General features: G+C 49.4%; 1 protein-coding gene across 3 annotated transcripts; it reads left to right on the plus strand.

Annotated features, from left to right (window-relative positions):
* The first annotated feature begins 29,502 nt into the window (after positions 1-29,502).
* Positions 29,503-57,711, plus strand: LOC144111362 (uncharacterized). Of its 3 annotated transcripts, none has more exons than XM_077644650.1 (4): positions 29,503-29,671; positions 30,083-30,174; positions 55,315-55,633; positions 57,106-57,711. In XM_077644650.1, the coding sequence occupies exons 1-4, from the start codon at positions 29,615-29,617 to the stop codon at positions 57,247-57,249; spliced, it is 612 nt and encodes a 203-aa protein (XP_077500776.1). In that variant the 5' UTR covers positions 29,503-29,614; the 3' UTR covers positions 57,250-57,711. The 3 variants fall into 3 exon arrangements, with proteins under 3 accessions (XP_077500776.1, XP_077500781.1, XP_077500768.1); XM_077644655.1 differs by lacking the exon at positions 29,503-29,671 and adding an exon at positions 29,806-29,908; XM_077644642.1 differs by lacking the exon at positions 29,503-29,671 and adding an exon at positions 29,808-29,908 and having other exon boundaries at positions 29,965-30,174.
* The last annotated feature ends 9,626 nt before the right edge of the window (positions 57,712-67,337 follow it).

Genomic DNA, 67,337 nt, shown 5'->3' on the forward strand with positions numbered 1-67,337 from the left:
AGCACCTACCCGTTCGTCCAATATACACTTTTCCACATGACACGGGAACTTGTACACTATACACCAACCTCACAAGACGTGTGCGGCTTCTGGTGGCACATATCACACTCGGGCTCCTTTCGGGTGTTATTAACCCTCGCGCAAATTGAAACAGCTTTTCTAGACGCGGAAAAAACAACAGACCCCCTACTTCTTGCGGCTACTTTCTGAGGTTGTGGGAGAATCCGTGTCCGTAGGGAATCATCCTAATACGCTTGCGCGAGCTCACGTTCGTGGAAGGACTGTTGCTTAAGCCGTTTGAACTGGCTTTGTACCTCTGGATCAGCGCTTCACAGATAGCAGAGATGAGCGATGCAGAGAAGCCGGCTTCTTGAAGTCTGGCGATCTGAGTGGCGAAGCTTTGACCCATTTGGTGTTTACATGAACGCTGAAGAGCCGAGGACAGGGCCGTTGTTGCTACCTCTCGCTTAAAGATTTTTGAGTGATTGTAGTCGTGTGGTAAGAGCTGCTTCCTAGCACGAGCTTTGTATCTCCTGCCGACATGCTTGGCGCTAAACTTCTGAGGGAGCTCCGTTGTGAAAGCAAGCGCGGGCAATTAGCTCGGAAGGCCTCCAAAACGGTGTCATTGCAGTCATACGACTCGTTTGTGATTTCCTCGTCGCAGAGAATGAGAAAGTCGTCCACATATATATCTGAAGATCATCTTGATCATGCCCTCGCCGATCAGTATGAGGGCCACGGGGATAACGCCGATTCCAATCTTCTGAAAAGAGTCTAGCGGCAGGCCAAAGCAAGCTGGCAAACCAAGTTGTCGTCCCTCTGCCCGAAAAGTTCAACAAAATACCTCAGCCAAACGCGCCACATTAACGGAACCTACAGACTTAACCTAACACCTGGCAAAATCCCCCCTCGTAGAACGGCCTCACCAGAGATGAGTACGCAGACACCGTCAAGACACCACGGCCGATTCCACAGCCAAAAGCACAAAACCAGTGAAGCTCCCTCAGAACGTCAGCAAGCTCTCCTTGTTTTCGGTAACGCTGGCGGTGTTACTACAGAGGCCAGTTTTATCAAAAATTACAAAAAGCGCCAACAACGAAAATCGGCCACAAATGCAGCTCAAAATGTTGGACGTTCTCTCAGCGATTTTATTCATGGCCATAAAAAAAACACTGAATACTCTGTTAGGGAGGAGATCTATACCCCCCCCCCCCCCATTTTTTTGCATTAACAGGTATTGCGACGCAGCCGAAATGCGCCCCAAACTACCACATTGGGCCGCCGGATGAATCTTGTCTGCACGAGTTTCTCTGTGAGGCAGTACCATATCTACAATCTTAACGAGAAGAATGTGCTGCCGAAGTTAAAAAAAATGACAAAACTGTTACGAGTGTGTAACGCGAATATTTGAGCGTTAGCTGTGGTGTGACACCAAATAATTTTTCCCAGGCGTGTTCTGTTTCAATGCAAAAGCATTACTAGTCTAATTACGAGAAAATCCCGCAGCGTGTGTCAGTGTGCACTCCCACATGGCACAGAAAGTCCCAGCGATGGCAAGGATGGATGGGTGGAAAAAACTTTATTGGAGACAAATTCAAAGTGTTCTTGACTCTTACGGGTCACTAGGCGCCGTGGTCGATCCTCGGTCCAGGATGCTGCACTTGACAGCTGCCATCGTGGCTCGGCGTACGAGAAATCGTTGCGCTTCCTCGTCCTGGCTGCAGGCCAGGTGCTCCCACTGCGTCACACTCGGGTGGTCCATTTTAGGCTCTAAGTCTGCCTTAGGGCTGGTCCATGTGACATGTTCTAGCGTAGCTTTACCCTGGCACCACGGACATTCGTCTGCATATTGCATGTGTAGGGAAAATCTTGTGTAGTCTGTGCAGGTGCGGGTATGGTACCGGTTTGTAGTCTGCGCCAGTCTAACGCCTCCTCTTTGGATAGCCTTTTGTGTGGGGCTGGGTATCGTTTCCGCCGACCTCTGTAATGATCGAGTATGTCTCAGTACGGGGGGTAACGGGGTCAAAGGTGCCCGTGGTGCAAAGTGTTGAGTCTGCTCGGTTGACGTACCCTCGAGCTAACTCGTCTGCTGTCACGTTGCCCCTCATCCCCTCACGTCCCGGAACCCATACTATAGTATGTTTAGTGTTTAGGTGTCTTTTCGTCGTGTGTAGAATATGATTGGCGATGCTGTCGATCCTGCCTCTTGTGTAATTTCTGCTTGCTTCTTTGGAGTCCGTCACTGTAGTGAGGTTTTATCCTGTTGCATTGCCGCGCGATATTGCCAGAGCAATGGCGGCCTCTTCAGCTGCCTCTATGCTTGCGTTGTTTATCGTTGCGCTGGTGATTTCTTTCCCTCCTTCTTCTGTTACAACGGCGATCGTTTTGCGTTGGTATCAGTACTTTGCTGCGTCCGACTACGCTGGGACTGTCGCTGAATTCCCTGCTGAGTGCTCAGACTCTGGCCTGTCGTCTTTCATGGTGTATATTGGGGTCCATGTGTCTGGGTATGGGTCTTGCCCGGATGTTGTTTCTGTCCTCATTATTAATCTGTTCCTTGTCCTTTTGTGTGCCCAGGGGTAGCCCTATTTTCTCCATTAGGTGTCTTCCCGTTCTAGTTTGAGTGAGTCTGTCTAGTTGCGCACTACGTTGTGCTTCTCGTAGTTCGTCGAAGGTGTTCGATACTCCCAGTGCCATTAGCTTTTCGGTTGGTGTTGGCATTGGAAGACTGAGCGCCGTTTTGTACGCTTTGCGTAGTGTGGTGTCGATTTGTAGAATATCTTGCTTGTTTAGTTCGTGGTAGGGGAGACTGTACGTTACCCTGCTCGTTACGAGACTGTCCATGAGTCTTAGGTTGTCCTGTTCTCTCATTCCTTTCTTTTTACTGTTGACTCTTCGCACGATTCTGGCGACTTGCTCTGTTGTAATCTTAGAGAGGCGATGGTTTTGCTACATCGTCCTGTGCTTTGCAGCCATATTCCAAGCACTCTGACTTCCGTTTTCTCAGGTATTGTCTCGTTTCTGAGTTTCAGGGTGATTTGGGAGTCGTATTTCCGGGTACCGTTTTTTTATTCTTACGTATTCTGATTTTTCTGCTGAGCACGATAGTCCTCTGGCCCTGGCGTATTGTTCAGTATGGTCGATCGCTCTTTGTAGCTGCTATTTCTTTACTGCCAGGGAGCCTGTGGTTGTCCATAATGTTATTTCATTTGCGTACATTGCGTAGCTGTTTTTTATTTCGTCGAGTACTTTCGTGAGTCCTACCATCGCTACGTTGAATAGCAGCGGTGATATTACTGAGCCTTGCGGGACGCCCTTGTTTGGCATGTCTATCGTAGCCGTTTGTTCCGTCAAGAAGGCCTTGACATATCGGAAGGCTGTTTCCGCAGTTTATATTATTGAGACCTTCCATGATGACCGCATGTCCCATGTTATCGAAGGCTCCCTTTATGTCGAGCGCCAGTACTATGTGTTCTCCACTTCTTGGTATTTCAGTGAGGACTTCCTCCTTTAATTACAGGAGTACGTCTTGCGTGGACAGCCCCCTTCTGAAGCCAAACATGGCATCAGGGTAATATCCCTTGTCCTCCATGTAGTTTGTGATCCTTTCATTGACCGCTCTCGCATATTTTCCCTACGCAGGAGGTTAGGGAGATTGGACTGAGGTTTTCGATTTGGAGTCTTTTGCCCGACTTGGGCATCATAATTACCTCTGCCTGTTTCCATTCCGCCGGCACGATTCCTTTTGCCCAGATTTCGTTTAGGTACTTGGTAAGTTCGGCGATGGCCGTGTCTCCCATGTTTCTAATGGTAGCGTTATTTATTCTGTCCTTTCCGGCTGCCGTATTCTTTTTGGCTCCCCCTATGGCTGCCCTTACTTCCTCCTCGGTGATTGGCCTATACATCTAGGGGTTGTTTTCTGCTGTGTATTCTTGGTTTTGCTTTGGGTGCATGGTTGTGCCGTAGCATTTCTCTCTCAGTGCCTGTGTTAGTTGGTCTTCCGTTCCGGGGAAGGTGTGGATTAGTCGTTTCATGGAATTGCCACTTGCCGTTGTGGTTTTTGTTGGTCCTATCAAGGCTCTTAGTATATCCCAAGTTAGGGCCATGCCTAGTCTTCCACTAAGTGTTTCCGTAAACTGTTGCCAGTTTTGCGTGGCGATGTTGTCTGCGTGCTCTGATGCCTTCTTGGTGAGTTCAGCGATCTTCAGTTTGAGTTTCCTGTTGTATTTTTGCTGCCTCCATCTCCTGATAAGGCTTCTTCGTTCTTCCCATAGGTCAAGAAGGTGGCTGTCTACGTCTGGGTTTTGTTCCGCGCGAGTTATTATTTTCGTGCATTTTTGTCTAGCCTTCGTAAGCTCCGTGCACCACTCTGCTATGTTGGTTATCGGTTTTGTGGCTTCGTCGCTGTGGTTTCTGAAGGCTATCCAGTATGTGACTTTGGCAGTCCTTAGGCATCTGTTCAGTTCTCCTGCGGCTATTTCTAAGCTAAGGATGAAGTGGTCGCTCCCTAACGTTTCCATTGTATTTTCCCATTGGATATTCTCGTTGTTTTTTTGAGAAGGCTAGATCAGGCGTGGTGTCTTTGCAGACGCTGTTTCCTATCCTCGTCGTAGTTATGGCCATGCAGTATTTCTCTGCGCTTTCTGCCATGCTTTTACCTTTGGCATCGAGATTTTGGTATCCCCAAATGGGGTTTGCCGCATTAAACCCTCCTAGGATCAACAGTGGGTTCTGCCCTGCCATATCGCTGGCTTTTTTGAAAAGCTCGTTCATTCTGGGGTTCTTTTGTTTTGGGGGCTGTACACGTTTATGATGAAAGCACTGTCATCCGCTGGTTTTTCGGATACAATTTTTAGAACGTGTGTGGTACGTCTGTATCCGTTATGTTGGCTTTGCAGATTGCCGTAATTGATTTATGCACTAAGGTGACGGCCTTTCCGGTACCGTCTCCGTCATACATCTCGTATCCTGTTAGGCTTGTTTTAGCCCTGGCCCCGTACTCTTGGATGGCAATGATGTCCGGCAGTTTTTCTTGGTTCTTTATGAGCTGTATTAGCTGAGTTTCTTTTGTCTTTATTCCTCTACAGCTCCATTGCCAAATTTTCAAGCTTGCTTTCTTGTTTTGCCTTGTGTGTTTGCCGTTAGACACTTTGTGTTCTTGCTTCCTGTTCTTCGGAATGGATGGGCCTATTGCTAATGTGTTCTCTCATCCGTTTGCTGTGTGCTTCCTTCGTTGTGGTCGCAACTTTCCCTTTAATGCAGTGGTATTTTCCGTCCATTTTCTCTAGGTCTTCACTGACTTTGACATGGTGTTTCATTATTGCGATTAAAGTTGCTCTCACCATTTCCCAGCTTTTACATGTACTAGTCAAGTTGGAGGTTAGCTTGCGACAGGGATTCGAAGCGACGACATATGCACCTTCAGTTGTATGCCTTTCTAGACTCTTTACCTATTTCCTTAAGGCGCGGTTGAGGTGTCCACCGAGATGTGAGACAGTTACTCCGGCTATCCTTTCCACAAAAAACAATTTTCTTGTCAAAATTGTGACGCAACCGTTGGTCGTACACCGTTGCGGGTGGTGTCATACGATTTCTCGTTGCATATAGCATGCGTCTCTCGGCCAGGTTGGAGGATAGCTCGCGACAGGTATTCGAAGCGAGTGTTTCACTCAGACCTTTGTGGATGGAGCGTTTACGGAATCATCGTCTGGAGCCGCGTGTTTGTTCCATTGCTCAGTGCGCAACCTGCGTTGTGGTCGAACGCTCATGATGACACACTAATGCCTTCACCTTCACAGCCGGCCATCGTCATCATCATGAGCCCGACTACGCCCAATGCAGGGCAAATGCCTCTGAGCTCCCATGTCTCTTCCAATCGTGGCACGGTTGCTTGACAGCATGCGTTTGTTCATGCAGATAGCGGGATATCTTCAGATCTACGTGGCATCGACCGCTCCAACAGACACCGCATGGATTGCACCTTCACCTTATTGCTGTTATGCTGACCTGGCTTCATATGACCCGTCCTGGCAACCCTCTTGGACCGTGGCTCCTTCGCAGAAGTTCAGCTCATCGCCTACGACATCACCATTTCCTCTGGATATAAAAGAACGCCAGCGGCCCGCGCCTTCCAGTGGGCGTGTGAACAGCATCGTGGCACGGTTGCTTGACAGCATGCGTTTGTTCATGCAGGTTAGTAATGACGTTCCTATGTTTGCAAAGAAATCTAGCAATGTTTGTCTTGTGCTGTTCCCACGCCCACAAGTGCTATTAGGTTTGCTTGTGCAGTCATTTGATGTGTGTGCTCAGCTGGTTCTGCAGTCGGGTGACGTCGAACTTAACCCTGGCCCTGGTACGCGTTCTAAGAACAGTGAAACGGATGACTCTGTACAGGAAAAGCTTAATGACGTGTTAACTTTATTACAGAACGTTAACTCACGCACTGCTAGAATGGAAACCGAACAGTTACGCTTAATTGCTTCCATATCTGAAATAAAGGAAAATCAGGAATCTATGAAAAAGAATATCTCCGATATCGATGCGAGGCTGTCGGCAGTTGAACTTCAAGCTTCTGCTTCTGACGAAGCTCAACAAGAGCTGCTGACCCTGCGCGAACTCGCTGATAACCTGATTAGCGAGAATGCCAAATTGCGGCTTAGTCAGTCACAGCTTGAAGACAGGCAGCGAAGAGACAATCTATTGTTTTTTGGCTTACGTGACAGTCCAACGGAAACATGGGAAGGAACGGAAGACAAGCTTTTGAGCGTTATCTCTAACTGCTTCAGTCCGGCGCTTATGAAGGATGCGTTTGAACGTACCCATAGGATTGGTACATTTACGGATGATAAATGTCGCCCGGTCATCGTGAAGTTCTCCTCCTTTAAAACAAAGCAAAAAATTCTATCCCAGTCAGCGAAACTTAAAGATGAAGGTATCACCGTAAGTGAAGATTACTCGTTGGAAACGCGTCAGGCCAGGAAAAAGCTGCTTCAATTCGCTAAGGGTCAGGACTCATTTTACAAGCTTAGGCACAACAAACTGTACATTAAGAACAAATGCTACAGTTATAACCCTGCTCGCGACTGCGTTTTCATGGAGGCTAATCTTCGGGCATCAGCAACTTCTCTTGGTAGTAACTTAAGTCACGGTATCGCTGGTTCATCACATGCTGAGCCGACTGATCGATTGTCTCCTTCGCCAGTCCACAATCAGCAGTCAAATGACGGTACCTCTGGCTCGACCTACGCGCCGTAGGGCTGCGCGAGGGGCAGTGGGCCAGTGTCCGATACTGGCAACTCGCTTTCTTTTCTTTTTTTCAACATACGAAGCTTACTACCCAAGCGCGATGAACTTAATCCTATCATTGATTCGTGTGATGCTGATGTCGTCTTACTAACCGAAACATGGCTTTCTTCCAAGATAGCGGACATTGAACTATTTGACTGCAAAAAACGCTATAACGTGTTTAGATCTGACAGAAGTGAGAGATCTGGAGGAGGTGTTTTAATAGCTGTCGCGGATAATTTTGTAGCATCGCCTATTAATATTCCAACTAGCCTGGAACTGGTTTGGGTGGAACTTAGTGTACGTTTTAAGAGAATGATTTTGGGTATATGTTACCGTCCCCCGTCCTCGAGCCATACATTCGTTGATGAATTGCATGATTCCCTTAACATGATCACTGTACGATTTCCGAGTACACCTATTGTCTTAGCTGGTGACTTTAACTACCCTAGTATCGTGTGGACTAGTACATCACCTTATCTCAGCTCTTTTTCTACTGAGTGTAAAAAGTTTTTGTCAACTTGTATGGATTTCAATCTTTCGCAGTTAGTCTCTAAACCTACTCGAACTACTTTATCCTCATCGAATGTTTTAGATCTTGTTCTAACTAACGTGCCTGATCATATCCCTTCGATTTTTTACCTACCTGGTCTCAGTGATCATTCTTTGCTGCATTTTGATGTACAAATTCCTGTATCTATCCGAGTTAGTCAGACTAAACACATTAGAGATTATAAACGGGCTGACTTTAATGCTATTAACTGCGAACTAGCTGGTTTTTTGGATGATTACTTACCAGGCTTTTCACAGCGTTCTCTTTACGCTAACTGGGATTTGTTCAAGGATATCGTTGAACATCTCATTAACACTTTTGTACCATTAAGATCTTTGAAGTGCGATCGGGAATCACCTTGGTTTAATAATGTTTTAAAAAGACTCTCCAATAAAAAGAAGCGCTTGTTCCGCTCTGCGAAGTTGTTGAATTCTAAACAACGATGGGAGGCCTACTTTTCCGCAGCTGCAGAGTACAAAGGTGCGCTAAAAAACGCAAAGGACACATTTTTTAACCACACACTGCCTGCTATGCTGGTGAATAATCCAAAACAATTTTGGAATGTAGTTAACAAGAAAGACCCTTCCACAATACTACTTACTTCTTCTGATGGTGTTGCCTTTCCTCCATACGAATGTGCTTCTGTTCTAAACAATATATTTGCTGCGGCATTTTCTACCAACGTTTCTCTTGTTCATCGCGTGCGCCCTGTTTTTGATGCTCTTCCTATGGATCCAGTTATATTCGACGCGTCAGGCATCCAGTGCATCATAGAAAATCTTAAGGTTTCCTCTTCCTGCGGTGTTGACAACATTAATTCGAAGTTTTTAATTAATACAAAGCACTATTGTTCCATAATTCTTACTAAATTGTTTGAGCAGTCTCTTGCGACAGGTTGTATTCCCAATGATTGGAAAATTGGGAAGGTGATTCCACTGCATAAGTCCGGAAGTAAACATTCTCCTGATAACTTTAGACCTATATCACTCACTAGTATTCCGTGCAAGATCATGGAACACGTCATATATTCTAATCTCATCTCTTTTTTAGAATCTAACTCCTTTTTCAGCATTGCCCAGCATGGTTTTCGTAAGTCTTTTTCATGCGAAACTCAGCTAATATGTTTCACACATGACCTTCATTGCATCCTTGACCACGGGTCTCAGGCAGATTGCATATTTTTGGACTTCTCGAAAGCGTTTGACACTGTTTCACATGAGCTTCTCTTTCTTAAATTAAGCAATCTTAACATAGACCCTAATGTCCTTGCATGGCTACAATGCTTTCTTTCTAACCGTTCACAATTCGTAACAGCGAACAATATAAACTCTCATTCTTTGCCTGTCCGTTCCGGCGTGCCACAGGGGTCAGTTCTTGGGCCCCTCCTTTTTCTCATCTATATAAATGACTTACCGGCTAACATTTCTTCTTCAATTAATCTTTTTGCCGATGATTGTGTTATTTACCGCGAAATTAAAGATGGTAATGATGTCTCTTGTCTTCAATCTGATATTAACAAGGTTCTTGACTGGTGTTTTACTTGGAACATGCAACTAAACATTAATAAGTGTAAACATGTACGCATTTCTCGTCTCTCTAATGCCCCTTCTTCTTATCACATTAACAACGTGTCTCTCGAAACCGTGTCATGTTATAAATATCTGGGTGTTTACGTTTCTTGTAACCTGTCTTGGAAAACTCACGTTGAATACATAATAAATAACGCTGATCGCATGCTTGGGTACCTTCGCAGAAATTTCTCACGTTCATCTACTTCAATAAAATTATTACTTTATAAAACATTGGTTCGGTCCAAGTTAGAATATGCTGCATCTGTCTGGAGCCCTGGCATCGATTCACTTGTTTCAGATTTGGAAGCTGTACAGAACCGCGCATGCCGTTTCATTCTTTCTAATTATCACCGAACAAGCAGTGTAACCGCCATGAAATCAAGTTTGTCCCTACCACTTCTTTCCCACCGCAGATCAATAGCCTCATTGTGTCTCTTTCATAAAATTTACCACAACAGCTTTCTCAATCCTAAGTTACTGTCTAGACCATGTTACATATCAGCACGCGTTGATCACCGTCATAAAGTTGGAATCCCATCTTGTCACACCAAATGTTTTCATGATTCATTCATACCCCGAACTTGTGTCAGCTGGAATCACCTCCCCCACGACATCGCAGGTATTTCCGATAACAATGCATTTCGTAAAGTCCTTAATGTTTCTTTCTGAGTATGTGTCGTTTATTACTGTATAAAAATTGCCTTGTTACTGTCTACACACTGTTTTAATATATCCCCACTGCATTCTAATCTTAATGCCTTCCTGTGTTTTCACTTTTTATGTATTCCTGGTTTATTTTTGTTTTCCCTATTGTTGTTGCTGTTTAGGCTGAATTTTTATGTATTCCCACTCTCCTCTGTAATGCCTTCGGGCCCTGAGGGTACAATAAATAAATAAATAAATAAATTAACCGTGTCCTTTGCCAGCTGCAGCACAGCACGTAAGCAGTTTTAAGTGCGCTCTGAATTTTTTTTTCTTTCTTTCGCAAACTCAGACAGTCGGAGATGAATCCAGACTTGCCCAGGAATAAAGTGATATTCTGATCAGCTCATTTTAGTCTTTCGTATTTCTTTCCTTGGCTTCAGTATTCTCAGCCATTTGGAGTTGACAAGTATGGACGAACTAGAAAGGCCATGACAAGGCCTTCCAACGTATCCTAGTTATGTTTTCCGGTAAATACCTCAGGAGCTTATTAATAAATTTATAAAGATTGAGCGCCTTACACTCACTCTTTATTCCGAAATAAGCGCCTGAAACTGAGACCACTGAAGCTCGTTCTACCAACAGCGACCGCCGTGTTTAAACGTTTCTGGTGACGTCATGAGCCGGTACGCTGCCGGTACACTGCGCTCACGTTTTAAACCGTAAATGAGGCCTTGCACACAAGCTCCTCATGACTACTCAGCAGGATCGTCAAAAGAGCTCACAGATTTACATGCAGCGACGGCCTCGACGACAGCAGCACAAACAAAGTGAAGGCTGCATTGAAAGCGACGCATTCGGAATATTCTGAGGAGCCTTCACACGAGTGAAAAGGCTGCATGCGACGGCGTACTACTATCGCACACATCTGAGGTGGCGCCACTCGGGTTTATAAACAGCAGTGGCGCAGTACAACTTTACTAAGCCGCATACTTTCGCTAACTCCTTAGCGAAAACTAAGTTATAATCTCAGACGAGCCTCATCATAATCTTTTTTTTTTACATGCGAGCAACTTTGCGAACAGTTCTGGGCTTATTCCTTCGCTTGCCGGATTTTATTATGTTTGAACTGTGGTCAGCAAATAGCATTTGGTTGGGTCCCTATAGTCACTCTGGAATGCGTGGGAATGAAGAAGCTGACTGGGCGGCAACATCTGCATAAAAAAATCTGGGACCTGTGCATATTACCCACATTCCTTATAGTGATCCAGTTGCGGAGAGAACGTCTTGTTGTCAGGACGCGGCTTCTCCACTGTGCGGCGGGGTCCAATCTCTCTTTGTTCACCTTCCAAGCTTCGGCGAACCCCCCCCCCTCTCTCTCTCTCACACACACACACACACACACACACACACACACACACACACACACACACACACACACACACACACACACACACACACACACACACACACACACACACACACACACACACACACACACACACACACACACACACACACACACACACACACACACACACACACACACACACACACACACACACACACACACACACACACACACACACACACACACACACACACACACACACACACACACACACACACACACACACACACACACACACACACACACACACACACACACACACACACACACACACACACACACACACACACACACACACACACACACACACACACACACACACACACACACACACACACACACACACACACACACACACACACACACACACACACACACACACACACACACACACACACACACACACATCACATCACATCACATCACGTAGTGGGGGTGACTCGTCGGACGCGCACGAAACTTGCAAACTTGCACGAAACTGCAGACAACTGTGGACAAATGTGGAAAACTGGATGGAACAACAAGCTCCATGCCTCATGACTGGAATGACAAGATTGAGATAGGCCGACTGACGTGAAACCCTCGCTCTGAGTGCGATGAATGTGGATGTAGCTGCTCTGCTGTGCATCCTTTCTTTAGTGCAGTCAACATGAGAGCTATACCGCAGAGCATGTTTTTCTAAGTGTACAAGCAGCGCGCCCTAAACTCTTTCTCGCACCTGATTCATTAATTTCACTGGCAAAAACACAGACCCCGCAGGGGAACCTGCAACATGCAGATGATGGTGAATTGCAACCCCATGGATTCCTGAGCGTCCGCAGGGTTGGTGCATGTGCAGTGCGCCACCACGGGCTCGGGCACCCGCGCTTAGCCGTGCGCGGCTGAGCCGTGTGCAGGAAAAAGGGGACCCTGGTGGTTGAGTCGATGCCAACTGTTTGGGCCTTTAAGGACCCTCGGCGGAGGCAACACACCACTTTTACCCACGCTTCCCGTAGACGGCACCCCCGGGCTGACCCGACCGGGGGAAATCGGACCAGTCGTCATTTGCTGCCCTCCACTCCATCTTTTGCTTTCCTATACTCTTTCTCACAAATTCCCTGTCTCCTCCTCCCTCATTGGTTGTTTCCTTTTTCATTTTTCATAGGCGAATAGGATATAGTGCTAGAGCTAGGGCTAACTAGTCTTTCTGTATATGCTCCCGCGGGGAGCAGAGTTGCGCGTCTGTTTTCCCTCGCCGCTCCGAACGCCATTCGCCGAGAGGCGGTCACATGATTTTCGTGACGTCAGGTGTTCAAATTTCCGCGGGGAAGCTGACTTCACAGGTGCAGTGCCGAGCGACCCTTTGCCAGCTCGAAGCCTAACGTGAGCCCACGCTGTCGGTTACATTTCGAAAATTTTCCGCGCACACCTGTGGTGTCAGGTTTGGTGTTCTGCTGTGGCAGTGAGGGACGCAGTCGTCAGCTATGACTGCGTGCAGTGCTGCAAACTGCAGCAACCGCACTGGAAACACAAAGCGTTTTACAAACTGCCATTTGGAAGGTCGGCGGCTGAAGTGGCTTTTGGGAATGGGTCGCGATAAGCGCGCCCAAATTTTACAATTTAACAAGTCAGATGAAAGTATAGTGCTTTTTAATGAAAATTAGGAAAGCTAATCATATAAACGAGAAAGAGTACTTTCAAGGCCCTTTAAAGATTCGTCATTTCACTGCGTTGGGGAACATTTTGTAAAATGTTTTAGGCAAGCAATTCAGTTTGAATTTTTTTTTTGTTAGGTCGGAATCGCCTGTTCAGTGCATTGGTATAGCATTAGTCTGTTTGCCTGCAAGCTGCAGAATAATTTTAATATGCTTCTAGGGAGTTGCGTTTTCATATTTTCTGCGCATAACTCGCACAGAACACGCGGCGGTGCTAGTTGTGAAAAAAGTCATTCATCGATATACTTTTATTTTCTCAAGACTAGCACTCAGGAAGAATGGGCGGGACAGACACTGTCCCATCCGGAACGGGACTGTTTGTTCATCTGAAATTATTTGTTCCAGAAAAAAAAAAACTCTATGGCCGTTACTAGTAATTTTTCGTCAGTTTGTCATGCCTACGATTTGTTGTTAACCTTTGGTGATTTTTTTCATGCTGTACGCACACCCTCGGCAAAACATAGATTAGTTTACGGCGTACCGTTTAAAAACTTCTGTCGAGTGCAATTTGTACGTAAATAAAAAAAACAAGCCCAAGCGCTCTACAAAGCGAGCCCATGAACGCAGCCCCTGTACGCACGAGCAGTGGCTTTCCCGCACAGCGTGGAACATTATGGCGGACCTTCGCGCAACTCTGCTCCCTGCGGGAGCATATACAGGAACACTAGGGTTAACCATGTGTGGTGTCTACCCTGAGTTACGCCATATTTGGTTATAGTTGACGCACACATCTGGTGTGGCCTGGCATGCTTGCAAGTTCCTGTCCTGTCCCCTCGTTGGGCTCCATGATGGGTGGCTGGCACTGTGGCCAAAATACAAACTTTTTATGGAGTTTTTCCCCTAAAGAACGCTGTCACAATGGATAGTATAACGAAGCAGCATAGTTTTTCAGAAAAGAAAAGAAACATTCCCCAAATTCCACGTCATCCATAGCGAAGTAGAAGGAAAAAAGCAAGAATCATATCGCCGTTCCTCGTATCAAGGTGCTCGACAGATGTCTTGCATGGGCCTTGGCTACAAGGTATCCAAAATGGGCAGTGGCGACTTATTGCCCGAATTGCGTGACACTGTGCAGTACTCAGAACTCGCAAGCATTGTGTCCATAGGGAACATCCCTGTCTTCGCCACCGCGGTGGCTCAGAGGTTGAGGTGTTCGGCTGCTGACCCGAAAGACGCGGGTTCGATCCCGGCCGCGGTGGTCGCATTTCGATGGAGGCGAAATGCTAGAGGCCCGTGTCCTGTGCGATGTCAGTGTGCTTTAAAGAACCCCTTGCCTCCGTCAGTTCCCATCGGCCTCTAAACACTGTCCGAGGCGTAATATCAGAAATTGATTTTGTCCACCTCACAGAAAAAGAAATGCTTGAAGGGCTCACCGACCAAGATGTCACCGATGTTCACACGATCAAGACCCGGAAGGAAAACTAGGAAATATACACAAAACATCTGGTCCTCACATTCAACACCAGCAAATTGTCTGACTCTATCGAAGTGGGATACCTGACAGTAAAACTGAAGCTTGGGCGAGTTGGTAATCCATTGAGTAATACAACGCGATTTAAAACTGGGACTAAGGAATACACGCAAGGACAGCGCTCGTCCTTGCGTCTTCCTTCGTCCCGGTTTCAAATCGCGCTGTATTACTCAACCTCAAAGTATATGTGAGATCATACAAATCCAATCCTCGCAGACGTTTCAATTGCCACAGGTTTGGCCCCGGCTCACAGAGTTGTCGCGGCCGCAAAAATTGCGCGAAATGCTCTTCGAAGGATCACCATTAGGAGGAATGTGACGTTGCTCCGCGCTGCGTAAACTGTGAAGGAGACCGCGCTGCATACTCCAAGGCGTGTCTGTCCTGGCAGAAGGAAAAAGAAGTAATCACGCTGAAGACTAGAGAAAACATTTCATTCAAAGAAGCTAGAAAGCGTTTTGCTCTGACGACAAACACATTCTCCTACACCGCAAAAATAATAATAACAATTCGCCGACGTGGTGCGTGGGCGCAGCACACCACACCAGGCTTCGGCATCTGCAGCTGTCCATGAGCCATACGCAGTGAGCCTGGGGCAGGGCCATCCGCGCTCTCGGTTCAAGTTGATAGCACTACTCCGCCACCCCCAAAGTAGGCTGCAGGCCCCAGGGTTGGCGGGCCTCAAGGCCTCATTCCACAGGTCGAGGTCTAAGTCAAATGCCCATGTGGCTACTGCACAGTCGTCGAGCGTTTCTGAAGAAACGATGGACGCGACCCGAGGCAGTTCTGTTCTGGTCTGCGGTCAGATGTAATGCATCTTCGGCAATGCCGAGTAGGGGCCTCCCCTAGTGTTAGCCAGTTCCACCTTTTGTTGTTTAACCTTTTTGCCGCTTAAATTGTCTCTTGTGGATCAACTTGTATGTAATGTAAATTTTTGTGTATAAAACTTCAAGTCGTACTCCCTTAATACCTGCATGTTTATTCGTCGCAAGACCGTCTCTGACGGGGCGCCCCTGGTGCGAAGAAAAGCTTCAGTCAGTCAAATCAACCAACCGTCTCTGGCGGCGGGCACTCGTGCAAAAGATAAACAACGCTATCGGACCAACAACTTTACTGAACCGATTGCCCTCATCTGTCGTTCCTGAACAATTAGTAACGCGTTTTGCTCTTCATTAAAACGTCTGGCGGCTATAAAATGACCCACTTCTCCCGCCTTTTTTCTTTTTTCTTTTTTTATGGCTCCATTTCACTGCAGACAAGATTTCTTGGTTGCGACTAGATGTGATAACTCTTCCTATTTATTGTCAATGCTCGTGTACGTGTGTGTTCCCGTTCTGTAGTGTTTTTTTTTTCTTTTCATATGAATTTTCGTATCACTGCTGGCATATGTCGCGATTAAATCTGATGACAGCTTTGTTAAACTTATTATGTAAGCGCATGCGTGCGTTCAAATTTCGTCCTAGTTCTAATGCCATCCCAATGTAGTGATGAAATGGTGTTCATGTCTGTTCTCACTGATCTCAAAACCATTCTCCCGAAGCTTTGTTTTTTTTACATGTATGTGACCGCGTTTTTCATTTTATATTGTGCTCTATACTTTTGTGTTTGTAACCCCCCCCCCCCCCCCCCAACTGTAATGCCGAATGGCGCTGTGGGTATCAGATAAATGAATAAATAAATAATCTCAGAAGTCAGAACACCGCACTGCAGTCATGGTGCACCTCGAGGCTAGCAGAAAGGAGATGCCCAAAGCACTCATGCTGGACAAGGGAGCACAAAACCCTGCTATATGTAGAGAGGTAGTGTGGTAAGGGGTCTGCTGGACCCTCCGGTAAGACCCTCACCTTCACCACAGTCGGGTTCAAGCACAGGATCAACGGGTCCCTGGTGGTGCTTGTGAACAGCAGAGGTGGGGAGCTGGCAGCAACAGAGTGTGCAGGCCGCGATATGAAACACGCCCGATGTGCTTCCCTAAACAAACAGGTAGCAAAAAAATAAAGCAACAAAAAGTACGCAACCCTGCAAAGGAGAAATTGGACTGAAGGAGATAAAAAAAAAATTAGCGGTGGCTTAGCTCTGCTATGCCTAGTATACGAAGCGAAAGGAGCCATTAACTGATGTCAGCCTGTGAATCTGTCAGTCGTGCCGAACAGCCCGGGCATCGACTTCGGGGTCCGTCGAGTTAATTTCCCGAAGCCTATACGTATCTGCCGCAACGAGCATGGCTTGCAACTGACGGCCGAGCGCATCGCCTCCCGTATTCATTCGACCCCATGATCATGCACCGTAAGGCGCTTGGCTACTCGTGGCGTCAACGTGCAGAGGGGGAGGGGGCGAGGCGGCGGCTGTCGCTGCGGCGCAGCTGTGACGTCACGCGCGGCGCACCTGTGGCGAAACTCGCGCTGTGGCAGTAGGAGCAGATGGCCAAGACGGACGACGTCGCTCCGGCTAGCGTAGTGTAGCTTTCGCTACAAAACTGGAGGGGAACTTAGGCTCCGCCTTGAGGATATGGCGCAATAGGGTTAATGAGTTAACGCCCATATATGCGGAATTGGTCCTTCACAACTTCACATCCACAGATCCCCGGGAGTCCTCATACACCACTCCTTCCGCAATGGTGCAGCGGTTAAGCGAAGCGCTACTGCCCTGCGATGGAAGGCGCGGCCACCTGTGGGGCTTGTGCGACCCAGGTTGCTCTCCTCGAGCAACCTCTCGCGATCGCCAGTGACCCAACACTAGGTAAGTATAACCTCTCGCGATCAATCATTAATTTAACAGCCACCTGCAATGGTGGTCACTACGCTCACAATCCGGTGGGCAGGTTGCGACGACGCCACAGGGTACATAACCTTGGTGGCCTATGTTTATTCTCCGGCGGGTGGTTACTGCGCCACCTTATTTTTCGCTTATAGGCCTTCAATGCTATCACGTTAAAAAGCGAGGTAATACACAAAATAAAGCCCAAATACATACATACATACATACATACATACATACATACATACATACATACATACATACATACATACATACATACATACATACATACATACATACATACATACATACATACTATGGGGAGTCGCCCGTTCAGTTCCCTTTGGTTTGCTTCCTCGCTATGCATCCTCCCTCCTTAACTATAACGAGGGCGCCGGTGTCGCAGCGACACGATCGCCACGGATCGGCGTGATTGCCGCGCGCGTGAGGGAGACAGCTCTCTTCGGCTTCGGAACTGGCCGCGTGCGGATGTTTCGGTGCGGCGCTCCACTCTCCGCCGGCGAGGCCTCGTGGGAACATTTATTTTCCCTCGGGCTCGTCCCGTCCGGCCTCGGAGCTGCTCGCCTGCCCTAGCATGGGCGAGCGTTCGCTCGTAACCGTGCTGGTGAGTCGGAAGACCTCGATTCCTTAGCGTATTTTGTTGCTAGCGTGCGTTATTGTTGTTGCAGAAATAAACGCATTGTGTTGTGTCAGCCAGAGTGCCCTTCGCTTTGTTTCCCTCAGGGCAAGGCCCGCAGTGGACGGCGTGCGCTCGGCAGCGCACGCGATCGCGGGGCTTTTGAACTGTGTCGGCCGCGGTTAAGCTGGAGGAACGTATTTTCCCCAGTGAGATCGCTTGAACGGCGGTTGTTAATGGAAACGAACGGAGAGCGGTTAGCTAGAAATAATTTCATTCATTCCAGAATATTAGGGTGTAAATTTAAAAGGGCGAGTTTTAGTATTAGGCGCTGGCGAGGTACCTTGTTAAATGCATTCGCGAAATTAAAAAGTAATGCATCGGACTGCAGGTTACGGTCAAGGTTAGCATGAATGTCGTGAGTGAAGATTGCCAGTTGGGTTTCGCAGGAGAGCCCCCTACGAAACCCACGTTGAGCCGGATGAAGGAAATTGTTTGAATCTAGAAAGTTTATGACATATTAATAGATAACATGTTCCATGATTTTGCAAGGCACGCTGGTTAAGGAGATGGGATGATAACCTAGCGGAGAATCCTTTTTACCGGATTTGTAGGCCAGGATGACCCGTCCCACCTTCCAGACGTCCCGTAAGGTTCCCGTCCACAGCGATCGCGAAAACAATAGAGACACGTGGCGGAAATATGTTTTGTGTTTTTCAATACTTTTGAGTTGATTTCGTCCACTCCAGAGGCTGATGAAAGTTTAATTCTGTCCATAAGGTTAGTGATGCCCTGAGCAGTGATTTCGATGGGTGACATTGCTGGCAGTGTTGCAGTAGGCAGATTGGGCAATGGTGAGTCATTTTCGTCAGTGAAAACAGATACAAACGCGCGGTTAAATATCTCAGCGCATTCAATATCACTGACATCCTCGCCTGTGCAATTCGATAGAGCGATGGTGCATGGCGCATGCGGGTTTATTATTTCCAAAAACCTACTGGGGTTATTCGTTAGCCCCGCCGCGGTGGCTCAGTGGTTAGGGCGCTCGACTACTGATCCGGAGTTCCCGGGTTCGAACCCGACCGCGGCGGCTGCGTTTTTATGGAGGAAAAACGCTAAGGCGCCCGTGTGCTGTGCGATGTCAGTGCACGTTAAAGATCCCCAGGTGGTCGAAATTATTCCGGAGCCCTCCACTACGGCACCTCATTCTTACTTTCTTCTTTCACTCCCTCCTTTATCCCTTCCCTTACGGCGCGGTTCAGGTGTCCAACGATATATGAGACAAATACTGCGCCATTTCCTTTCCCGCAAAAACCAATTATTCGTTAGGATTTTTGGTGGATCACTGAAAAAAATTGGCTGGGGCTTAGCTAAGGTTAAGCCTAGATATCTCGAAGCGAAAATGTTTCACTAGCTCGTTTGGCTCTGGCCTTTTCATTCTTCCTTCGCAACTGCTCAGCAATTCCCGAACTTTCACCATCTTGGCTACTCTCAGCTGACATGGCCGAACGTCGCTGTTCAGCTTCATTTTCACGCCATTTAGCGAGGCGTGCCTGTCGTACTTCTGGCGTTTCAGACTCGGCTTTGCTGCGTTGTTTAGCGAGACGTTCTTCTCATTGTTCGGGTGTCTCGGACGCTCGTTGAGCTTTCAGCCGTTCATTTCTTCGCTCCTTTTCAGCCAACTCCCGTGGTAGCACTTCTGTATCGGTAGTGTGATGACCCCCATAATGCGCAGGTCCACACGGGACGGAGAGGCAAAGAGACACCGTATGGCTCAGTTTAAACAAACAGATATATTCAATAATTATACATGATTAAGATTCAGAGGCTGGGGCGTCCGAGCTTACGTGCCGACGACTTCATGGTGGCGATGGAGTGGCTCCGGAGTTGGGCTCGAGCGGTTGCTGGCAGAAGCTGCACGCCGTCGGGCTTCGGCGCTGAAGGCCCTCTTGGCGAACGATGTCGTCCTGAGCGTCCCCCTTCCGTACTGCTTGTCGATTTTTATATCCTCTTCTCCACACTCCCTAGGGTGAGGACGCCCACGCCGGAGGGGAAGGAGGGGGGGCTAGGGCTTTCACTTGGGCGCACCAACATACCACCGCACTTATTGTCTCGCCCCCCTCACGTGTTGAGTCCGAGGGAAAGAAGGTTGTCTTCGAGGTAGCGCATAGCGTCGGCTGTGGTAAGGCGCGCTCTGGCCCGCTGACAGTTCCCGCGGGTCACCGGCCTCCATTCTCCATCCATCAACTGACACTCGCTCCTCAAGGTAAGGCGCGCTCTGGCCCGCTGACAGTTCCCTTGTCCTGGAATGTGCTCGGGAGGGCCGCTCCTGGAACCGCCACGCCAATTGGGGAGGATAAAGCCCGTTTCCCCGCGGCGGCAGCGGCGGCGGCGGGTCCGGTTGGGTCCGGTTGGGCTTAAGCCCCTTCGTTCTGGTTGTCACTCTCAACGAGCATGGCTGGGTAATTGATGATGCCGCTGTCATCTGGGTCTCCGTCTACGCCGCGCCGTCGAACGTGGAACCTCGTAGCACACACAAGGAATGTCACACTCGCTCACCCTCCAGAAGAATGTTCTCCGAACATTTGAGTCCCTGCAGCTCCTCTTGTCTTTCTGAATCGCCTCGCACAGTGCGTCCGACAAAACACTTTTCGCTGCACTCAACACCACTGCACAACACCATATGCCTCCGCTGTCATAACTGGCGTCTCCAGGGGCAGCACTGATCTTCTTTTACAGATAAACATGAAACTCAGCACCCAAGCCTCTCCTTTCTAGTCCAAACTGAACGAAATAAATTTACCACAGTTACAAAGGAGCTCCCACTTCTAGCACGATCACGGCACAGACAAAAATATAGATAACGAAAGGAAGTAGGGCAGGTTCTGCATGCGCTCCGCATGCTCTCCTGTGAAGGTGTTACTTAATGACAGAAAGGTTTAACTACTAACTCCGATAACTTAACACATACGCATATAGCAATGTTATGAGCTGCGGCATTACACAATTCTGACCAGTTCACAACTCCGCTCTGTTTACACCATTAGTCCGACTTAGCTTTCCGATTTCGCAGCGGATATCGGCCTTCATGAGTCATACTAAGTAAGTCTGTGACCCTTTGTCTGCTTTGGGACTCGCGAGGGCTCGTGGCAGGAGCCTCTCCTGGCGTTATCTGCGCGGCAACCTCGCGCGCTTCTTCTTCGAGCAATGCATGAAGTAAATCCGGTGGCATTCCGGCCGTCACCTCGGGCGCCTGCCGAACAAATGCAGGAGAGGGCGTTTCTTGCGAACTATCTGCGCGCTCCGCTTCACTTCTGTCCCCATCAAAATCCGCGCTTTCCCTTTCCTCATTTCGTGAACCGGTGCCGACTTGAGGCGATTTGCGTGTATCCTTATCAAGCGCCGGTTCACGTCTCGGACTCTGAAGTTTACCGGAGAAAGCTTCTCGACAACCTCGCACGGTCCTCTCCACTTCGTCTGGAACTTACGAGCTAGCCCAATCTGCCTTTGGCAGTTTTCAATGTACACGCTGTCCCCCACATCAAACGGCGCGTCTCTAGCACTGCGATCGTGCACCTCCTTCCTGCGCTTCGCCGCTTTCTTTAAGGCCTCCTTTGCGATGTCCCTCGCCACTTGCAAGCGCGATTCTAGCTCAACCTTATAGTCGTCCAGGGAAGCGTATGGGACACGACGGGGGCCCTCTGGCACTTCACTAGGCTGGTCCGGGTCTCGGCCGTAGAGAAGAAAGAATGGCGATTCGCCCGTGCTCTCGTGTGCTGCGGAATTGTAGGCAAACATTGCATACGGGAGCCACAAGTCCCAGTCCCGCTGGTCGCACGAAACAAAATGCGACAGGAACCCGGCCACGGTTTGGTTCAGTCGCTCCACCGCGCCATTGCAAGCCGGATGGTACGGTGTTGTCTGCTTCTTAGCGATCTTAAGCAGCTCGCAAACTCTCCTCATTAGCTGCGACACGAAGTTCGTTCCCCGATCTGTCAAGAGTTGCCTCGGGGGTCCATGTCGGAGCACGATCTGTTCGACAAATGCTCTTGCAACCGTGTCTGCCTTCTGATCTGGGAGTGCTACCGCTTCCGCGTATTTTGAAAGGTGATCGACAAATACTAAAATGTACTTGTTTCCGGAAGTGGTCGTGGGCAATGGGCCCATTATGTCCATACCTGTCCGCTCGAAGGGAGCCTAAACCTCAGAGAACGGCTGAATTGGAGCTGGTCTTCGTCCCTTGGGTGTTTTTCTTTCGAGACAGGAATGACACTTCGCACAGTAGTCTCTAACATCCTGTCGCATGCCACTCCAAAAGTACAAACGCTCCACACGCCTGCGTGTCTTCGCTACGCCAAAATGACCGGCGCATGGCGCATCGTGAAACGCGCGAAGAACCCTTTCTGTCCACGACCGAGGTATGACGACTCTCTCCCAAGCGGTTTTCTCTGGTCTCCCTTTCTTGGTTGGCCTCGTGCGCCGACACAGGGTGCCGTCTTTGTCAATGAAATAACCTAGCTGTTCGGGGTGAGACGGTGCGCCCTCTAAGCTTTCGATTATTCGCTTCAGGTCAGGATCTTTGCACTGCTCTGTGCGTAATTCGGCGGGGTCGACTACGGGGACAAACTCTTCTATAGCTGCCACGGCAGCTGTGCGGCTGAGTGCATCAGCATTCAGATGTGTCTTTCCTGACTTGTGCTCAACTTCAAAGCAGTATTCCTGCAGGTGTAGATTCCATCTAGCGAGTCGCGAGCTAGGGTCTCTGACACTCATCACCCATTTCAGAGGATGGCAGTCTGTGACTAGCTTGAATTTGCGGCCGTAAAGGTAGCATCTGAAGTGCTTTACTTCCCAGACAACGGCGAGGCACTCCCTTTCCGTAGCTCCGTACTTTTGCTCTGTGGGGCTCAGCTGTCGGCTAGCAAAAGCAACGGGATGTTCTTTGCCCTCGATAACCTGAGATAGCACGGCACCAACTGCGAACTTTGACGCATCTGTGGCCATAGCGAAGGGCAAATTAAAATCCGGGTGGCGCAACAGCGGTGCACTCATTAGCTTCCTTTTCAGGGCCCCAAAAGCATTCTCCGCGTTTTCGTCCCAGCGAAAGGCGACATTTTTGGCTGTTAAGGCGGTGAGCGGCTTAGCGAGCTTGGCGAACTCCTCTATGTGCCTTCGGTAGTAACCGATCAGGCCGAGAAACTGCCGGACCTGGCGGACGCTAGTCGGGGATGGAAAATCCGAGACACACCTTAGTTTCTCAGGGTCCGGTCGCATGCCGTCAGCTGAAACAACGTGCCCGAGGTATTTCACCTCGTTTTTGAGGAATTGGCACTTAGAGGGCTTCAGCTTGAGACCCGCTCCTCTTAGTCGCACCAAAACCTGCTCAATATCGCGCAAATGGTTCTCAAAACTGTCACTGTATATGATAATGTCATCCATATACACGAAGCACAGCCTCCCCAGAAGACCTGCCAGGATAAAATCAGCGGTTCTCTGCCAGACAGCAGGGCTGTTGGCCAGACCCATCGGCATTCTTTTCCATTCATAGTGCCCTGAGGGCGTGTTGAATGCCGTTTTCTCGGCATCTGCCGGATCCATTGCTATCTGCCAGAATCCCGCCGCCATGTCCACTACCGTGAAGTACCTGGCAGAGCCCAGCTGAGAAAGCGTCTCCTGTATATTGGGGATGGGGTATGGATCGATGCGAGTTACGGCATTTAGTTTGCGGTAGCCCACTACCAATCGATACGAGCCATCTGGCTTTTCCACCAATAGTGCTGGTGCTCCCCAGGGTGACTTTGGGTGTTCGACAATGCCGCGATCAATCAGGTCCTGCACCTGCCGCTCCATCTCCTCACGTTGGGAGTAAGGAATCCTGTACGCACGCTGGTAAACGGGCGATGAAGTGCCGGTTTCTATCCTGTGCTTTATAACGCCACAGCAGCCCAAATCCAGGTTGGACGCGGCGAATACCTCCGAGTAGTCGTTCAGCAAACCAGCCAGAGCTTCCCTCTCCCTGGATTTTACGTGAGAAAGATCGAACGACACCTTTGGAGCAGCCGAAGGACTAGCATGCTCTACAGTTGCGAGTACCGTATCGGTGGGCTCACGTTTCTCTATCGCAGAGGTGAAGAAAGCCAATGTTTTGTTCTTGGGAAGGCTCAGTGGCTGCTGGCTACAGTTAACCACCCGTAGGGGCACTCTGTGGGCGTCATTAACTGTCACGAGGCACGCGGCTGCCTTCAGGCCATTGCTGAGAGAGTCGACCGGCTCAAGCACTCCCACGGCGCCGCTCTCTACATCTGAAGGCACAAACGCGTACAAAATGTGCTCCGACCAAGGAAGGACGACCGCCTCATCGACCAGCCTGACGGCAACCCGCGAATATACCTTCTCCAATGATCCCACTGTTTGACGGGTGTCAATATCGGTAATGCGAATCTCAGCCCCTCTCCTGTTCAAAAACGGAACTTTTGATCCGCCCGCATTAACCTCTTCCTCAGAGAATGAGACTACTACCTTCCCTTTTCTCAAAAAATCCTGCCCTAATATACCTGACACTCCGTTTGGCAGAGACACCGTGTCCGGGCATACGTAGCAGGGGTGCTCCAATGCAATTCCGCCGAGAGAGAAGTGTAACCGGTAGAGTCCACTTATGCCAAGAGGATCCCCCGTTATGCCTACAAATTTGGTAGCCATACCACCAGACGCTTCCAACACCTCGCGGTCCCCCTTCCTTCGAAGCGTGTTAAAACTGCTCTCCTTAAGCAATGCCACCTTTGACCCCGTATCTATCAACAATTCCATGCAACAACCATTTAACTTGCAACGCACAACAGGGCATGCCTCGTCGGCCACACAAACTACCACCACCTCATCATCCACTGCTCCCTCCCCACGCTCCTCAGGCTGGGGAGGACTATCTAGTTTTTTGTCTCGGTATCTGGAGCCCCGCTGTAGGCTTGCTTAGGGCGTGTCTCGCCTGCTTCTCTTTGTGGCTCCCCACGGCGCACGTTTTGGCAGAACCTGGCGATGTGTCCGCGACCCTGGCAAGCGAAGCATACGATTTCTTCAAAATCTCGCATACCGCGCCTGTAGCTTTGTGGCGGTCTCCGGTTTCCAGCGAATGGGCGCTGTTGAGCGCGCGCTTCAACCTGGCGTTCTACCTGCTGAGATAGCAGCTGTTCTAAGCGATCTAACCGCTCTGTCAAGAGAGCAACCTCAGGGTTGAGCACCGCTCTCTCTATGACGCGTACTCTCGCTGCGGCTGTCGTTAACGCCTCATTTCGTTCCTCATCCAATGCGGCCTCCACGGCTTGGTCGAAATTGCTCGGCTTGCGCGAGAGCACGAACCGGCGCACGGGGTCTTGCAGACCAGCCACGAACAAAGCTGTCATTTCCTCTTTAAGTAGATCCTCCGCGTATTTCTTCCTTAGCTGGTCTCCTTCCTCCTCCCTGCTTAACGTATCGCGTGCTAGGCGCTGAAGCCGCGACGCAAATGTTCGCACGTCCTCCCCTACCATCTGTCCGGCGTCACGGAACCTCTGTACCCGCACGTGACGTGGTTCAGTGTCGAAATGCTCAAACGCGAGCTTCTTAAATTCCGCAAATGATTTTGTGGATTTTACTTTTTCGTCTCGCCATGCAAAATCATGAGCAGCTCCTGCCATCTTACACCTCGCCATTCCCAGCATTTGAGCATCGGACCATCCCCCCATTTTCCCAATCTCTTCTAGCATGGAAAAGAAATCGCAGATTGGGACCCCTGTCTTATCTCCCGTAAACGTCGGAATGACGCTTCCTAATGCCAGCATGCTTGCTCCGAGCGACGGCTGTGGAGTGGGAGCTCCCTCAGATACAGACATTTTTTTTTTCTCAAGCCCTCCAGTGCCTCAAGCCTCTCAAATAGGGGTAAAAAGTCCCACAATCAGTCCCGTGATTCCCTTTTGATTACAATTTTGAAGTCATGAATGTCACAGCATTCAGAGGACATTTGCTTTTGAGACCCCACTTCTGACACCAGTGTGATGACCCCCATAATGCGCAGGTCCACACGGGACGGAGAGGCAAAGAGACACCGTATGGCTCAGTTTAAACAAACAGATATATTCAATAATTATACATGATTAAGATTCAGAGGCTGGGGCGTCCGAGCTTACGTGCCGACGACTTCATGGTGGCGATGGAGTGGCTCCGGAGTTGGGCTCGAGCGGTTGCTGGCAGAAGCTGCACGCCGTCGGGCTTCGGCGCTGAAGGCCCTCTTGGCGAACGATGTCGTCCTGAGCGTCCCCCTTCCGTACTGCTTGTCGATTTTTATATCCTCTTCTCCACACTCCCTAGGGTGAGGACGCCCACGCCGGAGGGGAAGGAGGGGGGGCTAGGGCTTTCACTTGGGCGCACCAACATACCACCGCACTTATTGTCTCGCCCCCCTCACGTGTTGAGTCCGAGGGAAAGAAGGTTGTCTTCGAGGTAGCGCATAGCGTCGGCTGTGGTAAGGCGCGCTCTGGCCCGCTGACAGTTCCCGCGGGTCACCGGCCTCCATTCTCCATCCATCAACTGACACTCGCTCCTCAAGGTAAGGCGCGCTCTGGCCCGCTGACAGTTCCCTTGTCCTGGAATGTGCTCGGGAGGGCCGCCCCTGGAACCGCACGCCAATTGGGGAGGATAAAGCCCGTTTCCCCGCGGCGGCGGCGGCGGGTCCGGTTGGGTCCGGTTGGGCTTAAACCCCTTCGTTCTGGTTGTCACTCTCAACGAGCATGGCTGGGTAATTGATGATGCCTGTCATCTGGGTCTCCGTCTACGCCGCGCCGTCGAACGTGGAACCTCGTAGCACACACAAGGAATGTCACAGTAGTGTCACTCTCTTCTCCTTCCATGTTGAATGCGCACGCCTATTCTCTGGCAAGCGGTTATATAGTCGGCCTCCGCGATAAACACGCGCTTGCGGCGAACGTCAAACGATGACGCATAGAGCGCGGCAGTGGCCACCTGCGCCGCCCGTGACGTCACTCGTTCTCCGGCATACGCCGGCTCACGCGAAGCGCGGTGTTGACTAGCGTAGTGAAGCTTTTCGCTTCAAAAATGCTTGTTTGGCGCTGCGAATTGCATCATAATACGTGTCCTCGGCCTGATAGTACCGATACCATGAATCTGCACTTGGGTTCAGTTTCGCTGCAGTATAAGGCCATTTTCTCTTTTTTCTAATGTTAAAACCACAGTTTTTTGGCGGTTTGCTCGAAAACTGATGGAGGGAATACATTTGCTTGTTAGTTCTTCGGTCTTCTTTTTGAAAACTGACCACTCATCAGTGACAGACCGGTGGTGAAATGGGGATTGAAAGTACGACAGAAATACTTCTAGTGTACTGTTGATTTCTTCGCAATTGCCTTTGTCGAACATACGGATGGTTTTGAACGTTTGGCGGGATGTGGAAGAAAATATGAACATGGCATGAATAACCTTATGATCCCTGATTTCACGCACGTATGTAATCGATGATAAGCTTTGAGGGTTGTTGCTTAGTAATAAGTCCAGAATATTTGAAAATCCGCGAGCAACGCGAGTCGTTTCGAGCACCATCTGCCACAGGTTAGAATTTAAGCATATATACATCTACAAATTCTCTTGGGTTACTGGCGGTTAGTGGGCCTACGTCTTGCCATATGATGCTAGGGTAGTTAAAATCGCCAAGAAGAACGATTTGCGCAGCAGGGTGTTTTTTAGTACTTTGTACCAGTGCATCGCTCAGTTTAAGCGCAAATCCCGGATTACTGTTGGGGGCCCTGTAGCAGATATCCACACAAACTCTACCACCTTAAGCCGCCTGATGCGGCCTTGCAGCAGTGGAAGGTGAAGCTGGCCAGCGTCTCCTCCAGGAAGACCAGGAGGCGCTGCTCACCATCGCCAAGAAGTGAGCAGAAGCCACTGGGTCCCTGGACTAAGGGCCCCAACCGCAACAGCCCCAACCACCACATCAAAAAATAAAGGTCCATTCATTCATTCCTCCACGGTAAAATCAGCGCTGGCGCCTTCGGAAGTGGCTGGGTCTGCCCAACTATCAAACGGCGGGGGAGTTCTGTGACCAGCAAAAAGTTTTCAGATGAGCCTGAAGATACCATTCTGACGTGGTTACCGCGGCTAGTTCACAACGCGATAAGAAAATACCGCTGCACTATTACTTCCCCACCGCCTCGGCGTACACTGTTGCAACGCTGCACACGAAAGTATTTTGTAATCCAACCGGGATTATTGCGAACGATTCCTAAAGTCTTGTTATTTCCAATGATTCAACTTGCGTCCGCTTTCAGTCGTGTCTATATTAGGTGCAGAACAGAGAAATTGTTTTCCCATTTGCTTTTTTAGTTCGTTTAATAGGCGCTTTATGCTCCCTCATGCGTGGATTGTGTTTATTTTGTCTCACACACAATTCAGACACGACAAAACGCCGTCAGCTCTACGCAACACGCAAGCACGTAGCTTGCCTTCCAGGAAACGACTGCGCAGTATGACTGGAGCCTTCCCCGCACTGCCTCAATTGCCGCAACATACGTAAAAGCCACGGCCGGTAACACTCTGCTGGTGTGTACTACCACTATATTCGCTTTTTTTTTGTCACCGCTATCCTCGTTCAAAATGTGGCCCTAAGGTCCCAAGGTCTCGACCCTGACGCCACACGTACCCTTCAGTTAGCCTCCTGAGCCTGACCCATAAACTTGCCCCAGCGTAGCTCTTCACTGCCTTCGTTTCCAACTTGCTGAAAGACGGAAGTGTGGATTTCAGGTTGGTATGCGTATTGCAAGGCGTCTGATTCGCCCGGAGGCGGGCGGCGGAGCAGACATCCGGATCTCTTCGAGTGCAGCGGATGTAAAATGAAGCTCAATAATAAGGTGCACAGTTTGTGATGTGCTGCAAACTGCTCCTGGCCCGTGCATTCAGGCTCGTGTCCTCTGAGTACAACCTGAACATCTGACCTTCTACTTGCATGGCGAGGTTGAGGTTGTTGACGCTTTATTTACCGTTACCACGAGCGAGTCCGTAAAGATGCATCCTTTTCCGAACCCACCGTTACTTATGCGCGTCTCTGTCCAGCATTTTTTGCTCCTTAGTCAACTGCCTTTTAATTATTTTCAGCATCGAGATACCTTCATTTGCGAGCGGTGTAGGTAGTGACAGGTAACGTCTTGCCTTCAACAGCGCAGCTACCAGTAGCGAGGTCAGAGCCTCGGCTTAGGTTCCGGCACGTATAGCGAATTGCAGCGCTAGGTTTTTTTTTGGGGGGCAGCAAGATTAAAGTACCCGCACTCCACATGCAACGCATGCAAAACATGGAATCTTGTCTTGGTATTTCTCCACCCGAAACATGTGCATGTATCCGCCCTCTGCTGTGTTGTTTTATTCAGCAAACTACAGCGGAGGCGTCTTTGAAGATGATCCTAATAGAACCAAGAGAAGCCATTCCGTGAGAGTGGACAAAGAGGAAACTGCGCGCGAGTGCCGCTTGACACGTGCCACGGTTCTCCCAGACCTCGTGCCTGCTACGCAAGGGACCACGCCGAGTACGCAGCTCCAGCCTAGCCTTCTTCGGCCCCGTCGAAATGCACGAAGCCTCCACCTCTGACGGCCGTCGGGCGCTGCCTTCAGCCTCGGCACCCGTGAGTTGTTACGCCTCCTGTCCGACGGGCGCCCCGCGCTCGGTGCTCGCCTCGCACCAAGTGGGCCACGCGGTGGCGGCGCCGGCGGGCCCGCAGCGCCGGCGATCGATCGCGCGCCCATCGCAGTAGTGAGTCATTGCGCGATGGCCGGAGCTGGCAGCAGCGTGCTGGCGCCCAGCAGCAGCAGCCGCGCGGCGGCCCCGCGGCGGCCCCCCCGACGGCCGAGCCCATGAGCAGGTAGGCCCCGGCCACACCGTCCTTAGTTGAGCCGCCGAGCCGTCCCTGTCCCCTAGGTCCGCGGACTGCTCTTCCGAGGCCGAAACGCGGCCGCTGATGCGGGCTGCGAGCCCCGTCGGCTGCCTCTCCGCGGTCCGGCTGCGCTCAGTGTCGGAACGACGTCCCCGCTCGCAGGCCATGCTTCAGCCGGACTCCATGAACGCGGAGACCGCCTCCCTGCCGGGCAGCCGCCGAAATCCGCTCGATGTCTTCACCAGCATGTTCAGGTGAGCGAACCATCCGCGCGCCGCTGCATGGCACGAGACGCCGAAGGACACGCCTGAGCACATCGCGGGCGTCCTGCGTCGTCTCGCGCCTTTCTCGGCCGGTCGTCCCGCGTTGACTCGTAGCAGTTCGTGCGCTGTCACAGTGAGGCGCCTCGCGACCCGCGCGTACCGCGGCCAGTGTCCGTCCTGCGTGTGTTGTGACGCGGTGCCGCCCTCGGTGCTTGCCGGCAAGGTTTGTGTTGTGGCGTATGTTGAGAGACGAGGAGTCCCGGAGGAAATAGAAAAGACTTCGAAGAAAACTCTGCAGCGAAATATCGACGCCCTCAGTTTCGCGCTGTCCGAGCGTCAGCGCCGCATGACCAAAGTATACAAAGCGATTCACGGCCTTCATGAATGGCGCCGTAAACGGCTAGGGGAAAAAAAAAGTGTGGAGGCTGACGACGAATGGTGTAACGCTTCAGAGGTCATCGTTTTCAGTCAAAGATAGACGCTATGTTTTCCAAAAACGGATATGGTGCTGTCAGTATCAGAAAACGTCGTGCCGAGCGTAGAAAAAGCAACCCATCCTTTGGCACGGTCAGTGCGCATCTGTAATACACACAGTACGGCCAGTGTACGGACGCGTCAACATTTTCCCCGCCGGTTGTTGGAACTCGCTTCGTGTCGGTCGGCGGCGCACTGCCGACCGATGTGAATTTCTTCAAGTCCCGAGTTCTTCCAAGTCCTGCTGGGAGCATGCTGGTTCGAGAATCTAAGTCACGGTGGCATTACGCGAGAGTTTTCATCTCACTGCCAGGCCAGAATGTTCGAAACCTTTTCGGCTCCTCAAAAACGGATGTGGCTTCCTGGGTTAGCAGGGACGCGATGACGTCTGCTCTAGCACATATATACCTCTATGGACGCTTGTGTCAGCGAGCTTCACAATGTTGTATGGAGTTGACAGCCGTGAAATTCACGCAAAACCTTGCCGAGAACATGTCGCTGCGTAATTATGCAACGTGGTACGAATGAGGATGACAGGTCTTTTTTTCCTGCAAAGTCGGTTTGCGCCCTTGGCCAGACACGAGTCGCATTTCTGCTAAACAGTCTAATTTCGAGTGTAGCGAATCAGCGCAGCGTGTTTGCAGGGTTCTACGCGGAATTGTAAAATTGTGGAGGGTCATTCTGCTATTTTGCCAACATCATTGTCTCGCAAAACAGTACTCGTGTATTCTGTTGCACACAGGACTTCATCATTTATTCACCTGGCAGGCGTCGTCACAAACTTTTTCAGATACTGATTTAACATGTTGGCTAAGGTAAACCTTTTTAAAAATGCTACGTGGTGGCACTCGCGAGTAGCAAAAAGATTTCTCAGCTTTTGTAGCGGGCGTGTGGTGATGTGTACAGTGGGGATATTTTGAGGTTCTCTGAACAGCCAGTTAAGAAAAAAGAAACAGAATCTGCAAAGAGGAAGAGAAAAAAGCATCTGCAGCATGATCAATATCAGGCAAGCGTTTATATTACCATTGTTGAAGGAGAGCGCGCAGTTTTCGGGCAGAACAAATTTGATCCGGACTCATTCGAGGGGCTGCAGGCGAAGAACTCGGAGCGCACCGAAGCGAATGCTTGCTGGCTCCCAGAGCTCGCAGAAGCACTGGCGTAAGCTCGCTGGGTGCAGTAACACTTCGGTCGTGACTGGAACAGGTACAGTGCATCGCAAGACCGACATATTTATTTCATTTCGCAGAAATGGTCTGTCTTGGAACGTCTGAGGGCAGGGCTTGTGAACGTCCAAAACGCCCTTGTCAACATACAGGGTTGCATTTATCTTCCAGTCAACTAAACGGGGTCACAACGGTCGATACAACCTAAGACACTAGGGATACGCACTGTGTTAAGTGGCCATGGCCGGTAGAAACATCAATAAATCTTTACAACACACATTAGCAAGGGTGGAGGGGGCACTCCCAGTTAGCGTATATTTTTCTTAGGGTGCGCCAAAACTTCTGCACAATGGCGTGTTTTTACTTCGCCTCCAACGAAACTAGGCCGCCTCGGCCAGGATTCGAACCCGTTACCTCGTGCCCAACAGCAGCAGGACACCACAGCAGTTGGTTGTGGTATAGGGACCAAACTGTCGGACAGTATGGCTGAAAAGAACTCGCCACCGTTAAGGGCCAAACCCACCATCCTTTTTATTTGTTACGCGCCGCACGCAAGAGGTGACGAGTTCGACCTCCGGCCACCACTTTTCGATGGGGTAGAAATGTAAGCGCCAATAAGCAGAAATTCTAGCGCGGGCTGAAAAGCTCCAGAGTCTACATATGGCATCTGGTGCCCTAACCACTGAGCTGCGGTCTTCAACTCTGCCCTTTGCTTTCGTTAGCATTATCGCTTTAAAACGTTCACAGGCGCCTCTCCTGACCACGACGTCGTGCAGGTAACGCGTCTGTCAGACAGCGATGTCTTATGAGTCCTGTGATCACTTGAAGCGCTACAACTCCGTGCCTTAATTGCTTGCTGTCACTGACGTTCGACCTCTCTTCAGTTCACTGCGTCGACAGGTTATCCGCTTTGAATCCTTTTCGTCGCTACAGATAGCAACACGTCAGAGGGTACGTATCGGCTATAGCTGCAGCTACTGAATTTCAATGTGGAAGAGCGACCCGACACGTTTTCCGCATACGCTGCCATGGCGAGCTGAGACACTGTTTTGTTAAGGCGCCTTTGTATTGCACCTGACATTGGCGGAGCACGCGATATGCAGAGGTCGTCGGTTCGAACCATAACGGTGACGTTCTGTCTTCTCAGCTCAATTGCGCTTGCGCTACATAACAAATACAAGCACTTGACATTTCAATTACAACGTAATTCCCTCGGGCTTTCCTTGTTATGCGAGCGCTCCAGAAGTGGACTTGAAATGCGACGAAGGCTTCGTACCGATATGTTAATTTAGGGCGCGACCTCGTCCACAGTTTCCGCCAATTTTTTTAAGCACGGGCAAGTTTTTCCATTTTTCTCAGCGTCTGTTTTTGCGCATGTTCAGCATTTGCAGCTGTAAATGAGCATAAATGCTACGAGTGCAATACGCAAGTGGTCGATGCAGTATTCAAATCACATCAGACCGCTATCCTAGAAGACGCTTGTTCGGGGCGAGTTACATAAGGGAGGAGGGAATTTAGAAAAATAAGTGAATGATTTACATGAGTATTCATGGTTAAAAGTGGATTGTTACATGATTTTAAAAGCTCGAGGGGCAAGTGCTAACGGTGGACGCCGTGTTAGAGGCGTTTAAATGGAAATTTTGAGGCTGTCTGAGGGAACAATGATGCGGAGAACGTTGTATAGTGCGAGCAGAGGGACAGATAACACGAGCAGTGTACTGGAGGAACATGTGTCAACGATTACTTCATCAGTATGAACAAGGAGTATTCATTTGTTTTTCTCTAAGTAGTTTTCCTTCAGACTCAGGGTCTCTAATACATTTTTGGGTCAATGCAGAACAAAAAGAAAGAAAATGCATAACAGTGTTTCTTTGGTATGTGCTTGTCACGTGCTTACGAGCGCTTGCTGTGCTAGCAAGCATTTGTACGAGAACTTCAACTATGACTGATGGTGCAGAGCTCGCCTAAGAGCGCGATCTCTGCACTTCTGAACGCTCCGAAGTTGAGCGCTGAGCTCAGAGACGCGACTCGATGCGAGCGAATCGCATCAACTCGCTTCACCTCCTGCGGCGGCAGCTTAATTAAGCCTGCCAAGTCGGTACGCGTGTGTGGATGCAGGAGGAGTGCTATATGTGGAGTCCGTGAATAGCAGGCGGAGCTGGAATCGAGAATTTACAATGATTTACTCCGGGCAGAGGGTAAGTGAGCACACCCCCAAGAGGTGGCTCGCCTTTACTCGCGAACCCACTCTCGGTGGTTTCAAGAGCTCTCGCTATGCCGCACATAGCGGCAAGAACCAAGTGGAAAGGAGGACCAGGAGCGTACTTCGACGAGTGCCAACGCATGGTTCAACTGTCGACAGTTGCTGATCCACCTTTCTCCAAGCTTCAGCTGTAACTCGCGGCGCTTTAACTTCTGCTCGTTAGCCCTTATACGAGGATAATTGTACGTTTCCCTGTTGGTTCATCGCTGGGCCAAAGCTGCATGGGGGAATTTCATTGTAGTGGTGAAGCTATCCATTTCGAAAAAATGCAACGAGCACGGTATGTTTAGGCAGCGAGGGGCGTTCACTGCAAGTGGGACACTGTGGGAGGAATGTCCTTGATCCTGCATCGCTGTGTACAGACGGCAGTTTGGCCACTGCCTGCAGGTTTAGCGCAGACACCGAGCCGCCGTACACCGCGACGCTGTTTGAGCAGCGAAGCATGGGCAGTCTCTTGGTGGACTGCGGGCGCTCCACGCACGGCGATAAAACGAACGACCGCACCATCATCCGTCTCTCTCGTGCGGGGAGGTGACCCCCCACGCAAGGGTTTTTCTTCCCTAGCTGGGGGAGTGGCGGGTCCGAATCGTCCTCGCTCGATGGAGCGCGTCCCCGTGCGTGGGGAGCGATGGATCTGCGATCGAGCAGCAGCGGGCGAAGGGAGGGGGGGGGGGGGGGGGGGGGGGGGACAACGGGCCATTGATTGGCTTGCCACGACTGGCCTCAGCCCTCGGCGAAAGTCCAGGCAAGGACAGGCGCGGCGGCGCCTTCGGTGTGGCGCCCTTGGCGACTGCGCACCGTGGTACAGAGGTTTGTGGCCCCGAAGTAACGGCCTCCGCATTAATGGGGACATTTAGAATAGGGCGACGCTATCGGTTAAGGTCACAGGGGAATAGCGGAGGGCCAGTGCGCAGGCGCGGGACAATAACCGGAGGGAGGGGCGATAACTACTCTGCTAGTTAGCACATCTTAGCTTTATTGTGATCTGCTACATCGCTGACAATGCTATGTCGAAAAAAAGCGTTTTTCTAGCTCAAGATGCCAATTTTTAAAAATTGTGCAAAGCCTTAGGTGAAACACCCTGTATATTATATAGTACGTACCGTGTTTCGCGTGTACTAGCATACAGCCCCACTGGCTTCATTCGGCTGCGACAGTAAAAAATGCATGGAAATAATAATAATAATAATAATAATAATAATAATAATAATAATAATAATAATAATAATAATAATAATAATAATAATAATAATAATAATAATAATAATAATAATAATAATAATAATAATAATAATAATTGGTTTTGGGGGAAAGAAAATGGCGCAGTATCTGTCTCATATATCATTGGACACCTTTTTTTTTGAAGAGATGTTTATTGCCTCAGGGCATAAAAACTATGAAGTGAGAGATGAGTAAGATGCTTAAATAAATGAAAAAAGGTGGGCTTATGAACCGCGCCGTAAGGGAAGGGATAAAGGAGGGAGTGAAAGAAGAAAGGAAGAGAGAGGTGCCGTAGTGGAGGGCTTCGGAATAATTTCGACCACGTGGGGATCTTTAACGTGCACTGACATCGCACAGCACACGGGCGCCTTAGCGTTTTGCCTCCATAAAGACGCAGCCGTCGCGGTCGGGTTCGAACCCGGTAACTCCGGATCAGTAGTCGAGCGCCCTAACCACTGAGCCACCGCGGCGGGTCACATCGGGCCACAGCGGCGGGCTGTGGAGCAGAGACCTCGCTCCGCAGCAGGCCTGGCTTCCCAGGTTTCTCTTAATTTATATTTGCTTTAGCGCCCTGAGAGCTGACGTATTCCCAGATTATGCGGTTGAGGGTCCCTCTCGTCCCACAGTGCTTGCACTATCGTTTTCTCTCTCATCTTTCTGAACATGATATGCCCTGACCGTGTTTACGAAGCTCCCAGCTTGCAGCCCAGGAGGCTGTCGAAATTTATCTGAAGCCCTCTACAACGGCGCATCTGTCATTCTCTTATCTTTCACTGCCTCCTCCATTCCTTCCCATACAGACCGGTTCAGGTACCAACCGAGAAGTGGGACAGTCACTGCTCCTTTACTTTCCTCAAAGCTAATTCGGCCAGGTTTCCAAACGCGTAGCGCATCAAAAACGTGCAATACAGTGGCGGTGCGTGGCGAAGGCTGGCTACGAGACATGCTGTTGAGTCCTGATGCGCGTGTGAATGTAGCACGTGTGAAAGCCGTGGCCTCACGCTATGGATGGCGTAGATTCGGGTGTGCAGCTGGATATGTGAGACAGTTACTGCGCCGTTTCCTTTCCTCAAAAACCAACTTTCATTTTCATTTTTCGTGAAAATCGGGCGAGGACAAAACACAAAACGGCGCAGTTGCAGCAGGTGGTTATTCAAAAAGCCACATCCCGTATTTATACTGATTGCTTTTGAAGCTGCTTCGTCCAACAGCTAACATGCCCAACGTAAATATATTACGTAGTTAAACAGAAGTTACGTTCACAACGAGCGCACGTTACCAATGTCCTCTAGCAAGGCATGAAGGAGCGGCGAGCGCGATTTCGACAACTGAGCAACACTTGAATCTGCTAATTGAGCTGTTAGGCGGAGTAACTTCAAAACCAATGAATATAAATATCTGATACCTGATTTAATACCTGGTGCGGGACCTTGGACCCAAGATATCAATGTTATTTTTGGAATATGGCTGCGTGCTTGGCTTGAACGTGATGTAAGTACTACAAAAACGACATTCACAAATTCCAGCAGGTAAAATATTGCAAATGCAATGCAGCTCAGGCTTATTCCCCAATAATATATTTGCTATCGTTCCGTAAATCGAATCACCCGCAACGTTCACATTGAATTATCAGCAGATGGTGTCTTCTAAATTAAATTACCGACGCTGCACGTATCGCGATGTGCTGGCCTCTTCTCGAGAGATGAGTAATTTCTCTTTTCGTTGAGCGGCCTTCGGCTGGGAACTCAATAGACCACCTTTTTGCCGCACGCACCGAAGAAGTTGGGTGAAATTAATGCCATTATTTATCCAAAGAGGTCACGAGTTTTTCCTAGTGGCACGTGCTTCGTCGCGAATGTGTAACAGAGAGGAGCCGCCTAATGTGGAAAGGGTTGATACTTAAGTAGGAAATATACATAGGGTAGGGCGGGGTAAAACGAGACAAAAATTTGCAAACTCATACTGTTCTTACTCTTTTATTTCAATACCGGAAAACGTTGTACAGGAGCCTTGCTTGGCATCTTAGCTAAGTGGTCAGCTAAACTAAGAAGGCTTGCAACATCGCAACTATGAATATTCATCAATTATAAAAAAGTCCCATTCGTCTCACTTTGCCCCGTTCCACGGGGCAAAACGAGACATAAGATGGGGAAAACGAGACATTTTGTCAAAACCAAACAAAATCAGTTCTTGCAATCCGGGCACTTGAAGTACAATCCATGGGGCCCTGCGCACTCTTTGTGAGCCCACTCGTCACACATCGTGCATTGGATCCACACGGAACGAGGCGCTGTGTTGCTCCATATTTCTTTGCACACGCGGCATTCCCAGTCACATTTGTTGCTTGTTAATCGCTTCGCAGCACGTTTTCCTTTCAGGTCGATATCCTGTGATTGAACACTGCCACTAACAGCCCTTTCGTTCGGTTTCCCGCCTCGTTTTCTTGAGGCCATACCTGACTCCTTGGGAGGTTTTGCTGAAACTAGCTTCGCCTCGTAAGGCGATGAGGTCAAAACGGTGCTTGTCTCCGACTTCCCTCTTTTTGCTTTTTTTATAACAAGCACAGGAGAAAGAACTTGAAGGGTCGTGTCACTATGAGCGGGCTCTTTTTTGTCTTCGGTAGAAGGAGCCGGGGAGCATTTAGGGTGGGATTATTGGTGGTGACCGCAAGCCTGATGTCCCGCTGTGCTTGCCTTCATCGAACACAGGATCATCCAGTGGTACGCGAGAAAATGGCCAAACACCACACTTCCGCAATCCATTGCTTATGTTACTGATGCTTCCTGATCGTCCAAAGGCTTTGCTTAGCAGCTCACCTACCTTCTCCATCGTGATGCGACTCCCAATGTTTCTCAGCAGCCACTCCCGGCATGCGTTGTTGTAGGCAGACCCTTTGAAGACTTTGAAAAAAACTTACGTAAAATGTCTGTAGCTTGTGTGTTTGATCCAAGCTGCTTCTTGCAAAGCACGTATATACCATGCGTCTCCAGTCGTTTTGCTCACCGTTGAAGGGCATCCTTAGTCACAGAAAAGGCTTTCGCGAAAGTGCAGCGCGAATGGAATGTTTTCGCTGGCGCACGCTTTCTAGAGCCTTCTTAATATTGGCCTCGCTCCATGCAGCCCTCGTCGTCTTTCGTTTGTATATACGTACGGGCCATTCTAGAAAACTAGACAAAAAAAATCCGAACTCAAGAATGCACTTTGCGCGAGCAGAGACTGCAATTGCTTGCTCCGAATGACGAACTGTCGCGTTTTGCCCCTTCCATAGGCTCCTACTCAATCAATTTTATAGTTATGAAGATTACCACATAGGGAACTGTAATTGTTTCCACAGCTAACCAAGGAGATGCAGTAACAACAGAAATACGTACCTTCCCGATGGGCACTGGAGCTCCTCTGGACGTCCTATGGACGTCTTGAACATCGCTAGGACGTCCAAAGGAGTTCAATGCCCATTGGGTTGTCGCACTAGTTCACGGCTACGTTTCTGCCCAGATCCAAAGAAACGGGACGTCAGAATTTCGCACCTTTTTGGCGGGACAGCCACTCCACGAAAGTCGCTCCCGGATTTTTTCCGGAAGTGGCCATCGCAAGATTCCCGCCTTTTTTAACATACATTTAGTGGACACTTGGCGGTACCTAATGGTGGTTTAAGAAACATTCTTAATCTAAAACATTTTACGCTAGATGTCGCTAGACGAGCCATGTCTCATTTTGCCCCATGTCTCATTTTACCCCGCCCTACCCTATATATAGTTTGGTCTAGATTGTGTTGAGAAAATGAATAAAGAGACTTGCGCAATGCCAGCGCACTGTTCTTGTTTAGGCCGCCTCTCCTCCCGTCCTGTGTTCGCGCTGTTTTCACAACATGAAGGGCCCACGCGTTGCTCGGCCCTTCACGTTGGGATATGAAAGATGTGGGACAGAGTGACAGTCCTCGTTTTACTTAGGATTGCCCGCACCCGTGGAGTATCAGTTACGGGTCCAAGTTGGACTTATTTTTGGAAATGTGGCGGAGAGTTTGAAGGATGCTTCACTCCCGCCACCGGTTGGCCCGGTATTGCACTACGTCCGGGATCGGTCTTGTCTTTAGCGCGTCTTTGCCATCCTGTCTTTCTATCCCATCTTTGAACTCTCCTACCATCTGCACGTGGTAGCGATTGTGGCTCGGCTTGAGCCAGTGAGCAGGCCTGTGCACTTTCCTTTCTTTTTTCCTGGCAGCAACAGACAACCTCGTTTTGCTTACCTGTGGTCCACATTGCTAAACCGTACAATGATACTCAAGAACTGTGTCGCCTTCGAATACGGTTGGTGGCAATTAAGCCACCACGCTAAGGTTGCCTGTAGATTTATTTACATATATGTATGAACATGAACATATTCCTAATACCAAGCGTGCCGTCGCGGTGGCTGAGTGGTTATGGCGCTCGGCTGCTGACCCGAAAGACGCGGGTTCGATCCCGGCCGCGGCGGTCGAATTTCGATAGAGGCGAAATTCTAGAGGCCCGTGTACTGTGCGATGTCAGTGCACGTTAAAGAACCCCAGGTGGTCGAAATTTCCGGAGCCCTTCACTACGGCGTCTCTCATAGCCTGTGTTGCTTTGGGACGTTAAACCCCTGTTAATCAAACCAACCTAATACCAAGCAATATACAGCTTTAGCACGGTGCGATCGCGTTGCGTTATCACTATTCGCGGAGCCCAACTGCGCCGACACGCATGCGCCGGTGGCTCCCCGCGGTGGCGGATCGCGCTATGATAAAACTGTCTAATAACTGAGTTATTTAGATCCTGATCTGGGTAATGAGGTTATTGCTGAGACTGTATGTCCGTTGTGCTATTCTGCGCTGCTTTTTTTGCCATTAATCTGACAAATGTTTTGCACCTCAACGTCTCATTAAGCGTGCTCTCTGTAAACGCATAAGCATCGTCTTTGCTATTGACTGCTTTTTTTTTTAACCTGCGTATCTCTCATGGAAGCCAGTCTTTCACGGGCACCCGTAGAGATATGCAAAGAGATAGAGAGGTGTGCAAACAGGAACGCATTAGCGGTTTAGCATTGCTAAGCACGAAATATTGTGCGAAAACAATTTTTTTTTGTAGGTGGACACCACTGCCACTTACCTGAAAGCGCGATTGAGGTGTCCACTGGCCCAGGGAGCCAGTTATGCTCGTCTTCAGCCTTTTCATCGTCAATGCCAGTGTACGCCAGTGTCCTGTGCTATAGTGCCGCGTTTCTGCAGCAATGCAAACAGGAACGCATTAGCGGTTTAGCATTGCTAAGCACGAAATATTGTGCGAAAACAGTATTTTTTTTTTAGGTGGACACCACCGCCACGTACCTGAAAGCGCGATTGAGGTGTCCACTGACCCAGGGAGCCAGTTATGCTCGTCTTCAGCTTTTCATCGTCAATGCCAGTGTACGCCAGTGTTCTGTGCTATAGTGCCGCGTTTCTGCAGCTATATAGCTCTAGTGCCGCGTTTCTGCCACAACGTTGTCCACGCCAACGCATGCAACGCACATCTCCCTATCACACCACCGCATAGCTCAAAGCGCAAATATTAGTTTGATAGTAGTATTAGTTGGTGGAGAAGACGATGAATGCACATTGCGAGAGTGTTGCAGTGTACGAGGCGCGATCCATTGCAGCGATAGCCTATTGATCTCGTGCAATGGCCAGTGAAGATGATCTATTCGCGCAGTCGCGGCCATATTTATATATGATCTGCCCAAGGTCACCATAAAGGTCAAGCATCACACAAACCGGTGAGCCGGTTTGATCGCACTGAATGAGGGGGACGGATCGGATTCGCAAGGTCCCTTTGATTATAGTCGTTTATCGTGGCGGTCCTAGCTATCTGCAAGCAACGTACGGAGGACGATCTGTGATTCGTACGAGGCCCGAGAACAGCTATTGGACAGCCGCACTGCGGTAAAGCGCGGCGAGTTCACACTTACCTGTTCGCTGCAATGTTGCTTAATTAGGTGTCGCAAAGGTGAAAAGGCGTGACGAAACATAAATACCTTTGTCTCTGACTATTCGCGTGTACTCTGCATATTCGAATCACCCACGTGTCCGGATGAACGAAGATAACAAATGACCTGTCCATAACTGTTGCACATGCTTTTGCCTAGCAGCGGGTCAGTGTTTTGCATCGCTCGATGTGCAAAGCTCCTGGCAGAACCGTGCGAGCGCAGTCATTGCGCGCACCATCCAACCTGCCGTCAAACTGTCGGTACTAAACGGCCACTGTGCTTCCAAATTGCCCCCTTCGTGCGGTCAGCGAAGCGAGCACGGAGATGGCTCGGTTGGATGCGCGCAAATAAAGCGAGGCACGCCTTGCCGTGGGTCCACGTTATTCATATCGAAGAACGTGAAGGTTTTCATTTTACTCGAGAACAAATTCAACTGAGCGCCTCAAGAGAAGCAATTTTGGCGTGCCCTCGCGCTTTGTATTTGCAAGTTGAGACACGCGCAGTAATGCCGGTACCTCGTGGTTGGCGTGTTTTATTCCTTTAAAGAAAAAAACGGGAGTTGTCTAGTGCTTCATGGGGTACATGCCCGTGCATACGAAAACGACTAGACATAAACCGCATGGCGACATCTCTTTTTATTTTTTTTATTTTTTACAGCATAGCGTGGTATGTAATGGTAATAATAATAATAATTGGTCTCTGGGGAAAGGAAAATGGCGCAGTATCTGTCTCATATACCGTTGGACACCTGAACCGCGCCGTAAGGGAAGGGGGAAAGGAGGGAGTGAAAGAAGAAAGGAAAAAAAATAGGTGCCGTAGTGGAGGGCTCCGGAATAATTTCGACCCCCTGGGGATCTGGAAGTGTTTTTGGACGTTGTCTGGAAGTTCGCTAAATAGGTGTCGATGCGTGGATGTCGACAGACAGGGCTGATTGTTCGCGTCGGGGCAGTTTACCGCGCACGTGGGGCAGAGAGCGAATTGGTAGTCGTTGACGGGTCTGAATTCTTCGCATATACGGCGATGCTTGCGAAGCACGTAATTTTTGCGCATTTAAGTGGCAGACTGCTTGTAAAGAACCGGGTTCGGGCTTGGTAACGACGCTTCGCTTTCTCGCTTCTCTGCCACTGGCAGCTGCCGCCATGACGTCAGGACGGTTGAGGAACACTCAGTGCTGAACGTCGTCAGCGCGCAGCCACCGCTACAAAACCTTCCCTGCCGCAGGCTCTGCTCAGCCCCGGTGTCGCTCGTTGAGCACGAAGCTCAACTCGGCCGAAAGATTGCGAAACGTCCGCTTGCGGCTGTCTTCGTGCCCGATTGAAGAACGAAATCGTCAGAGCACTGCCTGCGGCGCGCCGCTAATGAATGTCGAAGCCCCGGCTTCGCTTGCCTCTTCCATGTCAGGAGCGTGAAGATAAGCATCGACGCTCCGTGGTTATGCGCAATTCCTTTTCATGCCACGCTCGCCATTACTTCATTTTCTTCTTCGTTACTCTGTTCATTACTACCTTAGGGGGAGTGTGCGAGAGAGAAAAAGAAAGTGGCTCTAGTGCCTATAGAGAGCAACGAATCGATTAGCGAAAAACGTGGGAACGGCCTAGAAACCAAGACAGTTAACTACAGCCCAGTTTGTCTGGGGGAACCGGCGGAGTATAGGTGCTCAATTGAGGAATTACTCATTAGCATCCACCTGAGCGCCGCTATACGGCCATGAAGGAAAGCTACATAAAGTTTCGTATTCAGCAAAGTTGTCTCTTTTGTGCGCGGTCGTGTTCAGTGCGATTTTTAACGAGCATTAAATGAACTCTTCCTGATTTTTAGTTTTAATTACGACTCAGGCTATGAGGTACCCCGCTGTGGAGGTGCCCCGTTGTGGGGTTCTTTAACGTGCACTGACATCGCACAGTATACACCGGCCTCTATACTCCGTTTCGTACACCAGGTGCAACGCTGTCAAAGCTAGCGCTCTTGTTTGCCCTGCCTGCATCCACTGCCAAAAAAAGTAGTGAGTTATTTGTGGTGAGCGAAACATACTAAATGCTTTCCCTGTAGGCTTACCACATGACACATTTGTCATCTGCTTGATTAAATGCACTGTTACTGCTGACAACACGCAGTCGCTTTCACGTGCCATACACCACTCGGACACAGAATAAGCGCGGAGTAACACGCCTCCCTTTATTTTCCCGGCCGGACTACTTCCGTACCTTTCACAGCGTTGCACCTGATGTATGGAACTGAGTATGGAATTTCGCCACCATCGAAACGAGACCGCCACGGCCGGGATCGAACCCGCGTCTTTCGGGGCAGCAGCCGAAGCGCCATAACCACTGAGCCACCGCTGCGGGTCTCTCTCTGTCTCTCTCTCTCTCACACACGCACGCACGCACGCACACATACACACACACGCACGCATGCACTCACCAGGTGTTTCAGCGAAAACTACAAAATTTTCAAAAGTAGGCTTTTCGGGGTAAAAATATGGCTTTTGAGGCATAACATTGTGTTAGCGGAAACCAGAAAGCCGATGAATCGTCTTAAGTAGTAAAACTAATTTTCAATAATTAACTTTTTAGCTAGTTGAGGTAGGCGCCTAGTTGCAATTAGATTTGTAGCCAGGCGTTAGTAATAGCCGTATCAGTTTTTACAATTTCGAAAACGCGATTCCGACCGCGGCGGCTGCGTTTTTATGGAGGAAAAACGCTAAGGCGCCCGTGTGCTGTGCGATGTCAGTGCACGTTAAAGATCCCCAGGTGGTCGAAATTATTCCGGAGCCCTCCACTACGACACCTCCTCCTTCCTTTCATCTTTTACTCCCTCCTTTACCCCTTCCCTTACGGTGCGGTTCAGGTGTCCAACGATGTATGAGACAGATACTGCGCCATTTCCTTTCCCCAAAAACCAATTATTATTATTATTATTATTATTATTATTAAACGCGATTGCCCTCGCCGCTCTAGCTCTACAAAACTTGGCTGCATCGCGCGAAAATACATGCGCTTTCGAAAGCATGCACGCAAAGCAACCCCTCCAGTGCACGTAACTAGCCGAAAGAGCCAAATTTTGTCGAGCCACAGCGCCAAGGGTAATCGTGTTTTCTAAATTCTAAAAACTGATAGTGGCTATTACTAGCGATCGGCTACAAATTTCATTGCAACTAGGCGCTTAACTCTACTAGTTAAAAGTTCAGTATTGAAAATTAGTTTACCAGCACACTAATTAAAACGATTCACCGGTTTTCTGGTGTCCGCCAACAGTGGTAATACTATGCCGAAAAATCCATGTTTTAAAGTTTTCAAAATATACTTTTTTGGGTAATAATAATAATAATAATAATAATAATAATAATAATAATAATAATAATAATAATAATAATAATAATTGGTTTTTGGTGGAATGGAAATGGCGCAGTATCTGTCTCATATATCGTTGGACACCTGAGCCGCGCCGTAAGGGAAGGGATAAAGGAGGGAGTGAAAGAAGATAGGAACGAATAGGTCCGTAGTGGAGGGCTCCGGAATAAAAAAAGTGGTCGAAATTATTCCGGAGCCCTCCACTACGGACCTCTCTCTTGCTTTCTTCTTTCACTCCCTCCTTTATCCCTTCCCTTACGGCGCGGTTCAGGTGTCCAACGATATATGAGACAGATACTGCGCCATTTCCATTCCACCAAAAACCAATTATTATTATTATTATTATTACCCAAAAAAGTATATTTTTGAAAACTTTTGAAATTGTTCGCTGAAACACCCTGTACATATACAGGGTGTGTCAGCTTACTTTAGCCAGGGCTTAAAAATAGGCCGCGGCACCGTAAGAAGACGCGACCAAATGCATGTTGCTGGCTATTGAATGGAGCAAGTTGCACTATTTTTGTATTGTGCTTAATTGCATAATTATTCGAGATTAATTAACCAACTTCACAAGGAACGAACATAGGCGAAAAATTCAAATGAAAAAGTTGTAGAACGGTCCGCGAGACATCCGATTGAACAGTTTCTAACTTTCCATCTATTACGTATTCACTTTTTTCGTTTACTTCCGATGCCCGCGAAATACAAAATAATACCACGTGACATGCCCGCCTGAGCGCCGCGATTGCAGTGCTCTCAAACGTTCCGCGTGCAAACAAACAGCTCGTTTGGCCGGTTGCGCTACCGCTGAAAAGGTGACAGCGTTTCGACGCTCGGATTTACACCAGCGCGCAACCGACGGCTGCGTCTGCTTATCGTTACCGTGAACCACCGCCAGGGAAGCATATCGTTGGCGTAAACCGCACATCCAGCTGCTGCGTCACTGCCCTGTCATCTTTTAAGTGGCAGCACACCGGGCTAAACGATCTGTCCGTTCCTACGCGGAACGCTTGAGAGCACTGCAATCGCAGCACGCAAATGGGCATGTCGGTATGTCACGTGGTATATTTTTGTATTTCGCGGGCATCTAAAGTAAGCGAAAATACGTAATAGATGGAAAGTTAGAAACTGTTCAAGCGGACGCTTTGTGGACCATTCTACAACTTTCTCATTGGAATTTTTCGCCTATATTTATTTCCTTCGAAGTTTGTTAATTAATATCGACTAATTATGCAATTAGCACAATACAAAAATAGTGTGACTTGCTACCTACAATAGCTAGCAACATGCATTTGGTCGCGGCACCGTAAGAATGCGCTTTTTTGAGCCTTGGCTAAAGTTAGCTGACACACCCTGTATACAGTATTGTGCGTTTTTATCGTGAAGACTTTCAAAAATTTCCCCGCCTCAACCGCTCGCTCACTTGCGCTGAAACTGCACAAAGAGCTTGCGTGTTATGGTAACTTTTGTATCGTAGCAAGTTTGACAACGGTATTACTTATGGTGAATTCCAATCGCAGGCCCGGAGCGGTCTGCACGCTCTGTGACAGAGCGCATGAATCCGGCGCAGAGCGCGCGGCCTGAAATTGCGATTGGAGTACACTTGCTCTGGCCAGCGCATGTAGGGCGCCGCTATCGCCGCTGAAATAGAACGTCACGCAAACTTCCGGTCGGATCCCCCGATTTCGGCGGAGCAATCTCGGCTCGGCAACCGCTCCCTGTCTACGATTGGAAGACGCGATCCGGGGCTCAGATCTGCGTTTGGAATACAGTTGCTCCGAAAAGAGCAGAAAACGTTGCTCCCGAAGTGCTCCAACTCTGCGGTTGCAAGTCACCATTAGTTGAGCCGTGCATTATGCGAAAACGTAATCGTCTACGTAGAGATCGGCGAACCAAAACCCGCAGACGACGTTTTTTCGCTGAAGAGCGGCAGTGGCGCAATCTGTTTTTGCAGTGGAAATTGTCACAAGGCCGCCGAGGCGAACATTGCAAGAAGCGCGGGCCGTTTGATTATGCCGTTCCGGCCGTTTCGTCTGCTTCAACTGAAGCGCTTACAACATTTTCGGCTAATTGAGCGGGAAAAAATATTAGAACGACTGATTTCACCTTTCAAAGAATATTGTTTTCAATGCTCGCCTCGGTGGCCTTGTCGTGACGTTTTACACTGCAAGAACAGATGGCGCCACTGCCGCTCTTCAGCAAAAAAAAAAAAAACGTCGTCTGCGGGCTTTTGTTTGCCGATCTCAACGTAGACCATTACGTTTACGCATAATGCACCGCTCAACTCGGCAAGTACCGTTGTCGAACTTGCTACGATACAAAAGTTACCATAATACGCAAGCTCTGTGTGCAGTTTCACCGTAAATGAGCCAGCGGTTGAGGCGGGGAAATTTTTGAAAGTCTTCACGATAAAAACGCGCAATACTGTATGTACCGGGTGTTTCAGCGAATAATTTCAAAAACTTTCAAAAATAGGCTTTTTGGGGTAAAAACACGGCTTTTTCGGCATAGTATTACCAGTGTTGGCGGACATCAGAAAACCAGTGAATCGTCTTAACTAGTGTGCTGGTGAACTAATTTTCAATAATGAATTTTTTAACTAGTACAGTTAGGCGCCTAGTTGCAATGAGATTTGTAGTCGGTCGCTAGTAATAGGCATATCAGTTTTTAGAATTTAGAAAACGCGATTACCCTTGGCGCTGTGGCTCGACAAAATTTGGCTTTTTCGACTAGTTACATGCACTGGAGGGGTTGCTTTGCCTGCACGCTTTCGAAAGCGCATGTATTTTCGCACGATGCTGCCAGATTTTGTCAAGCCAGAGCGGCGAGGGCAATCGCGTTTTCGAAATTGTAAAAACTGATGCAGCTATTACTAACGACCGGCTACAAATCTCTAATTGCAATTAGGCGCCTACGTCTATTAGTTAAAACGTTAATTATTGAAAATTAGTTAACCAGCTTACTACACAAGATAATCCACCGGTTTTCTGGTGTCCGCCAACACTGTTAATGCTATGCCTCAAAAGCCATATTTTCACCGCGAGAAGCCTACTTTTGAAAATGTTTTAAAGCGTTCCCTGATCGAAACTCCCGGCGTGCGTGTGCGGGCGTGTACTGTCACTGTGGCAGGTGGCAGTGCAATTAATGATCGCGTGAGGTTACTCAGCAAGAGCAACCTCGGTCTCACAAGTCCCACCGGTGGCAGCACCTGTCATCGCAGGGCAGTGGCTCATCGCTTAACCGCTGCACCACAGCGCCAGGAGTGGTATGAGGACTCCCAGGGATCTATGAATGCAGAGAATGACCAATACCGCATAAATGGGCATTAACTCATTATCGCTATCCGAACAAGTTCCATCCGTGAACAATAAATCAAAACACCGGAACCGAAGTGCTAGCGCACCTAAATCTCATTTGGCCTAACTAGGCAAATAGAGCGTATTTTTTTTTTTACCAAACTTGCCTTCCTGTTGAAATCCTCCTGCTCCAATGAGGTCACATCAGGAGACAGATTTTTTTTTTACTTAGTCCGGAAGCACTACTTCACGACGTCAAACCTGCTCACCGAGTTGCGTGATGCTTGACCTTGAGGGTGACCTTCGGCGAAAAATAAAAAAATAAAATAGAAATTGCTACGACAGGGATTTGAACTGTAGGCGGCGCGAACAATCAGCTTCGCTCCCCACTGTACGAGAGCACTGTACTATTGCCGCAGCAGGTCACGCCTCGTGTTAAACTGCAACACGCACTCGCACTGTGCATTGTACATATTTTGCGAAAGCGCAGTTTTTCGCAAATGGACACCTGAAAGCGCGATTGAGGTGTCCACTGACACAGGGAGCCAGTTATGAGCGTCTTCAACTTTTTCATCGTCAATGCCAATATACCCAATGTACGCCGGCGGCCTATGCTCCGGTGCCTTGTTTCTGCCACAAAGTTGCCCATCAGCTAATACTACTACAAAGCTAATATTTGCGCTTTGAGCTATGTGGCGGTAGTGACGGAGAGATGTGCGCTGCGTGCTTTGGCGTGGACAACGTTGTGGCGGAAACAAGGCACTGGAGCATAGGCCGCCGGCGTACTTTGGGTACATGGGCATTGACGATGAAAAAGTTGACGACCCTCATAACTGGCTCCCTGTGTCAGTGGACACCTCAATCGCGCTTTCAGGTGTCCATTTGCGAAAAACTGCGCTTTCGCAAAATATTTCGTGCTTAGCAATGCTAAACCACCAGCCAATTTATTTCATATTCCATTTGATTATGATTTGTCCAATAAATATTTTCAGTCCTTTTATTTTTATTCTCTTCTTTCCAGTTTTATACACAGAACGCTCAACTTGAAACATCTGCTAAGCCACTGCAGGAGAAATAACTTATCGGCTTCCCCAAGCTTGGGAGCTTGCACCATTCAGCACAGGGCAAAGGCAGAGGCGGATGCTGCATGTAAAGAATGAAGAGCCTTAAAAAAGCTTTAAATCTTATGCGACTGTAGTTGAGTGGTCACAGACAACTTCGCGGGAAGAGCATCAGCTTTAAAAGAAAAACGATTTTGCTAGTCTACTCAAAACGGCTACTCTTTTTCTTGACCTTGTCTACTCAATTAAATATGGCGTCAGTCAAATGCTTAAGTTTTAGCGAAATCAGCGGCGCCGATCGTACGCATTGAAGAAATTGCTGCCTGATTAAATTCATGCGGCCGGGCTAGCATAAGCTTTTTTTTAAACAAAAAAAAAACAGTTTGCTGTAGTGTACGCACTCAAGATTTTAAAAGCCACTGATAAATTAACGTAGGTAATCACCGTATTCTCGATTTCAATTATGTGTTGAGGAAGAGTATCGAGTGTCTGTGCCGAAAATCAATTCCCTAAATGTATCTTGCATCGGTATCAATAATAACAATAATAATTGGTTTTTTGGGGAAAGGAAATGGCGCAGTATCTGTCTCATATATCGTTGGACACCTGAACCGCGCCGTAAGGGAAGGGAGAAAGGAGGGAGTGAAAGAAGAAAGGAAGAAAGAGGTGCCGTGTGGAGGGCTCCGGAATAATTTCGACCACCTGGAGATCTTTAACGTGCGCTGACATCGCAGAGCACACGGGCGCCTTAGCATTTTTCCTCCATAAAAACGCAGCCGCCGCGGTCGGGTTCGAACCCGGGACATCGGTATCAAAAATTCAATTTTCTAGGGTATATGGTATAGGTATCGAAGATACTTTTTCGAAGTGTCGTGCTCAGCCCTGGTCTGAAATGACCAGAAGCCAGGCCAAAATTTTGTCCTTCAGCAAACGTATAGCGAACATCGAAGGCCGCGCCTCGAATGACGTGACACACGCAAGGTTTCCCGTAGAAATCTCCACGATTGAGGCTGCGGAGTGGGGAATGTTAAAATTAGTTTTCGCAGCAACAAAACATCGCTTCGCTAAGAGATCTAGCACGGAGGACAAGGAATAAACTGCGATGAATGTGCCGTGAAAGATGTAGTAAAATGAGAGAAAAAGCGCCGCAGTCGCCCTTCGCCGATCTAGGCGTTGCAACGGGGGCGTGGCGGCGCTCGAGCCACAGATGCAAGGCGAAAAGGAACATAATTGGGAGGGAGAATCGTTATATTACTCCGGCACAGGTCGATGGCATCCACCAGTGCGACGACACACTCCGTCCACTACGTATCGATGTCGTTTCCTTCCTCGTCCGAAACTCCGGCGATGGATCCGAACGTTTCGTACACTGTACGCATACATTCAGCCTATGTTTGCACAGTGTTTTCCCAGCTTCGGACGCGAGATGTGCCGAAGAAGACGGTTGTGGTCATGCAAGATCGTACCTCGCAAATCTTACAGACGAATTCACGTGACGCTAGCGCTTGGTTATTAATGTAAGATTGCAGTTTAGTCGCCTCAGATTTGGACAAAACACGTCCAAGCGCTGGCTAGAATAAAAAAGGGAGACTAAGTTATTATCTCGCAATAATAACCAAGCGCTTTACTCTCCCGTCCGTGTTGTGAGGCCACGTCAGCGCACGAAGAGAGCGGAGGGAGGCCCCTGTTAAAGTGCAGGTATTCCTGTAGTTTCAGCCCGGATCCATATATACTGCACCGTACTAGAACTAGCACAGTTGTGCAACCTACAGGAGGCATCATTCAATCAGGGGCCACGTTGGCGCTGTTCTCTTCTAACAACGGTTGGGCATCGTTAGCCATTCTCCCATGCGACCATCAGAGGAACTCTATAGCCCCAGATTGGCTGCTCTAGCGATCAGGCTGCACGCTTTTAGCAAGGCAGAGTACAACACAGGCCCTGGCGCCCGTGTATTTGGAGTATATACGGAAAGAGGTATATAAGTATATAAAGGGCTATGCTGCGGAAGTGCGTCAGGACCCATCGAAGAAAGCGCGACTTCGATTGGTATCGAACCAAGAGGAGCAGGCCTTCCAGTGTCGTTTGATCGTCTGTCGATACGCCTCTCCCAGTCTGAACACAAAGGTCTCGCGTCTTTCGAGCTCTCGCAGCCACTCGACTGGCGAGCCCACGCATGCGGAGACGATATTGATTCGCTGATATTTCTCAGCAAGCGGGAATGCCCCCGCGATGAGCCGCGGTTCGTGGGCGCCGACCTATTGGTACAAGCGGGCGTAAATTTTCAACGAGGGCTATTTGCACTTACGGCCGATACTCGCTCAGGTTACGACGCGAAAACACCTTCGCATTGTTTAATGGGGTTCAACGCCTCAAAAGCGACTCGGGCTATGAGGGACGCCGTAGTGAAGGGCTCCGGGAATTTCGACCACCTGGGGTTCTTCACCGTGCACTGACATCGCACAGCACACGGGCCTCTAGAATTTCGCCTCCATCGTGTCGAACCTGCGTCTTTCGGGTCAGCAGCCGAGCACCATAACCGCCGACCCACCACGGCGGTGGATCTTCGCTTACAAATAATAATAATAATAATTGGTTTTTGGTGGAATGGAAATGGCGCAGTATCTGTCTCATATATCGTTGGACACCTGAACCGCGCCGTACGGGAAGGGATAAAGGAGGGAGTGAAAGAAGATAGGAACGAATAGGTCCGTAGTGGAGGGCTCCGGAATAATTTTGACCACCTGGGGATCTTTAACGTGCACTGACATCGCACAGCACACGGGCACCTTAGCGTTTTTCCTCCATAAAAACGCAGCCGTCGCGGTCGGGTTCGAACCCGGGAACTCCGGATCAGTAGTCGAGCGCCCTAACCACTGAGCCACCGTGCCGGGGGTTCCTTACAAAATTTTTTTAGACAGGCCAAAGACTGTCCACAAACTTCTGTCTATAAAGTCTAGACTCTCTATAGACAAACTCTAGAGAATAGTCTATAGGCAATACAAAGCCCATAGATAGTCTATAGACAATCCACAGATTTATGGCCATACACTTTTGGTAGATTTCTGTCTACAGACAGTCTATAGACTACTGATAGACAAAAAGAAATAGCTATAGGAAGGAAATAGAATCTATAAGAAGTCTATAGACTGTCTACAGACCATTTTTGTAAGGGTTAGGAGAGCCCGGCTGAGAAAATGTACGAAGACTCCACGAACACGAGGAGGAGGCCTCCCCGCACATCCTGCCAACTTGTTTGAGCCGCGCAAAGCTATGGCAGCGCAAGCGCCACCGAATCGTCTCTCGATTTGTCCGTCATTTCCTGGCGAAAAGAAAGTTTCTCCCTCAGCCTCACCTGCTCTTCGATAAATCTAAAAAGTGAAAAGTTAAACGCAGGGCAGTGAACAAATCCCAACGCACTACCGTCGTGCTGCGGCCAATCGCAGCAACTGTTTTTATGGGGAAGCTTTCTGCAGCTGAAATAACTGCATGCAGGGAAACAGACCAGAATGCCGCCGCTCAGTTGGAACTTACTCTTCCACAGCAGTTCGTGGCACATAGGTGCAGTAAACGTGAGTGTGAAGCTGATTGTTCTCGTGCCCACCGACCAAAATCCATATACCTATATATTTCTTTCCTGGTATGACTGCCTCTGATTCACCGAAACATTTGGCGCTGACGGACAGAAACTATATAGCTAGCTATTCCCATGTATTTTGTTCGGCCTTCCTGCAAATTTGAACTGTGGCAGAGCACTTTATCCGAGAAGGTTTAGCCTTAAAGTGATGACCTTCATATATTGATGCCGACTGGCATGTTTACGCTTTTTTTTTTTGGTCATCGGTCATTTTCGCTGAATTTCGTAAATCGCTATATACGTCTGCCATTTTTGGCCGGAGCGCTCACGCTCTGGCCAGTCATGCAGCGTTTTTACGCAAGAAGAGTGTCGCTAATCTGATCGAAGGTTCTTAAAGCTGCTCGCTGGATTCCGTGGTTAAGACCGCGGCTTATATTCTAAACTCTGATCGTTCGATGAACTCTAAGCACTCACCGATTGGATGAAGCAGCGGGTGTGGCGAAGATTTTAAGCCAAGTGTAGTAACGCATCCGAACACTGTTTGCAATCTGCGCCGCGGTTCGTTGGCTTTAATCTGGCCGCAGTTTCGTAAACCACTTGTTGCTCCTATGGCAGTACCAGTGCGAACCGAATTATAATAGCTGGGGTTCGAACTCTCGCATAAAAAGCACGAAACTGTCGAACACAAATATATGCGGTAATTAAAACACCATCGCTTTGACAAAATACGTTTAGAAACATATTTTTGCTCGCTAATGAAGGAATCAATATTTTAGTTGGCCCCTTGTAGTAGAGACCATTCCGTCGCGGTCCAGTCAGAACTCAGGATCTCAATCCAAACTGTCCATCGAAACACGCTCTTCGACTTCGTGGAGCAAGAAGACTTGCTCCGGATCGCCGGTTGGAATGCGCCATAATTCTTACCTCCACGTTGGAGATATGATTGTACTCCTTTATCGCGTGTTCTTTTTACTAGCATCAAGCGGATGTGACAGCAAACTTCATTTCACTAAATCAAATGGCGCGTCGTACAGAATATTTGTTTATTTCCCATTCCCTAAGGCGCAGTGGGTTCGATATGAAGCCAGTGAATTAGTTAAGCCGCATTGTGCATTTTTGCGCGAGGCGAGGAAGGCTATAGCGGACAACGGGCGACTTTCCTGTGAAGTCTGGCGCCCTTGTAGCGGCTTTTCTTTCTTTTTACACTGTGACGGCGGGGAACAAAATGAGCTGTTCGGCCATTGCAGCCTTTCTTTCTGTTTCCCAGTTTGTTCAAACTATTAGTTGGCGCTTGATCGTTGTTTTGCAGCGTGCGCTGAGCTTTCTATGCGCGGCTGAGCTCATGCACACCGACAACGTCCGCAGCTATCACACTCATGTGCCATTACTTCACACTTCGGCGTCATGCAGCCTTGTGGAAGCCACGGCAGCTCTGTATGCGTTGTATATCCCTCTCTAAAACTTCTTCACTTCACTAGTTAGTTACGCCATTTTTCGCTCCTCCTGGACACAGTTCAAAACCACTGGACAGCACCTATAGTTGCGCATGAAGTAAGTTCTTCAGCGCCTGTGCGATCCACCTCGCACAATGCTCCCGCCACGTTATCGAACGAAACGCGAGTAGTGGCAGTGGTCCGGAATACAGGTCCCTCTATAGAAGCTTAGAAGCAATAGAGGAATTTGCAGACACAAGCAGTAACTATGACCCTCCTCTAGTTAGAAATGCATTTTAACTTTGTTTATAAAACTGAGGTAAGGAAACAAGAACAAACTCCATATTAGAGTTTGATAGATTAGGTGCAGTACCCCCTTTCTCTCAAATTGAGAGGAGAAAGAGGTGAAAATTATGAGCACCACGTGTCACACCGGGTGGACACCTCACCCTCAGTGAGAGGGGCGGAAATGGATGTTGTTCGGGACTGCGATACCGTAACTCATCATACGCCTCAACATTCCAGACGTCTGCTGCTGCACCGCGGGCAGGAAAATCTTTTAGCAGCATCGGCGTATCAGCAGCACTAGAAAAGGCGTCTACCCCATTGCTCTTGCTCCAAAGGTGACCGTTAACTCTTTGGATTATGAAGCTCGAAAGGGAGGAACTATAGCTGCACATCTGGTCAAAATCCTCATCGTACACTTGCTTCAGGTTTATATGTTTCACAAGAGCAACTCGCGTTCTGATCGTGGGTGGCACTATAGCTGCAAAGAGCAGGCATCTGTCAGCAGTGTGATAAGGTGACCCACACCTCCGAAACTGAGACCGGCTTGCAGTCGCGTAAGCACAGCATGCTTCGTCAAGTGGATATCGCGTTCTTCTGCAGTCAGCGTACAGTACGTACGGTTGCGGCCAAAATATTACGGGGCAAGCTCCGGCGTTTCAAATCATTTCGCGCGCTCCGTAGAGAAGATGTTAGAGACCTTTAGTATAGGGTGATCCTATCGGTTAAGAGGATAGGGGAGTATGGGGCGCGAGTGCGCAGCCGCAGGACAATAACGCTCTTCCGGTTATTGCCCTGCGCATGCGTACAGGCTCCCTGCTATTCCTGTATGTCCCTAACCAATAAGGTCCCCCTATTCTAAAAGTCCCTATTATGGTTTCTTGGGTTCATACGCGAGCGCACCAGCGGCATGTGCAAACGAGTGTGTCCAAATTGAAGCTAGGTAAAGCGTCAGAGGAGTTCCGTCGCCGAAGCGTGCTCCGTAAATTTGCGTCCGCGGGAGTCCCGGAGTAAGCTGTTCGCATCGCGCACAGACGGCGCTCGCTGCGCCCGACGGGCGGGCCCAGCATGACGCAGTCGTCGGACCGCATCTGGGACCTGCTGTCCACGTCGCCCGTGCGCGTGCGCAACCTGGAGCAGGACATGGAGGCGCTGCGCCAGTCGCGCCACGACAACCCGTACCTGCAGCAGCAGATGGAGCGCTTCTCGCTCCAGGACGAGCCGGCCGACGAGCGCCAGCTGCTGTTCCCGCCGGACGACTTCCGCGACCTGCACAAGCACCTGATCCGCAGCCCGCCGCCCCAGTTCCCGCAGGACGTGGCGCACTTCGTCTTCCCCGGATCGCCACCGCCCGTAAGGCTGACACGAGGCACATCTTCTGTAGCACTGTACTCATGTGGTGAACCGACCCTTCGCTACATGTTTAATCGCGCAGTGTACACCCGGAAGGTGTAGCGGCGGTCGTCTTTCTGCGCCGGAACCGCACTTCGAGTGTTCACGAAGTGAGCCGAAGCGCGCTTCGTTGCCATTCGGGGCGCTGGGGAAGGTGCCCCTTCTCTACACTCAACATGAATTCGCCTATATGACCGTAAAAAGGGAGCGAACTGTCCTCTAGCACGCCCCTATAGGGGCAGGGTATGCTGCCCAAGTCCCGGAGTAGATTTCGATCACTAAATATACGCAATGCTTACTCTTGGAAACGGACGCATATTCCCACTGCGAAGCATAGTAACTTTGTGAAGTTAGCAACGGAAGGAGGCTTTTAAACGCGGCACCGGTGGTCTTTAGTTTAGTAAACAGAGGGGATTGAAACCTCGGTTAAATTCTTTGGAACTGTTCGAACTCCGGATGCTTTGAAGAGGGAATTTGTTTGTTTCCAACCATACGCATTCAGAATTTTTAGTGATGTAAATCTACCCCAGGGCTTTGGCAGCATACCCAGCCCCTATAAGGGAGTGCGCCAGATGAGAGCTTATTCCTTTTTTGCCCCAGTCGTGTTTAGAGTGTACAGTTACGCATTAATTGGTCGCGGAGTGACACGCTTTCCCTTGATTGAAGAAAGGCTCTGACAGCGTTCCCTTTAATCAAGGTCAAGAGTGGCCCCACAAGCTTCCTGTAGCGCCATCGTTCGGTCTTCTGGTCTGTCAGTCGCAGCGTCATTTTTTTTTCAATGAGGAACCAATTAGCCCAACAAGTTGGTCTCAATGAGCCTATACAGACTGTTTCATGCTGCCTTGCGGACCAGCAGTTCTGCATTATCGGTTGCCTGTGCACGTGAACTTTGGAGCTGCATGCATGCTGTCGTCCCGAATGATCCGCACATACTAGGGATCAGTTCTGCGCTACAAAATCCCAGTGTGAGTAATTGCGAACCGGCCCGTTTCTTTCATTGTCCTGAAGGAATACAACTAAGCCCGGATGACGAGGGCCAAGAGGAAGGGTGTCCCTTACGGGCGGTCGCGTGAGTTGACCATTAGATTGATGGCCTGTTTAGAACGCGGCACAAAACTTAGAATTGAGTGAGGCGATGTGAACTATTTAGTAGCAACCCGAACTTGCTGCAAAAGTGGGCACGGTTTTCGCTCACTGTGTAATGCCCGCTTCGGGGGAACGCCAGAAATACTTCCCTCGGACCTGAGCATATCAGAGACTGCAGCCGTGGCGATAAAACGCGTCGTCTGAGTTGTAATACCACAGATGCTACTTGACAGCCTAGCGCAAGTTGCAAAGGCACGCGTCACACGCTCGAACCAGCATCCTTCCGGCGTTCGACGCTTCGCTTGCGAGTGCTTTCCTATAGACATGGTGTGCCTCTGGCGTCGCAGGAGGACGACGCCATGATGGAGCCCGAGATGGTGGGCCGCTCGTTCGCCGAGCCCGCCCACGAGGTCCCGCCGGAGTCGCACGACCAGAAGGCCTACCCGGACGACGTGCACCGGGGCCTGCCGGCGGCGGCCACCACGCGGTGAAGAAGGGCCGCGCCGCCCCGTCGAGCCCCGGCCGGCCGCCTGTCGTTCAAGCGGCCGCCGGCCAGCCGAGCGCGCGCGGACACCAGGGCTCACCGACATTCCTGCCGCGCCACTTCCCCGCGCCGCCTGACCCACACTCTGCGGTGGAGGACTGAACCGCTGTCGCCAGATTGTTTCTTTTTTTTCAGAAGCCGCTCACAGCCGCATTGTTTCCGGGATGGGCGATAGGGTTTGGAAGACCGCAGGCACCGCGTCCAGAAGACGAGAGTGCCGGGCTCGGCCTCTGCAGTTGACAGGCTTGAAGCGAAGCCGCAGAAACTGCGCGTATACGTTGCGTGGCTTCTCCAGCGGGCGAAAGCTTAGAGCGGGCCGGAGTGTTGCGTTTGAGCGTTGTTGCGTGTGGATGTGGCACCAGGGTTGTTGTCGCGTGATGTGTGAAAAAAGTTGCCAACTTTTCTTCTACCCCTGCTGACTTGAGTCGCTTTCTCAACAGGGGCAATAGTGCCATAGCTGTCCCGAGCCACTGGCAACAGAGCGGCTCGCGTGCGTGAATCGAGTGGCCTTACGGGCTTTGCTGTGAGCGGATGGTGCTAGCTTGTCAGAGAAGCTTCTAGGCCGCTTGGGCGTCCGGCGCCGAGGGCCGCGCGGAGTGGTCGCCTTGCAATACATGTACAGTTGGCGGTAGCGCCAAGAAACGAAACTCCGGAGGTGCGTTGAGGTGAAGCATACAGAAAATATAAACAGCTCTTCGGCTTTGCTCACAAATGGCGCAGCCAGCGGCGTCGAACTGTTACTCTTGTGCTTGTTGTTTCCTTCCGTTTCTAGACGCGAAGCGGCGAGTTTAGGTCGCTCGTTCTACGGATCCCGCGCGAAGAACTGTCGGCCGTTTGAGGCAGGAATCTCAGGAGATACGCTTCGCAGTAATGCGGTTGCGTTAGTGAAGCTCGCGAGCCATGTTTACGTATAGTGGCGTGTATGTCGGCAGCTGACGAGCGCTCGCTAATCCACCTAACACCCTGAAAACAAGAGCATTGTTCTGAGAGGAATCCTGCTGTACTTTTATTCGAGCGCGTCGGTGCTGTTGGCGCGTGAACGCGACACGCTTCTTCGCTAAGCCAGCGTAGTCAGATCGCAGCGGTACTTTCGGCTCCACATGTTCATGGACCACTGAGAAGAATCTCAGAGGAAGTAAGCTAGCAGCATAAGCGTAGCCTAAGCTGCCTGTCGCAACCAACAAATCACCGCAAACTGCGGCGGCCACCGCAAGTCGCGAGCCGATTTGCGATATTCCGAAACCTCACTTTGACGCTCTCGCTAATGGCGGCTTAATTAGGAGCCGCCGGGAGGTGGCGATAAGCCTCAAAGGCTGGTTCGAAGCGTAGCGCTGGTAGCAGATCGCGCACGCGAGCCTAGGAGGACCGAGTCTCAGGAGAACGGTTTCCAGGGTACCGCGGAGAGTGGGAAGGAGACCAAAGGTGACGGCATGGAAACGGACGAGGATAATGGCCTCTCCGCCAGACACGCCGTGTCGCTTGTTCTACTTACAGGCGCAGGGTAACGCGTGCCGAGTCTGTTCAGAGTAGCGAAGCATGCATGCTGCTTCGCAAGGAGAAAGGTACAAATAACGCGGGTCTCTTTTACCCCTCTATCCGCATCCAAAGAAAAACGTTGCCCGCAGCGGCGCTCGTCCAGCGACTCACTGACGAGGCATTCGCTGTGCGAGGAGTCTTCCGCGCCGCTTGTCCCCAATACAAAGTCGCTCATATAGGGTGCGCGAGGTCGGGGTGCCTCTCCTGAAAAGTTCAAGCAGAAAAAAAGTCTCACACCCTAGTCTCGTCTCTATTCCTTGTGTGTGCGTGCCATGTCCTTAGCCGAGAGAACCACCTAGTCATAGGATGCCCATGTGCCAAAGGAATGCGTCGATAGTGCCGGGCTTCACGGGCCCATTGAAAGTGCGCGAGGCGGTGGGCGTGATCTGTTTCGCGGTACCGATGCCAGAACACGCTCGCGTCCCTCGCTGCGCCGTCCGACCAGTGCGTTTGTTTGCGCTGCCTGTCGAGAATCCTCAGCAAAGGCTCGAGGCGACGCAGCGGCGAAGTGGTGTTTCCGAGTTAAAAAGGGCCTGGGCTCGCCGGCGTCCCTCCCGGCTCTGGCATCGGAGCCTTGTGTACATAGAGAGCTCGACGTGGTACCACCTCGCCGGCATCCGCCAAGGCTATTCGTCGAATAAAAGAGTTTGTTACCTACACGAGTCCACGCGTCTCCTTACTTTTCGCCGCGCGGCCTGTCACCGTGTATTGCGACACGGAAATTGGACCAGTCCCGGCGTTGAGAAGGACGCAGCGCGATGCTTCGGTTTTTCCAGCATGCCGCGCCGGGAATTCGCGGATACTCTGCTTCTGCCGGCGTGCACTAGCGCGGTCTCTTGAGCATCTACTACATGCGTGTAGCCTGTACTGCATGCCTGTACCGCCAAGACCATTTTTGATGTTCTTTTTTTTCTTATCCTTTTTTTTTCTTCTCGGGCCGCTTCGCTTCGTTTCTCTGCCGTCGTGGGATTATTTTTCATTGCGAAAACCAGAGCCGCCACTCTTGAGAATGCGCGCTCGCGCTGGCAGCTCTTGCCGCTCCTGCTTTTACACTAATGCCGGCTCTGCTTCCAGACGTTTCTCCCTCCGCAAGGCGTTCTTTTTCTACCCAACACATCCCTGGAGAGCGCTATCGAGTCTCCATAACTTCATTCCGCCGTGTTTGTTTAGTTTTCACGCCCGTCCCGCTCCTTCCTTTATATTTTCTTTTCTTTCACGAAACGCCGCGCGTGGTACATAAGTCTCTCGGATTTTTCGAGACGCGTGTTTTCGTTCCACAGACTGAGGAGCTTTTGGATCGTTTCCTGGGGCGCAACAGCCGCTATGCTTGCGAAACGGAGCAGTGCTTGCGTGCGAGCCGATCGCGACGCAGTCTGCAGGGCGAGAAAGTCATTTGCGAGAAAGTCGGCCCGCCCGATATTCGGCTATCGTTTTCGGCGCGCAGGGTTTGCCTTCTGAAAGGCACGTGGACTGCAACGGATGAAAGGAACTGTTGCTCGACATCTTTCACAACGTTCGTCGATACGATTGCTCGTTATAAAGGCCCCGGTTTTAGAGGAAACGCAAACGTTTATTTTTCTAGTCCTGCTACGCGTGCATGAGCATGCACTTCAAGCCCACGGTGCTTTGGGATAATTGACGGAGGTGCTTGTCATTAATATGCATTGGAAACGAGTGCGCAAGCCAGCGTGATTATGGTACGATTAATTAACTTTGCTTGGCATCGGAGAAACGCCGAAAGGCAACCGGTGACTTTTAAAATAAGGCTCAATGAAAGATACCGAGACCGTGTTGCGCAGCAGAGTATGCGCAAGCTATGCATGCATTGGCTGTCAAAGGCAAATTCGGGTGCGCGACACAGCCCAGGAGAATTGGTCATGGCTATCACCTACAGTTCCCATGGCAACGAAGCAACGAGAGCCTCAAGCTCCGAACGGGGCACGGCCTGAAAGAAAAAAAAAACAAAAGCGGCGGACTAGGGAGCAATATTATTCCGCATAAACTCCCGCCAGTTTCTGACTGCAGAAGTATTGGCATTATTGATCTGCCGGAAGAGAGGCAGAAAGTCCCATTGTGTGCCTCCTGGCGCGGAGGGGACGATAGGTAGCGCCCCACACGTGATCCACCCGGAGTCCCCGGAGACCCCTACCGCCGCAGTGGCTCAGTAGTTGAAGCACTCGGCTACTGTGTCGCGGAGGACCTGGGTTCAATCCCGGCCGCGGAGTTCGCGTTTCGAGGGAGGCAAAACTCAAAAGGCACCCATGTGCCGTGCGATGTCAGTATCCCAGGAGATCGAAATCGATCCGGAGCACTCCACTATGGAGTCTCTCATAGCTCATGTGTCGCGTCGCGACCCCACAATCTACAATTTAGAGCACAGTTACACGGTGGATGCCAACTGCTTGAGAATAATATAATTGGTTTTGGGGGGAAAGGAAATAGTGCAGTATCTGTCTCATATATCGTTGGACACCTGAACCGCGCCGTAAGGGAGGGAATAAGAGGGAGTGAAGGAAGGCACGAAGAAAGAGATGCCGTAGTGGAGGGCTCCCGAATAATTTCAACCACCTGGGGATCTTTAACGTGCACTGACATCGCACAGCACACGTGCGCCTTGGCGTTTTGCCTCCATAAAAACGCAGCCGCCGCGGTCGGGTTCGAACCCGGGAACTCCGGCTCAGTAGCCGAGCACTCTAACCACTGAGCCACCGCGGCGGGTCAACTGCTTGAGAATGAACTCGAATATACTATGTTGTTATCGACTGTTACGTGTCATCTAATGTGCCCCCGCATTCCACTTTGACAGCACATTACGCAGATTTGAATTTTACCACCCCCCCCCCCCCCCCTACAACACCCATAACAGCTTTGTTCATTTGAGGCCCATTAGACAAAGAGAGGAGCTAGAAGAATTTCATCACTTTGTATTAGGAGAGTGGAAGGAAGTGTAGTTAGGGAGAGAGGACATATTCATTACGGAGGCATGACTGCAGATGACAAGCATGGCGCCAATACGAAACAAGCACGCAATTGGGCCTGTAGCGTGGCGTGTTTGCCAAGCGAGTCGCGGCTCAAGAATCCTTTTTCGGCAAGCAATCAGTAGCATGTAGATGTTCTTGGCGAGAGGGAAAGGGTTGAGGGCTCCCGCGTGTACGGATCACGCGTTGCCCTTGAGAGTGTTTACCGCACCCCCTCACCACGACGGTGACGAACGCGGAACGTCCGTCTATACTCGCTTCGATCAGCGGGACCTGTAGGCGCTCTACACTGAAAGCGGTGTTTCTTTGACGGCACTACCCGCCGCGGTAGTGCGGTAGGGCGCTCGACTACTGATCCGGAGTTCCCGGGTCCGAACCCGACCGCGGCGGCTGCGTTTTTATGGAGGAAAAACGCTAAGGCGCCCGTGTGCTGTGCGATGTCAGTGCACGTTAAAGATCCCCAGGTGGTCGAAATTATTCCGGAGCCCTCCACTACGGCACCTCTTTCTTCCTTTCTTCTTTCACTCCCTCCTTTATCCCTTCCCTTACGGCGCGGTTCAGGTGTCCAACGATATATGAGACAGATACTGCGCCATTTCCTTTTCCCAAAAACAATTATTATTATGACGGCACTCTCCTCCGCGTGACGTCAGCAGCGCTGTATCCTCATATCTGTCTTGAACATTAAGGCTAGAAGTACAAGAAAGAAATCTGCTTATTTTGTGACCTTACCTGCTAATATTCCCACATGTTGTGGGCATCAGGGAATCATGGCTACGATGGCAATCATGATACCGGCTTTCTCCTCCCGGGTACATGTGGCGGTATACCGGCGGACAGACAATATGGCCATGGCGCGGAGGTGTTGCGTTTCTCTTTCGTTCTTAACTCAAGTTTACAGTTTTACCGGCCCCACCAGAAGTTGAATTCATTTGGCGCAAACTGTTTCTTAACGAGCAGTCCATTGTGACCAGTATTTTTTTTATCGTCCTCCTGGTTCGTCCGTCTAAATTTGCACACCCTGGACGATTATTTGAACGCGCATCCTGTCTAACGTAATTCTGACGCGTGATTTCAACCCTCCAGGCGTATCATATCGGCCCTCGCTCTCTATCTCCGCTCGCGAAGCTTGCATTGCACAGTAAAAGATAAACCTTTTCTTGTTCCTTGGCCTCATAGGATGGTTCGCTACTGACCTTGGTTTTTGTGTGTCCAGTTTTGCGAAAAGGATTTTGAATGCAACGTTGTCGAGGGGCTTTCGGACCACAAGGTGGTAGATGTTTCTTTCAACTGTAGTGTTTTTGTACCATTTTCAAATTGACTACATGTCCTTACTTTAGGCCTGCTGATGACGCTGCTATCACCGACAGTCTCGCTGGTGCCTTTGAACCGTTTGTCGTTCTCAGCCATACGAGTGACATTAAAACGTTAGTCAGATACTCTGAAAGCATCGTTTAAAACTACATGCAGCGTTTTGTTCCTTTCAAAACTGATAAGAAAAATTCCAAAGCACCTTGGATGACTCGTGACAGATTGCATGCACCACGCTGTGTTCGACGCCCGTGGCACACAAGACATTTAAATGATCCTGCCGGCGTGCTCGGGTTCAACAGAGAAAAGGAAAAACTTTGAATGCTGACAAATCTGGCCAAAGATTGTTTTTTTCTTCAATTTGCAGCTTGCAAATCTTAAAGCCAATCATCTCAAATTTTTCCTCCCAGTTTTACCAGCCGAATCTGCATCTTCGTTTGTCATCGTTATAATGAAACCACTAGTGACCCGGTAAACACACCTAACGCATTCAGTGCCTACTTTCAATCTGTTTTTTTATTTGACACCGACGAAAGGTTGATCGTTTAGTCCTGCTGAAGTGCGACGGGAATGAATGAATGAATGAATGAATGAATGAATGAATGAATGAATGAATGAATGAATGAAAAACATTACTGCGCAGTAGGTCTTAGCGAGCTTGGTAGGTAGAGCCCCTGCAGCGGCCGCAGTGATACAGGCCTGGTCGATCAGACTACGTTGATATTCCAAGTGATCGGTGGACGGCGCACTAAGTGCCGGCTCTCGGCATGTCCTGGCGCAGCGCTTACAGATTTTGCCATGAAAAACATGAATTAGGAAGTGCAAACCTGTCCTACCCCAAGTAAGTGACGGCCGTGCTCATGCTGACAAGTGCAACGTACATGCGGGTATTTGCGTGAATTAATTCATGAAGTGGAAGTCGTTCCTGCATGCAATTCGCGGCCACCGCCAGTCTTCGAAATGAACCAAACGAAATCCTCGGCGAGTACGGTTATCATAAGTTACGCTTGTCGAAGTGTTTAATTTTGGCATTTAAATTGTCTCCGAGACTCCTACGAGAAATGTGCAGAGTGGTCACAGCAGCGGACTGTTGCGTTCTCAGTTCACACACACAAAAAAAACTTGTTCCCTTCTTTGCACACGTTCCCGCTGGGCAAAACCGAGCTTGCTACGTAAATGGCTTCCAGTGAGGGGGCAAACGGACTTTAGGCCTAGCAGGCACCAGACACTGTGCTCAGCTCATTTGGAGTCAAGCGCCTTCGGATGCTTCGGACCTCAAACGAACGGTGTGAGTAGCTGCAGTACACAACCACAAAGCTCACAAAACATCAGTGAAAACTACAGTAGTGAAAGCGAAACCGAACAAAAAAAAATCCAATCCGTAGCACAGTCAGCAAGCCACTAGATGTCAATACAGTTAGCTGTCTTCCCAGCATTCCTTGGGCGTTTATGGTGGATGAAGTGAAAAGCCGCCGGCTTTCCCTCTAGGGTACACTAAGGAAGTCTTATGCTTAACACTCCACTTTTCCTCCTCCTTTTTTCATCGTAACACCCATCGCACGCTGCAGTAGCGTCTCTAGCGGGGCGCGAAATCTGAAAGAACCAATTAAAAAGTGGCTTTGACAAAACGAAAATTCAAATCTCACTGCTGACGCAGAAATGCCGTTTCAGATTGTATCATCGCCTGTCAATTTTTGTATCCTTTTTTTTGTCGTGATATTCGTTTAGTTTTTGAAGTTCCTCTTTAAATATGTATCATTCCAAAGCATATTTATGCTAGTAGATGTGTTCGTACGTTCATGTATTTTCGATTGAAAATATCAAGAGAAAAAAAAAACTTCAAAATAAACCGAGCCGCGCGATAAGCCGTGCCGGGCACCTCAATCCCATTTTTGCGGTTCAGAGCTTTCTTTGGGCGGCCCATTCCGTATTTCAACCTCTGCTTTGTTTTCTTACACTTCCCGAAGTGTCGATCAGTACGACAGATCGATCAATTTTGCAGTAAATATGGTAGTCATGTTGATCTTACCTGACTTGTAAAATTAATATTCGAGATGCGACTTCATGCTAGCCACCTGCGTGCTTATTTCGTTTGCTTTGATCAATAAATGCGTTTTGATTTCATAACTCTTGAAAATGGATTCCTAACAACTCTTCTTTTAGCACGTAGCCTTGGTGGCGATGGCCCAGCTTTTCTCATGGGTCAGCGCTGCTTAAAATGCGCGGCGGAGCACGGAAAACAAAACACAAACACGCGCAACGAGTACTAATTGGTAATTCCTCTCGTTTTGTGTGATCATTAATCTCGACCAACTTGAATGATAAATGAAATAGTGCTTAAAACAACTCAGTATAAAATTAAGGGATTTTCCAAAAAGGTGAAAGAAAAAAGTGCCTAAAGTAAATATTTTTTGGACTAAGTAAGAAAATTTTCGGTTGCGTCGTGAAAAATAACCCGGAACCATTCCACACCATACCATACCATACCATACCATACCATACCATACCATACCATACCATACCATACCATACCATACCATATCTTTCGTCTGAGGCCCATTTTCTGTTTTTCGCCGGAAAGAATAAATATTCGCTAGGGGTGTGCGAATATTCGAAATTTCGAATACGAATCGAATATGTTTGATATTCGATGCATATTCGTATACGAGAAATTGATATTCGAGAATTTCCGAATATTCGCACACCCCTAGCGAATACTCGCCAGCGATCGTATACTGCGCAGACTTTTATAAATTCGACCGTGGCAAAACCCCAATATCTGCGGGAAAATTAGCCGATGATCAGTTAAAAATTCCAGGAAAACAATACAGAGGTCCGATTTCCTTTCTCCTCCGTCATCTATCACGCGGACCGACCGCATCCCGACGCCGCAAAGCTTCACCTCGTGAGCATTTCCCCATGTGGGCTTTCCCACATATCACACGTGCGCTAACAAGATATCCGACGGCCCGCTTCGAACAATCGCAACTCGACATCGCACTTTTTTAAATCCTTCCGTAATGCGTTACACATTTAATGCCCATATCCGAAGAATGCGTCCTGTCGCCTTTATAACTCTCCGAGCGTGACCTCCACCATCCCGTTTTGTTAACTACGCTATGCCGGAAAGCCTACTTGCGGAATGTCGCGGGAGCCTCCTGAAGGGGCGCGTCGAGTTGTCACAATAGGGCAAGAGATCCTGTAAAAATCTCGCCTATTGCATTGTGCATTGTAAGCTGCACACCTCTTTAGTGGGCGTAATGGCAGGCGTGATAACGATCGGAAGGCCCCAATGTCCAGGTGAAAAAAATCGCCTGGCCGCGTAGTTTCGGTTTCTGAGCTTCGCCGCTGCCCCGCGGCAACTGCACCTGTCGGGCCGCACATTCGCCGGTAGTCCGATCCCAGCTCCGCGCGGCTTTCGGACGCCGGCTGGAGCGTCGCAGGTTATTCCTTTTTCCTTTTTAGAAAGCGCCTCGCCGTTCCGACGCCAGTGTGTGTTCCCCGACCCCTTGCTTCCATTTGTGTTGTTCTTCCAGCACTCCAAAACGGGTGGCTCGTCACGGGCATACATGTGTTAGTGCGATGGAGCCGCCTCATAAGGCCTTACTGCATCTTCAGCAGGTTTTTTTTTTTCGGGGGGGGTAATTTTATAAATTGGGCCTTCGGATAAACTGGGCATTTCTTCCGGCCCCTTGAACTCCGAATGAATGAGGTTTTAGTAGTCATCATGTAATTTTTTGTTGCCAGTCTTGTCATTTTATGGATTCTGTTTTGCATGGGCTCATTACGGTTTGGATACCATTTTGCTGTCTAATCAAGTAGTATACATTTCTGTGCACACCACGTTTCTTTATACGGCACTGAGGCAGTCTAGTTCCGTTTATTTTAGTTGCAAAGACCATACACTATATTGAAAAAAGTAAGGGCAACAGCATTTGTTTGTTTATCATTTTCTGAATTTTTTTTTGTTCTGAACAGATATTCGATTCGATATTCGAAGGCATTTTTTCTTCATATTCGTATTCGATTCGTATTCGAAAATTTCAATATTCGCACGCCCCTAATATTCGCTTGGATTCAATATCATGTTTACTTTTTTTTTATCTCACCTTCAGGGCGCCGGGCAAAGAAGATAGCGGAAGGGTCATATGAAATAAACGAACATCGAACAAAACGTGGTAACTTCTAATGCTACGTCAAATAGGCACCA

The sequence above is a fragment of the Amblyomma americanum genome, chromosome 1 (assembly GCF_052857255.1).
Source record: "Amblyomma americanum isolate KBUSLIRL-KWMA chromosome 1, ASM5285725v1, whole genome shotgun sequence".
Taxonomy (NCBI): Eukaryota; Metazoa; Arthropoda; class Arachnida; order Ixodida; family Ixodidae; genus Amblyomma; species Amblyomma americanum.

Excerpts from the sequence above, each read along its gene's own strand:
- LOC144111362 (XM_077644642.1), top strand. Across the intron at positions 30,175-55,314 it reads GTCTTCACCAGCATGTTCAG|ACGGCGCTCGCTGCGCCCGA; the intron begins GTGAGCGAACCA and ends CATCGCGCACAG. Across the intron at positions 55,634-57,105 it reads TCCCCGGATCGCCACCGCCC|GAGGACGACGCCATGATGGA; the intron begins GTAAGGCTGACA and ends CTGGCGTCGCAG.